The following is a 72,089-nucleotide window of genomic DNA, read 5'->3' as shown; positions in this document are numbered from 1 at the left end:
CCAACGGGTCACCTATGCGACATTTTCAAATTCTGTGCTGAAATAATTACAAAATTCTTTGTTCTGAGCAGAGTGACGGCTGCCTTTCATTATGCAGGCAGATGTATGTACGTGGCAACGGTGATCATGTGATGGTGGAGTAATTTGGAATCATGCACAAGTGAAGATAGGCTGGCGCGATTCAGGCCGACTCAAGTGATTATGTTTTGGATAGACGCTATACAACTGAGCCCCCTAAGCTAAGTCCACACAGAGGTCGAAAGCGCTGAACAGTCCGTCTTGCACTAGAGTTCTGTTGAGTAGGTATGGCTAGTTTTGCCGCATAAGAACAAAAAAACAAGATGTGATATTTATGAATGTACAGTCGTGAGCAAAAGTGGAGAGATCGACGCTTCGGCGGCGGGAGCAGTTGCGGGGCCGCCCCACGGCGCTGCTATCTCGCCGCGCTCGCTCGCTGCGAGAGTGCCTCGAGTGACGACAAACTTCCCCCTCGCTCTCGCGCGGGTGTCAGTCGTGATAAACACCCGCGCGAGAGCGAGAGGGAAGTTTGTCGTCACTCGAGGCACTCTCGCAGCGAGCGAGCGCGGCGAGATAGCAGCGCCGTGGGGCGGCCCCGCAACTGCTCCCGCCGCCGAAGCGCCGATCTCTCCACTTTTGCTCACGACTGTACATTCTTGGTTCAAATACGACATTGTTTAAAAGATATGCTTCAGGAAAGAAGATTGCACAAACAGCGACATGGTTCAGTAGATTATTTGTTCTGAAGGCTGACAGGGGCGAAAAGAAATCTCACAAGGAAGGAGGCAAGGAAAAGGGCGTCGATCTGGTGGACACCGAAAGACGATAAGCCTTGGTTGTAGGAAAGCGAGTAAATTCTGTAACGGCTTTAACTATTTCTTTTAGCACTGCTTTCACCGCTTGGAACTGAGCAGGATGAAATGTCGGTGCTTAATTTGCTGTTTGTATTCACTGCTGAGCACTCCTTTTTACCACTGTTTCTTTTCCTTCGCAAAGCTTCTGTTCTGCACTAGTGAAGGAGGCTGCGCAGACCTCCATTGAAGATGAAAGAACGAGGTGGAGCCCGATTGCACATATTTTAGAAAGCTGAAATTAACCTTAGAAGAACTTGTTGTTGGGCTAGTTGGTAGTTGGTAGAAAGAAAGACGAGACGCTCTGTCTCGTCTTTCTTTCTTCTCCTGTGTGTGTGTGTGTATGGTTTGGCGCCTTTGATTTTAATGCTGAAATTAACCATAGCAGCTCAGGTGCTCCAATGCGTTATCATGGAAATGATAATCCCGCATGCGGTGACGATATTGCACGATTATAAGTTATTGTTGATTTTTGAAAAACATTTTTACATTTTTTTTCGCTAAATTTATTGTGAATGTTTTTATTATGGCTGTGGTATGAATGTTTCTAAACAATCAGAACTTTGTAATACCGCCTTGTACTTTTTTTGTTCTGACCCTTAAGTCGTGAATGCGTAGAATATACTTTGTGTAATGTTCTGTAGGTTTTTAAATACCCCGCAAACCAGTTAAATGATTTCGGAGAATTTTAATTATTTTAATCTAGCATGCGTTATTTATTATTGGAAATAACGTGTTGTGCATTGTTCTCATGTGTTTCTTTATGAGTGCTCATCCCTCCCTCTGAGGGCGTCTTAACTGGGGAATAAATAAATAAATAAATAAATAAATAAATAAATAGTAAAAATGGCAGCTTTCTAACTATATCTTGGATCTGTTCGTAAAAAGAATGTGAATAAATGGTTCAAAATGTTGCAGAATGCGTGCCGGCAGTGTCGTGGTCACGTAAGAATTTACAGCATATCTGGTTCGGCTAAATGTGATTAGTCTCTGCGCATTATACTAAGCCCCATCCAATCTCATATCCATTGAAAAATCGGAACAAATACCTTTGTTACGTTCTTCGCGCGAGGTTCACTTTTGCAGGCGAGTAGCAGGAACGGAAAAGGCCTAGATACTTAGTGATACATATTTAATTCTTAACCTGAGAATCTTTGTTTAAGTCAGTCGGCGTGGCCCTAGATGCTCCAGCGCATGGAAGAGAGCCTGCCTTTCGGCACTGTACGCAGGGCATTAGCAAAGAATATAGGCTGTAGTCAGGCCCTCCTTGGGAATACATGGCGAGAAAAAAATAGTTGAGTACAGAGAAAGCAGAGTTTTTCGCGAAAAAAAAAGGAGCCCCTTCTGCCACTCGGCGTACACTCAGTGGAGTCACTCGAGAAGAACGGTTTGACGAAGCATTGAATGGTTCTTTGCAACAGCGCGAGCTTTCCAAGCGCAGTAGGCTAAAGCCACGGGGCCCCTTTCCAAGCGCACACCAACATAGCGCCGGGGGTCGGGCGGAGGCGGCCGCTTGTACCCGTTTTTTTCAACCGGTGGGTTTCCGGCGGCGCCGGGATTCGAACCCAGCACCTCCCGAAGCCGTGGCGGACACCCCAAGCCACTAGGCCACGACTGCGGTGATATCGCCAGCGAGAAGAATCGTCATATCAGTATACTATTGTTTGTCGTCTAGTTCTTTACTTGGGTTACGATGATTGTCAGGGATAAAAAGAGGTAAATATTTTATCCACGACGGAGTCCATGGTGCACTTTTGTCTGATTTCAGAACTTAACTGTGGCCGTCGTCTCGGGAGGCAGTAGCGCGACCTCTGGTTGCAAAGCTGGCAAGTGTTAACACGTTCTGACGCTGGTACGTGTAGTCGACCAGTGACTGTCCTTTAGTCTGCTTCCTGGTTCAAGTGATTGGTCTCAGCTATTTTGCTTCCATTTTCCCATTACCATAGAGTTGTCTCATGTAGCACCTGTGCCGCGAAAAATCGGGCATTTAGCTGCTTTCTGCAAAGCAGCGCCGATCGGCTGACTACAGTGTGCGTTTTATCTCGGCACGAAAAAATGCTGTCGATGACCTATCTCATTGAGCCCGAAGTGCAGCCGTTGCCCGGGGCGACTATCCGGAAGCTGACGGCGGCTGATAACCAGAATCATATCTGGTTTCGCGGCCTATTTTGTTTTGATAGAAGGACAAAGAATCGAGGGCGAGGTACTTTACCCTGGCGGACAGCTGTATTTTTTCTGCTCATGCTTTTGTTAGCGGAGCAAATCTGGGAGCGTACTGTTACATAGATTACAATTAGAGGTGTTCCTAGTTATACGCTAAACAAGCATGGTTTCTCTTCTTCCAAGAAATAAAAAAGAAACTTCATGCTTACGCTTTCTAATGTGCAAAAAATTGGTAGTGTTTCAACGTAGTTAAATCTAGTAGACGTGCGAGAGCAAATGTTTAGCGGGGTTGGCTGATTGTTTTGCATTTGTTGGTCGTCGGCACGTCTGACGAGGATATTGGGTTCAATTCAAGCTCTGATTGAGGTTAAACTGACCTGACATTCATTTCACAGATCTACATCCAATATAGGACTTCTCTCCTGTCAAGACTGCAGTCGATGACATTTTCCCACCGAATGCAAAGCTGCAGCCCTTTCCTCTCCTTCACGGTTTGTTTCAGGACCACCTAAGGTCCTTTCCTTCTCATGTCATCATTGCTACCGATGCCTGGCAGGATCGTGAAAGGCAGGTGTGGGCATTTTTTCACCTACATTGGGATGGTCCTTTTCTCTCCGTGTTCCTGACTTCACTCTAATTTCTCTGGACGAATTATTAGCACTGATTCTAGCCTTACGTAAGTTAGAACCAACCGTTTCGCAAGTATTGGTTATGATGGACTCTTTATCTGTTTGCTCTTCAGTATAATCATCCACTGAATCTCGGGCATTACGTCTCTTTAAGCAGCTGATCCCGCTCGATCTAAATTCTGTGCGGTTGGATTGGGTACCGGAGCACATGGGCTTTAAACTAAATGAGTGCGCAGATTCCTTAGCAAGGGCCTCTCTCTGCGGCTCAACAATTGCTGTCCTACAAACCTGTGCATATACAGCTGCGGTGAGCTATCGCAGTTACACATTATTTCAGGAATTTTAAGCCTCGGCGCATACGTCATCTCCTGAATGTAAGCATCTTCTGCCTCCTTGACGTAGAAAAGACTGGCCCTCACGCGGAGTGGAGATCTCTTTCACGCGTTTGCGATGCCGGGTTCCTTCTTTTAAATTTCTGCCCTCATAGACCTGTTCTGGTGGTCTCTCTACTGTGCCCATTTTGTGCCGAACCTGAGACAGTGGATCGCTACCTGCTGTTCTACCGCCGCTTCTCTTCTTTAGAGAGGCGCCTATTAGAAATTCCATTTCAACAGCTTGGTCTTTTCACTGCGGTTGTTCTTTCCTTTGGCGCTTCTTCCCTTGGACGAAGCAAGAGGAGTGCGCGCTGTGCTGTAAAAAATTTTCGTCTAGAAACAAAGTGACTCCGATGCTAATTTAAATTTAATTTTGTTTTTCAATTTCTTTTTCTCTTTCTGATTTTTCTAAACATTATTTATTATACTATTTTTCTCTCTTTCAGATAGTGCAAAGTTGAGCCATTACATACGTTGCATTCGAATCTGCACATAAAGCCACCGTTCCGTCTGTCTTCGATCTCCAAGCTAACAGGTCCCCTGTCGTTGCGTTGTCCAATCTGTCAGCCCATTCCTTATTACTATTCCTTTTCCTCCTCTATAAACGCTCCTCTTTCCAGCAGTTCACCGCTTGTGTTTTGACCACTCGCCCGTAGCGGGTATGTGCCATTTTATTTGAGACCAACCAACCAGCCAACACGAAGCGTGACCGGCTGCTCAAAAATAGAACATAATTTCGGTGCAATAATTGCCATGTTTAAAAAAAAATTGCGGCAATGGCATAGTGATCTGTAGCAGTGACGAGCGAAGCTGATCGATTCGCGTTGCCGCGGGTTGGAATGGCAGTCGCGGCAATATTTATCGTATTTGTTTATTTATTAATCGTGAAGGCCAACTATTCAAGTCAATTTACTGAAGGCACTATGCAATCGAAACAAAGGCCCTGCGAGGCGTAGATTGTGCTCGTGAAGCGCATTGAGCGCCCTTTCCTGTCCCTTCTTGGGTTCGCCTGAGGGCTTCTTCTTTCGCGCTGCTTCACACACGAGGTCTTTTAGAAAAGTATCCGACCTTTGGCCGTTGAAAAAAAACTTGCATAACTGGAGCGTTGCAAACCTAGTCATCTTTAAAGTAGTCTACTTGGGATTCCACACACTTCTCCCAGCGGTGCTGCCATTGGTGGAGTTTAGCTCAGCTGTCGTTGCAGCCATAATGTTGTTCCTTGTCTGAAATCGCGCTCCTTTCAATGGCCTTTTGATTTTAAGAACCAGCCAGAAATCGCAGGGGCCATATCAGAACAGTAAGGAGTCTGTTGAACTACAGGAGTCTGGTTTTTCACCAAAAAATCTGATTCGAGTGCGAGGAATGTGCAGGAGCATTGGCGCGATGGGTGCGCCAATTTCCTGTTGACCTCAGCTCCGGGTTCTTGCGCCGCACAGCATCACGTAGGCAATGGAGGACATCCCTGTAGTACTCTTTGGTCATTGTTTGACCCTGCAGAGTGCGTACTCGTGGTCTGCCACACAGAGGGTGTCAAAGAAAGCAGTCAGCATCACTTTCACATTGCTGCGCAATTGGCGGGCCTTCTTAAGTCTTGGTGACGTGGAATGCTTCCACTCTGACGACTGGGATCAGGTTTCCGGGTCGTACCTGTACACCCAAGACTCGTCACTAGTGATTATGATGTTGATGAAGTCGGGGTCACTGTTTGCGGAATCCAGCATGTCCTGTGAGACTTCAACACGAAGCTGCTTTTGCTCCACCGTGAGCAGCTTCGGCACGAATTTCGCCGCAACTCTCTCCATGGCCAAATTTTCGGTGATAATGGAATGTGCGGAGAAATTGCTCATGTCCACCTCTTCCTCAATTTCTCGGATAGTCACGCGACAGTCCCGCATCACCATAGCGTTCAGTTCGGCAATGACCTGGTCATTTTGGCATGTTGATGGCCGATTGGAGCGTGGCTCGTTCTCCACCGATGTGCGGCCATCTTTAAAACAATTGTAACACTGCTTAAACTGTGTGCTGCTCATGGCATCTTCACCGAAAGCCGTCTGAATATTTCGAATGGTTTCCACTCGGCTGTCGCCAAGTTTATGGCAAAATTCGTTGCAGTAGCGCTGCTCCTTTCACTCCGCCATTTTCCTTGCAATAAAAAACCGACGAGAGCACTGCACACTGCCTCACTCAAACGCTGCTTCCCAGCTACTGACGCTATCGGGAGGCGGGAAAAAAATCATGCATGAGCATGAAGGTTCAAGGTCGCTTGATGCAAGCGCGCTTGTCTCATATCCATCAGGTGTTCGCAAAAAAAAATAAAGTACGATACTTTTCTAACAGACCTCGTACGTCGGCATAAACTCCTCTGATTACAGGCGGCAGCGCGTAACATTTTATGCGTTACGCCGGTGCCCCCCCTGCCCCTCACATCGCGCGGGAGGCACGACGAACGGCCAGAAAGAAGGGACACATAGGTTCTAATACTTTTCTCTGCATCTGACCAGCCGCGATGCGCGCGCCTCCACGAATGTGAGAAAACAATTTCGCAGTGAATAATGTGCTCAACCGTGCACAGACTTTGATTAAATGACCGGAGAGACGCGTCCTGTACATAAATGAACAACGCTGAGCGCCGCCAGATTGTCTCTGCCGTAAAACCACCTTACCGGTGCTTCGAAGAAAATGGTACCGTACAATTTCCAAGGAAAAAAAAAAAATCTCAGCGCGTCGAACTAAGAGTGGGACGCGCTACACTCTGAAAGCCAGCGTCTTCGGGAGGGCCTTCCAGCTTCCTCGGGTCGTCGGACTTGCACAGGGCCCTGTGTTGCATTATTATCTGCCGCTCTACTGCATTATTGTAAGTAGGTTTGTTGTAAGATCTCTCGGTATGTGTACTAGGTACTCATGTTTGGAAGGTAACTGCTCCTGTTCGTGTATCTGGCTTAATACCGATTGTTGTTCTGTGAACATCTTCTCTGCCTTGCGACCGGCGAAAGTTTGCACCGAGCGGCCAACTCCTTCTCCCGCTTGGTAGGGGTATGCCGGCGGATATTATGGTGACAATCGGAGCAAATCTCTCATGTGTGGCCGGGACAACTTCCACCACACTCTATAAGGTTGCCTGGTACACTAGTGTCACAGCAGCCCCTTGAAACTGGCCCGTAGCAGATGTCAAGCCCAGATAATCTGGACAAACGCCTTGTAGCGCCCTTCTTTGTCTGAGCCAACAGCCCGGCCAACACGGACCCGCACGAGGAGGAAAAAAGAGACAGCGCCTGTCTGTGGCACGGTAGTCCTGTTCATGTGAATAGCGACCTCTGCCTTCTGATTCTTGGACGATCCCTCAGTGTGGGTATGTGCCATTTTTTGAAAGGCTAACAACAAAACAGTTCTGTTGTGGCTTACATCCGAGTCAGTTGTCTCGGTTCTAGGCATAAGCCATGAAGTGGTGATCTAGGACTAATACAGTGAGTGATTCGGCCGACCCCTGCAGGGAGTAGGAGTCGCGCCCGCACAACGTCTCATCCCTGCGGCTTCGCCTCTCGCCCTCCTGGCCCTAGAATCTTAAAGTCTGGTTTTTTCAGAACGAGACGCATTTCAGCCTCTTAAGCATAAGCTCGGAAGCGACGCGGTAAGTCGTCTTCGCGCTTCGTCCCGCTGGCAACAGCAGGATAAAACAATGGGTTGGGGCTGACTCTCCGAACCCAGGGGAGATAAACTATTTCAGCACATCAAGACCAAGGTGTTGGAGAGGTCCATGCCATCGGAACGCGTCCGTCTACAGCAGCTCCTAACCGATTAGGACCTTGGCGATCGGCGCCCCTCCCAACTTATCGGCAGCTTCTCGGGGAACGTGAGGTCCCCACACACGCTGCGTTGATTCGAAAGCTCTTCCTCCAACGCGTTCCTTAGTCCTTTCGTGTTGTGCTCGTGGCGGCAGGCTACATCACCCTCGACCACCTGACGGAACTCGCTGATCAGGTCCATGAGGTGGCTTCCTGGTCCGTCACTGGTGTCTTACCGCCTGCCGACCCGGCGGAGATTTCGCGGCTTGAGGCCCGCACTGATGAGCTCACCGCTGCAGTCGGCGCACTTCGACGCTCGAACCGTTAGCATCGTCCCGGCCATAGCTCGCCTTCGTGCGCACGTCAAGCTCGGAGCCCCAGCCATCCACCTTTCTGCTGGTACCACCGGCGTTTCCGGCACCGTGCCTCGAAGTGCACATCTCCGTGTTCGTTTCCGGGAAATGCCCACTGAGATCACTGATGGCGGCGTAGTAGTTGTAGTAGTAGCAGTAGCAGTAGCAGTAGCAGTAGCAGTAGCAGCAGCAGTAGTAGCAGTAGTAGTAGTAGTAGTAGTAGTAGTAGTAGTAGTAGTAGTAGTAGTAGTAGTAGTAGCAGTAGTAGTAGTAGTAGTAGTAGTAATAGATTTATTAAAATCGTAATGAAAGGAAGTAAAAGGTTTTTGCTGGCCTCGGCATCTGCCATCGCTACTGGAACAACCTGAGCTGGGGCTTGACGGCTTTACATGTTTCATTTCGCATATTAAAATTCTGTTGATAGTTTCGCTTCGTCCAGTCTTGTATCGTCTTGTTATTTTTACACTGAGCGCAGCGCAAAAAATGGAGTACCGGCTAGCCTCACTTGCCGCAAGGTTAACTGCAAGAAGGAAGGACAATTAGAAGTCTGTCTTGGACCAAACGTACCAGTGTCGGAACACGTCAAACTTACCAACTTCTTAACCAGTGGTCGCAGAATAGTAGCACGAAATGTAGATTACGCTCAAATTCCGAAATCAATAATTGTGCACTGCATATTGCAGCGTATATATATACATATCGTCGGAAATCGTAATTCACTAAGAACGCACGTTTGACCTGGGGGTATCGTGAAACAGCGTCGCTTCTCACACTGAGCATCAGTGCAGCAGTGCCCAAGTCAATAATGAAATAAAAGCAGCTCTGGTCTAGTGATTAGGGGCGTCCACCTCGGCTGCCGGAGAAGCGGGTTTAGAATCCCATCAACGCTGTGAAATCACGTGTTACGAAAACGGGGTGCAAGCAGCCGCCTTTGTCTTATTTAATACACTCTAATGGTATTCGCTTCGACAGAAGCCCTCCGGCATTAGCCCATTTCATTTGGAAAGACAAAAACAAGTTCGTCTCTGTCTAATGAACTATGTCGTAGCGTGGTATTAGATGTAGCTTAACGTTTTGTTTTCTTTTTACTCATTGTTAAAATGAAAGGTCAATAATCGATTTGTAGCTCAACATATATCACTGAAGCTTGGAATTTTATTGTTTCCTGTTCGACGCCGGTAAGACCGACCCTCGCTTACCACTTCCGTTCTGCACGAGTAAATACGTTATGTCTCGTCCAAAAACAAAAAAAAACAAAGAAGATCCACATCCTTCTGCCTCCTCCAACAGTCAAGGAAGTGACAGCGACTGGTCTGAGATATACCCCTTACGTCAGATATACCTGTTTTTTCAAAGGGTAAGAAGCAGAAATAGACAGGAGAATTAGCATATTTAGCGGCTGTCATGGGCGTCCGGAGGGGGGGGGGGGGGGGGGCAAGGGGGGGCGGCTGCACCCCCCTGGAAAATCACTCACTCGAACCGTGAGTGATGGCCGCACGCCAGGGGCGGTGGTGCGCTCAGCCAAAAGGGTGAAAGCAGCCCCGCTTCCACGCTTTGGGTCACATCTGCGAAATGCCGCGTCCGGGCGCGCGTCGTTCCGCCGTTTTCAAACCACGCCATCGTTAGCTCTACTAAAGGGCGACCTGTTGCACACATACAGCGGCACCGGCGAGCATGTGTTTCGAGCCGTCTTGAGATGGGTGTCGTTTCTTTGATCTCTAGAGAGAAAGCGACACGGAGGCAGACAGTGCACAGGGCTTCTTGTTTTCGCCTTCGTACGCCGGCCACCGATGAATTCTTCAGGAGGGAAGGACAAATCAGCCGTGTCCACCCCCACTTTGTCGGGGTGCTCAGTGGCAAGCGGGCGATCAGACGGCGCCGCCGCCGCTCGCTGTCTCCTCCGATCCTCGGGAGAGCGCAGTTCGGTAGAAGCGCCGCTTTCAGAATCTTCGGCGAAGGGGATTAGCTGCTTTTGTTCACGGCGACGCAGTCTCCAGAGGCGCCCCACACCAGCGTTCCTTACGTCTTCTCCGAAAACCAGCGCCTGTGGTCAACGCAGCCCGATGGCGCCTGCCTGGCTCGCCTGTCCCCTCTGGCTGGGCCTCAAATCACAACAGCGCCCATGTACTGTGCGATGTCAGTGCATGGTAAACAGACCCAGGTGGTCGACATTATCCGGAACTCTGTACTACACCGTCCCTGATATAGCCTGAGTCGTTTTGGGGCTCTGAACCCCATAAAAACACAAAAACAAATTTTCCGACCGGAGTGGCGAGTCACGAGTGTCCCTTCCCCTCGGAAGTCGCGCGGCGTTCCTTTCACCCCCAGAGTGCGCATTCGGGGATATTGCGGCAAGTAAGCCCTTGCACGTGTGCGCGCCTCTGTGTTTGTGCTTCCGTGTTTTTAGTGGCCGGTTGTCAACACAGCTGAGAACAACCAAGACAGCGGACGAGAAAACGACGAGCGGCGAGCAGTGTGTGGGCCGTTGCTCGACTGTGCGGATGCGCGAGCAAGATGGAGCGAGGTGTATGAAGCTGCGAGCGTGCATTTTTCTTGTAAATAAGTTTTCGTTGTATATATAGTCATCTTTTGTTTTCGACGTACGCGTTCAACCGTTTTTCCAATCGATATGTATGACGAGTGTGCACCGAGAGCGTGTAATGAAGCACTGAAATGAATTTGTCACCCGTGTAATTACGCAATTCGCCCAGAAAAATCCGAGGCGCCTACAGTTGCTGTTCAAGGCAGACTGAGTGAGTGACTGTAGTTGCGTGTTTGTGAACATATTGTGCTGTGTGCTGGTCATCAATCCGGGTGAGTCGAGAACCCATATGCAGCAAGACTGAGCACACTTCTCCATGAAGTGATAGTATCTTTTTGCATTTTTTATTAGTTTTAATGGTTTCTTCGTTGATAAGCTCCAATGTAACTCTCCTAGCCGCGCTTTAATTTGCTGTTTGTAATTTTTCTTTCATGTGTGTATTTTACTTATTTTTTATTTATATATAAATAAATAAATTCACTCCGCAAATAGTGCCTTTTTGCTACGAATATACCCCCCCCCCCCCCCCCCCCTCCGGCGCCAACAACCAATGGGCCCCCCCCTGCAAAAAATTCTGCGGACGCCCGTGGCGGCTGTATAAATTGTCAGTGCGTAAACGAAGCTACTCCTACTTGGCCGCGCAGGCTAGTTATTTTTGCCTGACAGCGGGTAAAGTCGGCTGTGTATTGCTGCCGCGGAACATATTCTTATATCTTATTATGCAAGCACAAATGTGGGGCTTCAACCTGTCATCGTATTTTTGTCTTTCTATATCTAGGCCTCTCCGCCTGGGAAAGGACACTCACTACGTTCTCTTAACTACGGCAATGACGTAGCCACCGGTGATTTGACACGCCTGAGCGTCAAGGCTTACTTGTCCATCGGGAAAGAAGCTTCAGTGTTACGGCATGTGAAAATAAAAACGTTGTGAGAATCAAATGTAGATGGCTTTTGTCTTTGAATATTTAATTATATATTTCAAGCTATACATTCGTAATCGGTAGGCATTTGAAACATTTCATGTTCGCGCTTCCGTACCTCAAATTCGTTATATTGCAGCACCATGAAGCTGCATAGCTGACATATCAGTAAATAACTTGCTGTAATTTAATGCCCCTACAGTAATGCAAATTGCTGCAATGTAATAGCTTTTCTTCTTGCGAGAGTTGGTTTTGAGAGTTGGTGCTCCTAATAATACTAGCAACGCTAAAACGTTCTCTGAAATACTCATGTCTAGCATTCTCCGAAAAAATTTTGAAAATCTGAAACTTTTAAGACACCATCATGTAAATACTGAGGGTAATGATCTATTCTTCTGGTATGTAGCAAAATTTTTCTTTTAGTTAAAGTCTTTCCATAGGTCGCAATGGACAGTTAAGACTGCCATAGAAAACTAATGGCGAATGCTTTTGACGACAGCAACAACGAAATACAATACTGCCAGCGGGTAATCTGCGGATGTATTTATTGTTAGAGTGAAATCTTGCATTATAAGAAAAAAATTGCTTTCATCAACGGTTTCCAGATCAAAACTTCATTTGTCCAGAATTTTTCAGTATGAAAGGAGCAGAAAAGTTACCAACGCAAGTCACCACATGCTGTCATGGTCTGCGAGGCCAGTTAGGAGCCCCGATTCGTAGGTACTAACAATTTCGCCTGCCCGTAACAACGTTGATTCCCCTGGTACTCAGGTGGCTACTCCGGCTACTCGGGATTTGCTACCTGATACCAGGGAAATGAGCTTTGATTAAATAATATATGTGAGGTAAGAGCTATACGACGGACTTATCGCTCTCCCTTCATCGAGTGTAGTTGCAGACAGAAGGTGTGGAGCTTTGTAGCTTTTTTTTTTTGTTTTATGAAGGCACTATGTATTGATCCATGTGTAAAAAAAAAATACGGTACAAGGGTGGGTTTGGCGGGCGTGGAATAAGAAACAAGACGGTTGAGGTATTCTCTGATATAAATTCCATTATAAAGCCTGGAATGCCCTGTCACTTTAATAACGAGGAAAAAAAGAACTTAGATTTCATTTAAACCAGTGCCTTAAAACGATGTTGTGGATTAAAGAGAAATGTAATTTTTTTTAAAACAAAAAGGAGTCCCATTCTGCAGCTCGGCGTACACTCACAGGAGTCACTCGAGAAGAACGCTTTGATTGCTGCCTGTGCGGCTTTCGCAACAACGCGAGCTTTCCAAGCACAGTCGGAATTAGTCGACTGCGCTCGGCGAGCGCAGTCGACTCATGCCGCGGGGCTCCCTTCCAAGCGCACACCAACATAGTGCCGGGGGTCGGGCGAAGGTGGCCGCTTGTACCCATATTCTGTAACCGGTGGGTTCCCGGCGGTGCTGGGATTCGAACCCCGCACCTCCCGAAGCCGAGGCGGACGCCCCTGACCACTAGGCCACGGCTGCGGTGATGTCACTTGCGAGTAGCATCGTTATTTCACTCTACCACTGTGTTGTGCACCTATTTTTTTCAAACAAATGCGATTGCTGACGACAATAGCGATTAATTTATATAGTCTACTATGTAAGGTGTGTCATTATTTGTTTCAGAATTTCACTGAGTCTACATTTTGCATTAAAACGCCGCGACCTCTAGTTGCGAAGTTGGTAAGCTTAGCGTGTCCTGATGCTGGTACGTGGAGTCCGGGATGGACTGTGTTTAACTGCGCTTTCTGCTTCGAATGTTGGTTTTCTTTCCTTTCCTTAAGTTTTTGGCGTACCTTGCAGTTATCTCATGCAACAAGTTTGCAGGGCGAACACCAGTATTTATAGCTGCTTCTTATAATTTTGCGGCGAACGTCTGGCCACTGTGCGCACTTATCGGGGCACGCGAAAACACTGACCGCGAGTCGTCCCAATGCAATCGGCGTGTAACGGTCCCCGGGGCAACTATCTGGAAACTGAGAGCGCCCGACTGCCTGAGTAAATCTCGTATTCACCGTCTATTGTTCGTGATGGGTGAAGGAAACAAAGGCAGCAGGGGGAGGCTGTCTGTTTTCGACCTCACAATTAAAGGCACTTGTGATAAACGCGAGGAGTTCAGCTTAAGCGCTTTAAAGGAAAACAAAGCTCCGATGCTTTCGGCCTTTCGCAAAAGCTTTATGAATTCTCCTCCTGTTCCTCTCACTCTCTTTTGTTTCAATAAAGAAGAGCGCAGTAGTCACGAAGAAAGCTTTATACAAACACACCAACACATACAGTCATGGAGAAGACAGTTCTGAAACAATAGAAATTTCCCGGAAAGAAAGCTTCTTCTTTTGTTGTATGAACTTATTACGGTCGCTTTTCTGCCCGGGACCAGTGTTGAACTTTTACCTTTTTCTCGAAAAATTGTAATTTCTGCAACGCCGGCTTCTATTTGACTGCTTTACCTGGTGCCCACTAGACTTCAAAGAAGGTTTTACACAAATTAGGTTGATGTTTAACGTCCTGGTAATCCGAATTTCAGGGCCGGAGTAGGTGAAGTCGAGATGCCAGTAGGAGTGTTTAGTAGCGCTAAGTCATGCACTGTGATTTGCAGTCGCTTATTCATTCACCCAATCACTGCGTATTGACATGGTTGAATCAATTCTTATGGAGCACACTGACATCACGTGTGATGTGTTAATGTTCGGATAAATCAGTCATTGGCATTCTAACCAATCAAACTGGTGCGATGTGATGTGATGACTTCACTTTATTATGCCCAACCAGTATGACGCGTTGGTAAAGCAGAAGAACAGGGAAACGTTGCCTTATATCTGTAGATATAAAATTCTGACGCAATATTAGAGGTTGCTGCAAAAAGTATGTTTCCTGGTCAGTTTGAGAACAACTTGCATCAATTTTAGAGGAATGTATCTTTATGACAACGTCTCTGGCCTCTATAGATTCCGGCTTCCTGGCAATTTGCAGAGTTACAGTTAAATGCTATGGCGACTTTCTGGGTCACCTCATGGGCGATCAAGAGAACAAACACCTGAAGTCAAAGTTTATAGAAGGGTACTTTGCCAAAGAACTTCCAAAGAATTGCCAAAGAATTTTAGTGCAACCGGGGTGCATTGCTTGAGTCTTATTGAGATGATAATGAAATGTGCAATTGGAGTATTTAGATTAGAGCTACATAATCTATTCTTTAGGACGACGATGAAATCAAAATTTTGAGCTAATATTGCGTTGTGTAAACTTGTGTGTAAACTGTGGGTGCACACGTGGCCGAAATAGGAAAGGGGACATGGAATGAGTATTCATGGAATGACCACTACGCATTATGAGAGAGAGGAAGACGTTAACCCTTTGTCAGTACAGTTTTCGACCCCAACGAGTCACCTTTACGACATTTTCAACTTCAGTGCTGAAATAATCACAAAATTCCTAGTTATGAGCAAAGTGATGGTTGCCTTTCTTAACGTAGCGACATGTATTCATGTGGCAACGGTGGTCATGTGATGCTGGTGTAATTATTGTAATTATGAATGATGCACAAATGAAGAAAGGCTGCGGTGATTCTAGCCGACTCAGGAATATATTTTAGAAAGAATTTGTGCAAATGGTTTGGTTATTGGTTTGGTCATTGGGGTTTAACGTCCCAAAGCAACTCAGACTATGAGGGGCGCCTTAGTGAAGGGCTCCGGAAGTTTCGACCATTTGGGGTTCTTTAACGTGCACTGACATCGCACAGCACACGGGCCTCTAGAGTTTTGCCTCCATCAAAATTCGGCCGGCGCGGCCGGGATCGAACCCGCGTCTTTCGGGTCAGCAGCTGAGCGCCGTAACTACTGAGCCACCACGGCGGGGCCAAATACAAATGTGCAAATGAGCCCATAGCTAAGTCCATACAGAGCTCGAAAAAGGTGAACAGTCCGTCTTGCACTAGCGTTCTGTTCAGCAGGTATGGCCCGTTTTGCCGCATAAACAAATAAAAAACATGGCATTTATGAGTGTATTTTCTTGGTTCAAAATAACACATCAATTAAAAGATACGCTTCAGGAGGAGATTACGCAAACAGCGACATGCTTAAGTATATTATTTCATTGGAAGGCTGGCAGGGGCGAAGGCAGTCTTGCAAGAAAGGAGGCAAGAAAAAGGGCGTCGATCTGGTGGACACCGAAAGACGAAAAGCCTTCGTTGTAGGAAAGGGAATAAATTCTGTGGCGGCTTTTACTGCTTTTTAGCACTGCTCTCGCCGCTTGGTTATGAGCGTGATGAAATGTCGGTCCTTAATTTATTGTTTGTATTTTCTGCTGCCCATTCCTTTTTAGCAGTATTTTTTTTTCAACTTAAAGCTTCTGTTCTGGTGAATGAATTAAGCTGCGCAGAGCTTCGTTGAAGCGATGATGTGGCGCCCAAATGCACTCATTCTGGAAAGCTGCAATCAACCATAGCTACTCAGGTGTTCCTAAGTGTTATCATGGAAATGAAAATGCCGCGTGACGATGACGCTATTTCCCCGAATACAAGTGATTCCTGATCCTTTTTTCACCATTTATATATTTTTCTTCGCTAAATTTATTGCACATGCTTTATTATGGTCTATTCTGACTATTTCGTAATTATCGTACCTTTGCAATACTTCCTAGTATTTTAGTTTTCACCCTAAAGTCTTTATTGCGGAGACTATACATTTTATAATGTTTTATAATGTGTATTTTGATTGCTTCGTAAACCTCTCTAATGCGTACTCAGGATTTTAATCTAGCAGGTGTTAGTTATTATTGTAATTAAGGTATTGTGCGTTATTCCCAGGTATTTTTTTATGAATGCTCATCCATCTCTCTGAGGCCCTCTCAACTGAGCGAAGCAGGGTTAAACAAACAAACAAACAAACAAACAAACAAACAAACAAACAAACAAACAAACAAACAAACAAACAAAAAACAAACAAACAAACAAACAAAGAAAGAAAGAAACAAACAAACAAACAAACAAACAAACAAACAAAAACAAACACACAAAAACAAGCAAAAATCAAACAGAAACAAACAAACAAACAAATAAATCAATAAAAGTAAGTAACGGCTGCTTTGTAAATGAACTTAAAAGCTGTTATAAAAAGAGGTGCAATAAATGGATGAAAATGCTGAGGAGAGCGCGCAGGCAGTGGCGTGGTCACGTTTGAATTTACAGCATATTTGGTGGTGGTGGTGATAAACTTTAATTTGCAAAGAGAGTTTGAGGGTCAAGAAACCCTGCTACATGGTCGGTATCCTTAGTCCGGGACACCGCACGACGAGGCCCCGTCTCGCGCCCGCTTTACTAGAGCCCTTTGAGACTCCAGCGTGGAGCAGTTGAGGAGGGCAGTCTCCCATGCCTCTCGGGTGGGGGTGGGGGAAAGGGGAAGGTGAGGATTCCGAGTACTGTGATCAATGTGCGTGCATTATCCTAGGTGACACCCAGTCTCGTATCGTTTGCAAAATCGATACGAATACAGTTGTTACGTTCTCCAAGCGAGGTTCATTTCTGCAGGAAAGTAGCTGGAAGGCAGAAGATCTAGATATTTAGATGTACATTTTCAATTCTTAAGCGCGGCTGGGCCTGTAACTTTAATTATTGGTAAAAAAAAGGGTTATTTTGGAATCAATTTCCCACTATGACGCTGACGCAGCTTACCTCGCAGGAGGAGGATGAGGAGAAGGGAAGGCAGGGAGGTTAAGCAGAAGAAAAAACCGGCTTGCTACCCTGCACGGGGGGATAGGCATGATGCTGTATAAAGATGAAGGAAAAAAGAGCGTATCGGGAAAATGAAGTCAGTATGCAAAGTCAGGAAGCCTTCGGTGAAGTCACAGCCTATCGTGCAGACCAGAAGTTCTCGAGAAGCGGAGCAGTGCCTGGGAGGACTTCACTGCCGACGATCGCCGCGGCCAGTAGCTGAGAATCATTATTTCCGTCAGTGGGCGTGGCCATAGACGCTCTATCGCACATCAGAGAGCCTGCCTTTGGGCACTGTACGCAGGGCATTAGCAAAGAATGTAGGCTTTAGTCAGGTCCTCTGCAAATGTCGTGGCAAATAAAAAAAAACAAAACAGTTCGTTACAGAGAAAACAGTTTTTCGCGAAAAAAAAGAAAGGAGCTCCGTTCTGCCACTCGGCGTACACTCAGTGGAGTCACTCGAGAAGAACGATTTGACGAAGCATTTGGGGTGTTCGCTTTGTTTTGCAACAGCGCGAGCTTTCCAAGCGCAGTCGGCTAATGCCGAAGAGCTCCTTTCCAAGCGCACACCAACATAGTGCCGGGGGTCGGGCGGAGGCGGCCGCTTGTACCCGGTTTTTGGAACCGGTGGGTGTCCGGCGGCACCGGGATTCGAAACCAGCACCTCCCGAAGCCGTGGCGGACGCCCCAAGCCACTAGGCCACGGCTGCGGTGGTTGCGCTGGCGAGAAGAATCGTTATATTAGTATACTATTGATTCTCATTTAGTTCTTTCCACGGGTTGCGATTTCCAGGGATAAAAAGAGCCAATATTTTATCCACGACGGAGTCCGTGGTGCACTTTTGTCTGATTTCCGAACTTAACTGTGGCCGTCGTCTCGGGAGGCAGTAGCGCGACCTCTAGTTGCAAAGCTGAGAAGTGTTAACATGTCCCGACGCTGGTACGCGTAGTACACCAGTGACTGTCCTTTATTCTGGCACCTGGTTCAAGTGATTGGTCTCAGCTGTTTTCTTGAATTTTCGCCGTACATTAGAGTTGTCTTATTTGACACCTTTGCTAAGAAAAATCGAGCGTTTAGCTACTTCGTGCAAAGCAGAGCCGATCGGCTGACCACAGTGTGCGCCTTATCTCGGCACGAAAAAATGCTGTCGACGACTTATCTCATTGAGCCCGAAGTGCGGCCGTTGCCCGGGGCGAGTACGCGGAAGCTGACCGCGGCTGATAACAAGAAACATCGCGGCCTATATTGTTTTGATAGAAGGACAAAGAATGGAGCAACGTTTTTAGATATAAAAACTTTGGAATGGAGGGCGGGGTACTTTACCCTCGAAGACAGCACTATTCTTTCAGCTCGTGCTTTTGTTAGCGGGGCAAATCTGGGAGTGGGCTGTTATGGAGATTACAATTACAGGTGTTCCTAGTTATACGGTAGACGAGCACGGTTTCTCTTCTTTAAAGAAAAAAAAAGAAACCTCCTTGCTTACGCTTTCTAATGGGCAAAAATGATAGTGGTTGATTGTAGTTTCTAGTAGACATGCGAGAACATGTGTTTAGCGGGACTGACTCATTGTTTTGCTGTTTTTGGCCGTATATAGAAATGAACAGCCAGATTCTCCGTGCTGCAAAACCACCTTACCGGTGCTTCGAACAAAACGGTACCACACAACTCCCTTAAAGAAAAAAAAAAAAACCTCAGAGCGTCAAACCAAGAGTGGGGCGCGCTCCACCCAGGAAGCCAGCGTCTCGGGAAGGGCCTTCCAGCTCCTTCGGGTCGTAGGGCTTGCACAGGGCCCTGTGTTGTATTGGTATCTGCCGCTCTGTTGCATTAGTGTAAGTAGGTTTCTTGAAAGAACTCTCGGTTTGGGTACTGTGTACTGATGTTTGGAGGGTAACTGCTCCTGATCGTGTATCTGGCGTAGTACCGATTATTCTTCTGTCAACATCTTCTGTACCTTGCGTCCGGCGAAAGTTTGCAGCGAGTGGCCAACTCCTTCTCTCTCTTGGTAGCGATGTGCCGCGGATCTTATGGTGACGATCAGAGCAAATCTCTTATGTGTAATTTTGGAACAACTTCCACCACACACTCTAAGAGTGCCTGCTACACGAGTGTCACAGCAGCACCTTTAAACGTACCCGTAGCTGATGTAAAGTCCAGAAATCTGGACAAACACCTTGTAGTGCCCTCCTTTGGCTGGGCCAACAGCCCGGCCAAAGAGCACCCGCGCGAGTATAAAAAAAAAGACAGCGCCTGGCTGTGGCATGCACCCTGGCCAATGCCCCGCCGCGGGTATGTGCCTTTACGCCTGAGGGCGTCGTCGTCATCATCATCATGACAGTTCTATTTAGGTGAATAGCGACCTCTCGCTTCCGACTCTTGGCCGATCCTGCAGTGTGGTTATGTGCCATCTTTTTGAAAGGCTAACAACAAAAACAACAGTTCTGTTTTGGCCTAGATTCGAGTCAGTTGTCTCGGTCCTTCGCTCATGAGGATGAAGCATAGAAGAGGTGACCTAGGACTAACACAATGACTGATGTGGCTGTCCCCTGCATAGATGCATAGAACAGGACTCGCGCCCGCAGGACGTCTCATCCCTGCGGTGTCGCCTCCCACCCTCCTGGCCCCAGAACCCGCAAGTCTGTTTTTTTTTTTATATATCGAGGCGCACTTCAACCTCTATCACATAACCTTGGAAGCGATGCTCTGAGACGTCTCCGCACTTCCTCAGCGTGGAGACGACTTAGCGACTTAGTTGGGTCTTTCTGTCCGAACACAGGGGTGATAAACCATATGAGTACATCGAGACTAAGGTGCTGGAGAGATTCATCCAGCAGCTCCAGCAGCTCTTCACTGAGTAGCACCTTGACGACCGGCGCCCCTCCCAACTGCTGGCCGAATGCGGCAGCTGCTCGCTGAGCGCGACGTCCCCACCCAGGCCGAGTTGTTTCGAGAGATCTTCCTTCAACGCGTTCCTCAGCCCATTCGTCTTGTCCTCGTGGCGGCCGCCGACATCACCCTCTACCGCCTTACGGAGCTCATCGATCAGATTCACGAGGTGGCTTCTCCGTCCAAAACAGCTGTCATGCCGCCTGTTGACCTGGCGATTTCGTGGATTGAGGCGGCCCGCATTGATGAGCTCACCGCTGCCGTCGCCTCACTCCGACTCTCGCCTTAGGCGACCTCCTAGCCACCGCTCTCCTTCGCACGCACGTCACGCTCGGAGCCCCAGCCCTCCACGCCCAGCCCACGTGCCTCGAAGTGCACATCCGCCTGTTCATGGTCGGGAAACGCTCGCCGAGTGCACTGACGGCGGCGTGTGGTCTCGCTTCTCGTCCCTTCCGCCTTTTTGTGGTAACCGGCAAGCTATCTGGCGCCCGGTTCCTCACAGACACGGGCGCGAAGATAAGCGTGATTCCATCAACAAAGGCTGACTGTTCTAAATCAACGGGACAGCCGTTCCATGCTGGAAACGCCTCGTCTATACTGACGTAAGGATTTCGCTCCCTCACTATCTACATAGGTTTGTGGTTTATGGGGGATTAACGTCCCAAAGCGACTTAGGCTATGAGGGACGCCGTAGGGAAGGGCTCCTGAAGTTTCGACCACCTGGGGTTCTTTAATGTGCACTGACATCGCACAGTTAACGGGCCTCTAGAATTTCGCCTCCACCGAAATTCAACCACCGTGGCCGGAATCGAACCCGCGTCTTTCATGTCAGTAGCCGAGCACCATAACCACTTAGCCACCACTACGCCTAGGATTTCGCTGCACTTTTTTTGGTTCTTCGTTACTGGTGACGTTGTCCACCCAATCATCGGCTCGGATTTCCTCTCGTACTTTGACTTGGACTTCGTCAGTGTCTGTGTGTATACTGTCCTATAGTATAAAAAGGAAAGGAATAGAACAAAGAGTAAGGAAAGCAATCGAATCCAAATTTTTCGGTAGTACTGCAATCGATAAACCTTTGACTTCCGAAGTAAACGCAGCAGTAGTGTGAATGGGAACACATCATGAGTATTCAACCAGTGCCTAGTACGCATGTGTGATCGACTATCACACTTTGACCTCTTTTGTTTTTTATGAGCAGCTTTACTCTGAACCAATAATATTTATATGGGATTTTCACGTCAAAACAAGTTTTCATTACGCACTAACCGATCATCCCGTGTCATATATCAGCTACATATACGTGGCAGCTGTGGCCATATGGTGTACGTCGAATCAGGAATGGCGCAATGGTGAAGATAGCTGAGCGTAATTCTAGACTATACCATTATATATTTTGGAACAACGAAATCTTAAACTGAACCCCAGGGCAGCTTGGGCAGAGTCCGAAAACTGTTAACGGTCTGGGCTAGCGCTGTGACAAGTTGGCTACGGCTTACCTCACGTGTTACCGCGATCACGACGCGGAGCGGCGGGTTCTGCTCAAGTAAGTAGGGACGCCACATGGGCCACTGCAAGCCACTGCCCTCGTGGGAGCCGTTCATTTAGGTGGGATTCTTCCTGCCTTTTCCTACAATTTCTTCATTAAACTGAACTGGACAAGGTGACAGTGTGCCACATACGCACGAGTGGAGTTCTTGCCAGTACATCTTTAGAGTGCGTGAAGGTAGCTAACTCTTCCTGTCGCTCAAGAGATCCCCTTGGCTTAGCGTGGCGAGAAGAGATACAGCAGAGATACGTTAGAAAGGAACTGCAAATCGCAGATTTAAGACAAGGCTAATCCCACCTGTCGCCGACAGCAACCTAAACCTCGGTTTTCCCGTAATAGAGGTGTTTGCGGCACAGGTGGCAGGTTGGCGAGTTCACTTGGATGGATTATGAAGACGACTGGGCCAAAAACTAGAGGCAGAGCGAGCAGTAACCGATCGTGGAGGTTGCGCACAATGAAGTGAAGGGTTAGAGGCCCTTGGACATCCGGTGATCCAAATCTGTTACGAACAGCAAACGCAATTTAGAGGCAAGAAGGGGCGGGAAGTTCACACCGATGTAAAATGTAAAGAAGCGAGAGAAGTTGGTGATGTCACCGCACTACACTAGCACGTATAGGTGCTTCGCACCGGTTTCATAGCGGCCGCCATATGAATGGACCAAGACCGTTACGAAAGCCGGCGTGCTATGTACAGTCCGCTTCTCGACACCTCTTACGTGGTGCACTGTAAAAGATATGCGTGGTACATCATTATGGTGCTCGTTCAGTCTCTTACAAGTTCTATAGCGCAATGTGTTCGTGCATACAATAAACCCTAAACATTTTGTGAGTGTCGAGTTCGAAAGATTGGAAGTAACACATAAGTTCCGTCTGAAGGGTATGACAGGATATTTTTATTGGGTTAACGCCCCTGTATGCGGAATTGGTTGTTCGCGACTTTGCATGAATAGATCCCTGGGAGTCATCGTACTACTACTGGGGAAGTGGTACAGTGGTTAAGCGATGGCCGTGTGACGGGAGGTGCTGCCATCTGCGCGGATTGTTCGACCCAGATTGATCCTCCTGGGCTACATATCGCAATCGGTCATTATTTTAACTGCCATCTACCACGGTGATCAGCTTGCTCCAAGTCCTCTGGGCAGGTTGTGATGGCGCTGTAACGTCACGTGACCTAGCTTGGCAGCCTAGATTTCTGCTCGGCAGATTTTTCGTTCAGAACACCTGAGCCGACACCGACGACGCTGGAGTTTCTGTACAACGGAAGCCTTAACGCGACAGTGTTAAAATGAAACCTACAAGCTAGCTAACACCTGAAGGCTGCAAGAAGAACTGGAGGAAGAGGTGAAGAAAGTGATCAATGCTGCAAGCAAGCTATTTTGTTCATGCAACTTGAGTACATCAATGGACAGCTGTACCCTCGCAAAAGAACGCCATTGAAAAGTGATGGTAGTCATTTCTAGACTGATGACTGCAATGCCTAGAATAGGAGACGAAAGTGAAGTAGGACAGATAGGGACAATACTTCAAAAGCAGTGCTCTTGAGACCTACCTGTAGCGGAACCTTACTGACAGATTGCCTCCCTCATCACTGAACGGCGAAACATTTCGACTATGAAGGTGAAATTTTGATTCCAATACTTTCTTAAGGGTTTCCACTGCAGCTCTTACATTGGGGATGTTTGCTTTTTCAAGAGTGGTTTCGAGAAGCGTGAAAGGAAACGAAACGTTTTACACGTATCCGAGGATAAGAGCGAAAAGAACGAGGCGGGAATGGGGCGGTGGTGGTGATTCTGTTAGGGCCACGCAGTATCGCTGAAAAAACATGTCGCGTTGGACTGAGAGAGTATGGTCTCCTCAGGATCACATCTACCACCTTTTCAGCTCCATAAGAGCTTTGCGGCCTCGCCGGGAAGATCTGCTTCCTTTTGCTCCCACTGTCTTTCTTCGTATCAAGTGCACGCTTCGAAAAGCTTCGATAATGCAAGTTTGAAACGTATGCTTCGGTGCCTCAAAATCAGTAAAGTTGGCGGCAAAGGTGTCAGATCGCAAGTACACTTTGTAAAAATTATCTTGACAAATGGGAATGAAGAAAATATGAAATGGTTTTACCCATTCGTCTTTCTGATGTGACCTCTTCATCGTAAAGACCAGTCCGATGCAGTCCTGATGTTCTGAGAGCGAAATGAAAAGGTTTGCATACAAGCAGAATAAACTTTGCGTTATCTGTAGATTTTTACTCCGCCAATTTTTACGACCCGGAATGTCTAAATATGAACGCGTCTTAGCAGGCGTAGCAATAACATGCTTTTTTATTTAACATGACTTTGAGGGTGGAATTCGCGGCCGCACTGGCCCCGTTTCAATGGAGATGAAAAGAAAAAGCGCCTTTTTATTGCGTTGTATGTAAAAAAAGACCTGAAGCGGCCTAAACCAACTCACTGTTCCCCAGTGGCGTTTCGCATAGCGTACAGTTTATGGTTTTATGGTTTTATGGGATTTAACGTCCCAAAGCGACTAAGGCTATGAGAGACGCCGTAGTGGAGGGCTCCGGAAATTTCGACCACCTGGGGTTCTTTAACGTGCACTGACATCGCACAGTACACGGGCCTCTAGAATTTCTCCTCCAAAGAAATTCTAGCCGCGGCGGCCGGGATCGAACCCGCGTCTTTTGGGTCAGCAGCCGAGCACCATAACTAGAGCACTGCACGGGCCTCAATCTGAGGCCCAAGCCCGGCCCGGGCCCGAGACCTGAAGCCCGAGCCCGGCCCAGGCCCGTGGCTTCAAGCCTGGGCCCGGCCCAGGCCCGCTAATTTATCGCTCTAGCGAGCCCGGCCCGGCCCGTGAATCTCGGAGTGAAGCCCAGCCCGGGCCCGTCCGGTCCGTTTCACAGTAACGCTTGAGGTATTCTGCTCACTCTGAGCAAGTAAACTTCTACTAGACCTATAAGAAACTGGCCGACAAAGGTTCTGAAACCACAGTTTGGCTTGCAGAAAGTTGGTACTTTTTAACCCAGAAGGAAGTGATTAAGAGTAGTGCTTGCCAGGCCCGCCTTTTGGACATTGATCGCGTGTAGGTGCGCAAAGATAAACTCGGAAGTTCCGAGAGCCAGATAGAAAGGGCTGCATATGCGCGTGATAGACTACTTTGCATTCGTTAGGAGAAGGTAAGTGACGCCAACCAAGTAAAATACAGGAAAAACACGACGTTTCGGGACCGGCTCGGCCCCTTCTTCACGGTGTGACTACGGGCGAGCGCAGCTTGGCTTTTTAAGCCCCTGTGTGGAGGACCTGCGGGTCAATGGCCGCAGCCCATGGACGTAGGATGAGGGGAGAGTCCCCAGGGAACGATTAACATTCTCTCGTGTTTGCTGTATGTGCCACGACTCGAGTAGAAGCCTCCTGCGTGGGTTAGCTTCCGTTTCCAATACAATGGTGCTGTCGAAGTCAATTGGGTGGTCACACCCTTCACAGTGTTCGGCCACGGCGCTGCGTTGACGATTCATGTGACGGACGTCCGCTTTGTGTTGGTTCATCCTTTCCGCGAAGTTCTTCGTTTCCCCTATGTACGACGCCGGGCAGACGGAACACGGAATTATGTACACGACGCCCTGGGCCTTTTCTCTGGGCTGCCGGTTTTTTGGGCGGGGGAGAAGGCGACCGATAGTGCTGGTCGGTTTGTGCGTTGTCAGCACCCCTTCTTTTCCGAGAATGCGACCGAGCGTCTCGCTCACGCCTCTCACGTAGGGGATGCAAACACGTTTCCGCTTCTGGCATGCGTTGAGGAAATAATAGACCGGATTTTGTTTTGCCTTTCTTGTTTCCTGATAATGCGCCGGATGAATGAGCTTGGGTAGCCGTTCTTTTGGAGGTCAGAAATGACTCGGTTCTTCTCCTTCCTTTTTTCTTCACTTGAGGAACATATGGAGTCGGCTCTCTTCAGTAATGACGTCACGACAGATGCTTTGTGCGGGATGGGATGGTTCGAATCGAAATGTAGGTACCGTCCTGTGTGGGTTGGCTTCCTGTGCACTGAGGACTGCAGGCCTTTGTCGTGCCTTGTAAGTAGGACATCCAGAAAAGGCAGGCTGCCCTGCTGTTCATGTTCAACAGTAAATTGTATGGCCGGTTCAACTGAATTTAGATGACTCTGGAGGTTTTCTATCTCTGAGGTTTTCACCACACAAAAGCAGTCGTCTACATAACGGAGGAATAACTTTGGCTTGGGATTAAAGGAGGAGAGGGCCCGGCTTTCGACGTCTTCCATGGTTAGGTTAGCCACTGTGACTGAAATTGATGCCCCCATAGCAGTTCCGGTTGTTTGCTTGAAAAATTCTCCGTTGTAGGTGAAAAAGGTACTGCGCAGACAGAGGTCGAGAAGGCGACATACCTCATCGACGTTGAGTGGAGTTCTCTCGTGCAGCGTTTGGTCGTTTTCGAGTGCGCGGCGAGCAACGGACACAGCAAGGGGAACCGGTACGCAGGTAAATAGCGACACCACGTCAAACGAGACTAGGCCTTCGTCTTCCTCCACGGTAAGGTTCGAGACAAGTTGGACGAAATGCCGCGAATTCTGTACATGCGTGGGTGTTCTGCCGGCGAGCGGCGCCAGTACCTTGTGCAGGTAGTCAGAGAGACGTCGCAGAGGAGACAGGGTGAAGTCTACAATTGGCCGAAGGGGGACGCCAGGTTTGTGAGTTTTAGGTAGCCCGTAAAAACCTGGAGCTGAGCCGTTTCTGGAGATGAGGCGGAGGTAAAGCCATTTGAAATCAGGATGCCGCTTGAACATCTCTGCCAGGGTTTTGTTGAGTGTTGCCTGAGTGTTTGAAGTCGGATCCTTGCGAACCTTCTCATACGCCCCACTGCTCAAAAGGGCTGACGCCTTCTCCTCGTAGTCGCGTCGGTCCATCACCACTGTAGAGTTGCCCTTGTCTGCCGGGAGTATGACGATGTCGGTGTCGTCCCTGAGACCGCGTAGGGCTTTTCGTTCCAGTTGAGACAGATTGCTCGGAAATTTGGGGGGTACCTTGGCGATGACACCAATCGCTTTCAGGCGGACCTCTTCCCTGACGTGCGGCTCCAGGTGCTGGATCGCATCTTCAACAGCCGCGACTAGTTTTGGGAGGGCGGGACCAGATGATATGTTGAATCCATGTCCTTTTGCGAGAACAGAGGATTCGGGCGGTGTTAAGCGACGGGAGGAGAGGTTCTTTACAAAGCCAGAGTTATGGGGGTCAGGCTGTTTCTTCTGCCGCTGCTGTAGGGCAAACAACTTCTTGTTTTGACACTCACGATGTTTGTTGGCTGCAGTGGAGGCCGCTTCCATGGCAAAGGCGTCCACCCGCGGGAAGAGCTCAGGCATCCTGTGTTCTAGTTGGCGGCGCGCGAAGAACCGGTCCAGCTCCTTTTTGCGGAGAACGGAATGGCACTCGTGTATCCGCGCACTTAATAACTGTTGCTCCGTTTTGGACACCAGCCGTAGGCCTTCTGCGGTGGTTACAGGGCGCTTTAGGCGAAGGCTCACGGGTATCACATCCTTTTCCTTGCAGGTCTTGTTGAAGTTTAGATGTGTCCGGAAGACAGCAATACTCTTGGTGATGTTGACGTATCGCTTCACTAGCTGCATGGTCTCGATGCCGAAGTCTTGGCGTATAGACTCAAAAGAAAACATTCGACAGAAGTCTGTCTGGTTGGGAAATTTAATGTTAGGAGAAGGTAAGTGACGCCAACCAAGTAAAATACAGGAAAAACACGACGTTTCGGGACCGGCTCGGCCCCTTCTTCACGGTGTGACTACGGGCGAGCGCAGCTTGGCTTTTTAAGCCCCTGTGTGGAGGACCTGCGGGTCAATGGCCGCAGCCCATGGACGTAGGATGAGGGGAGAGTCCCCAGGGAACGATTAACATTCTCTCGTGTTTGCTGTATGTGCCACGACTCGAGTAGAAGCCTCCTGCGTGGGTTAGCTTCCGTTTCCAATACAATGGTGCTGTCGAAGTCAATTGGGTGGTCACACCCTTCACAGTGTTCGGCCACGGCGCTGCGTTGACGATTCATGTGACGGACGTCCGCTTTGTGTTGGTTCATCCTTTCCGCGAAGTTCTTCGTTTCCCCTATGTACGACGCCGGGCAGACGGAACACGGAATTTTGTACACGACGCCCTGGGCCTTTTCTCTGGGCTGCCGGTTTTTTGGGCGGGGGAGAAGGCGACCGATAGTGCTGGTCGGTTTGTGCGTTGTCAGCACCCCTTCTTTTCCGAGAATGCGACCGAGCGTCTCGCTCACGCCTCTCATGTAGGGGATGCAAACACATTTCCGCTTCTGGCATGCGTTGAGGAAATAATAGACCGGATTTTGTTTTGCCTTTCTTGTTTCCTGATAATGCGCCGGATGAATGAGCTTGGGTAGCCGTTCTTTTGGAGGTCAGAAATGACTCGGTTCTTCTCCTTCCTTTTTTCTTCACTTGAGGAACATATGGAGTCGGCTCTCTTCAGTAATGACGTCACGACAGATGCTTTGTGCGGGATGGGATGGTTCGAATCGAAATGTAGGTACCGTCCTGTGTGGGTTGGCTTCCTGTGCACTGAGGACTGCAGGCCTTTGTCGTGCCTTGTAAGTAGGACATCCAGAAAAGGCAGGCTGCCCTGCTGTTCATGTTCAACAGTAAATTGTATGGCCGGTTCAACTGAATTTAGATGACTCTGGAGGTTTTCTATCTCTGAGGTTTTCACCACACAAAAGCAGTCGTCTACATAACGGAGGAATAACTTTGGCTTGGGATTAAAGGAGGAGAGGGCCCGGCTTTCGACGTCTTCCATGGTTAGGTTAGCCACTGTGACTGAAATTGATGCCCCCATAGCAGTTCCGGTTGTTTGCTTGAAAAATTCTCCGTTGTAGGTGAAAAAGGTACTGCGCAGACAGAGGTCGAGAAGGCGACATACCTCATCGACGTTGAGTGGAGTTCTCTCGTGCAGCGTTTGGTCGTTTTCGAGTGCGCGGCGAGCAACGGACACAGCAAGGGGAACCGGTACGCAGGTAAATAGCGACACCACGTCAAACGAGACTAGGCCTTCGTCTTCCTCCACGGTAAGGTTCGAGACAAGTTGGACGAAATGCCGCGAATTCTGTACATGCGTGGGTGTTCTGCCGGCGAGCGGCGCCAGTACCTTGTGCAGGTAGTCAGAGAGACGTCGCAGAGGAGACAGGGTGAAGTCTACAATTGGCCGAAGGGGGACGCCAGGTTTGTGAGTTTTAGGTAGCCCGTAAAAACCTGGAGCTGAGCCGTTTCTGGAGATGAGGCGGAGGTAAAGCCATTTGAAATCAGGATGCCGCTTGAACATCTCTGCCAGGGTTTTGTTGAGTGTTGCCTGAGTGTTTGAAGTCGGATCCTTGCGAACCTTCTCATACGCCCCACTGCTCAAAAGGGCTGACGCCTTCTCCTCGTAGTCGCGTCGGTCCATCACCACTGTAGAGTTGCCCTTTTTCTGCCGGGAGTATGACGATGTCGGTGTCGTCCCTGAGACCGCGTAGGGCTTTTCGTTCCAGTTGAGACAGATTGCTCGGAAATTTGGGGGGTACCTTGGCGATGACACCAATCGCTTTCAGGCGGACCTCTTCCCTGACGTGCGGCTCCAGGTGCTGGATCGCATCTTCAACAGCCGCGACTAGTTTTGGGAGGGCGGGACCAGATGATATGTTGAATCCATGTCCTTTTGCGAGAACAGAGGATTCGGGCGGTGTTAAGCGACGGGAGGAGAGGTTCTTTACAAAGCCAGAGTTATGGGGGTCAGGCTGTTTCTTCTGCCGCTGCTGTAGGGCAAACAACTTCTTGTTTTGACACTCACGATGTTTGTTGGCTGCAGTGGAGGCCGCTTCCATGGCAAAGGCGTCCACCCGCGGGAAGAGCTCAGGCATCCTGTGTTCTAGTTGGCGGCGCGCGAAGAACCGGTTCAGCTCCTTTTTGCGGAGAACGGAATGGCACTCGTGTATCCGCGCACTTAATAACTGTTGCTCCGTTTTGGACACCAGCCGTAGGCCTTCTGCGGTGGTTACAGGGCGCTTTAGGCGAAGGCTCACGGGTATCACATCCTTTTCCTTGCAGGTCTTGTTGAAGTTTAGATGTGTCCGGAAGACAGCAATACTCTTGGTGATGTTGACGTATCGCTTCACTAGCTGCATGGTCTCGATGCCGAAGTCTTGGCGTATAGACTCAAAAGAAAACATTCGACAGAAGTCTGTCTGGTTGGGAAATTTAATGTTAGGAGAAGGTAAGTGACGCCAACCAAGTAAAATACAGGAAAAACACGACGTTTCGGGACCGGCTCGGCCCCTTCTTCACGGTGTGACTACGGGCGAGCGCAGCTTGGCTTTTTAAGCCCCTGTGTGGAGGACCTGCGGGTCAATGGCCGCAGCCCATGGACGTAGGATGAGGGGAGAGTCCCCAGGGAACGATTAACATTCTCTCGTGTTTGCTGTATGTGCCACGACTCGAGTAGAAGCCTCCTGCGTGGGTTAGCTTCCGTTTCCAATACAATGGTGCTGTCGAAGTCAATTGGGTGGTCACACCCTTCACAGTGTTCGGCCACGGCGCTGCGTTGACGATTCATGTGACGGACGTCCGCTTTGTGTTGGTTCATCCTTTCCGCGAAGTTCTTCGTTTCCCCTATGTACGACGCCGGGCAGACGGAACACGGAATTTTGTACACGACGCCCTGGGCCTTTTCTCTGGGCTGCCGGTTTTTTGGGCGGGGAGAAGGCGACCGATAGTGCTGGTCGGTTTGTGCGTTGTCAGCACCCCTTCTTTTCCGAGAATGCGACCGAGCGTCTCGCTCACGCCTCCCACGTAGGGGATGCAAACACGTTTTCGCTTCTGGCAAACGCACAAACCGACCAGCACTATCGGTCGCCTTCTCCCCCGCCCAAAAAACCGGCAGCCCAGAGAAAAGGCCCAGGGCGTCGTGTACAAAATTCCGTGTTCCGTCTGCCCGGCGTCGTACATAGGGGAAACGAAGAACTTCGCGGAAAGGATGAACCAACACAAAGCGGACGTCCGTCACATGAATCGTCAACGCAGCGCCGTGGCCGAACACTGTGAAGGGTGTGACCACCCAATTGACTTCGACAGCACCATTGTATTGGAAACGGAAGCTAACCCACGCAGGAGGCTTCTACTCGAGTCGTGGCACATACAGCAAACACGAGAGAATGTTAATCGTTCCCTGGGGACTCTCCCCTCATCCTACGTCCATGGGCTGCGGCCATTGACCCGCAGGTCCTCCACACAGGGGCTTAAAAAGCCAAGCTGCGCTCGCCCGTAGTCACACCGTGAAGAAGGGGCCGAGCCGGTCCCGAAACGTCGTGTTTTTCCTGTATTTTACTTGGTTGGCGTCACTTACCTTCTCCTAACATTAAATTTCCCAACCAGACAGACTTCTGTCGAATGTTTTCTTTTGAGTCTACTTTGCATTCCCCCATGATTTTAATCAGTTATATTAAGCTGCCAAGCAAGCAGTGGGATAACATTTTTGTAGTGAATGCAATCTCACAGTTTTAACTCATAGCCGAACTGGTCGCCTTTCAGCAGAAACGAAAAGCTAAAAGGCTTGAGTATTTCACGGTGTGTGTTTTGAAAACTATAAGCGTCCTGAACTAATATGTTCTTGCCGAATGCATTTCTAATAGTGTATAGGTATGTTTTGGGATGACGAACGATCAATGGCCAATAAAGACCGGTTGAATTTTGCTCTTACTGGTGGAGCAGACGATAACGCGTGAACCACGTGGTAACTTACAGGGCAAAACACTTGTCATGGCAACCAGGCTGAAGAAGCGAGGAGAGATAGATGTGGTTATGAGATGAGATTTACAAACTCTCGCGAGCTTTTGCGGCTCTTTCATTTACGAGACGTTCCGGGCAGCTGATCAAAAAGAAAACAAACGCGTTTTAGTTTGTGAATTTTCTCACATGAGAAATATATAGCTATAAAATAAAAGCTATTTTTTGAGGGCTTAAGGGCCCAAGGGGAGTCAGGCTGGGAGAGACACCGAAGCAGAGGGCTTCGGATCATTTCGACCACCTGGGTTTCTTCATCGAGCAATGATACTACAAAGTATCATGCTTGCCGCCTAAACAGAAATGCTGCCGCCAAGGTTAGAAGCAAACCCTAGTTCCCCGGCTCAGTAATCAAGCGCCTTGACCACTAAGCCACCGTGGCGTGGAAATAAGGAAATAGATAAGTCAATGAATAAAGCTTGGTTTTTTTTCTCAGCGCCTACCATAACCCATAGCTCATCCGTGTCGCGGCTCCAATGCCGTAGTTGTGTACTTCACTCTGTAATAGTGAATGAATAGTCGGACACCAGCCATTTCTGTACACACTCAAGCCCGGCTCGGATCAGCAGCTTTAAGCCCGAGCCCGGCCCGGGCCCGCCATTTCAGGCCCGGGCCCGGCCCAGGCCCGGCATAACAGATCGTGTCCCGGCCCGGCCCGGCCCGCGGGCCGGGCCGGGCCCGGGCTTTCGGGCCGGCCCGAGCCCGTGCAGTGCACTAGCATGAAATGTAGATTACGCTCAAATTCCGAAATCAATAATTGTGCACTTCAGATTGCAGCGTATATATATATATATATCGTCGGAAATCGTAATTCACTAAGAACGCACGTTTGACCTGGGGGTATAGTGAAACAGCGTCGCTTCTCACACTGAGCATCAGTGCAGCAGTGCCCAAGTCAATAATGAAATAAAAGCAGCTCTGGTCTAGTGATTAGGGGCGTCCACCTCGGCTGCCGAAGAAGCGGGTTTAGAATCCCATCAACGCTGTGAAATCACGTGTTACGAAAATGGGGTGCAAGCAGCCGCCTTTGCCTTATTTCCTACACTCTAATGGTATTCGCTTCGAAAAAAGCCCTCCGGCATTAGCCCATTTCATTTGGAAAGACAAAAACAAGTTCGTCTCTGTCTAATGAACTATGTCGTAGCGTGGTATTAGATGTAGCTTAACGTTTTGTTTTCTTTTTACCCATTGTTAAAATGAAAGGACAATAATCGATTTGTAGCTGAGCATATATCACTGAAGCTTGGAATTTTCTTGTTTCCTGTTCGACGCCGGTAAGACCGACCCTCGCTTACCACTTCCGTTCCGCACGAGTAAATACGTTATGTCTCCTCCAAAAACAAAAAAAAAACAAAACAAAGAAGATCCACATCCTTCTGCCTCCTCCAACAGTCAAGGAAGTGACAGCGACTGGTCTGAGATATACCCCTTAAGTCAGATATACCTGTTTTTTGAAATGGTAAGAAGCAGAAATAGACAGGAGAATTAACATATTTAGCGGCTGTATAAATTGTCAGTGCGTAAACGAAGCTACTCCTACTTGGCCGCGCAGGCTAGTTATTTTTGCCTAACAGCGGGTAAAGTCGGCTTTGTATTGCTGCCTCGGAACATATTCTTATATCTTATTATGCAAGCACAAATGTGGGGCTTCGACCTGTCATCGTATTTTTGTCTTTCTATATCTAGGCCTCTCCGCCTGGGAAAGGACACTCACTACGTTCTCTTACCTGCGGCCATGAGGTAGCCACCGGTGATTTGACACGCCTGAGCGTCAAGGCTTACTTGTCCATCGGGAAAGAAGCCTCAGTGTTGCGGCATGTGAAAATAAAAACGTAGTAAGAATCAAATGCAGATGTCTTTTGTCGTTGAATATTTAATTACAGATTTTAACCTATACATTCGTAAGTGATTCGCATTCGAAACATTTCATGTTCCCGCTTCGGTACCCGAAATTCGTTATACTACAGCACCATGAATCTTACATAGCGGTAAATAACTTGCTGTAATCTAATACCCCTACTCTAATGCAAATTACTGCAATATAATAGTTTTTCTTCCTGCGAACAAAGATCCAGCTTGTACCCCATTCTGAGTTATTAAAAGGGGTTCGAACTGCGTGACGACATTTGAAGCGGCCGCTGCTCGAGCGCAAGAAAGAAATTATGAGAGTTGGTGCTCCTAATAATACTGGCAACGCTAAAACGTTCTCTGAAATACTCATTGTCCAGCATTCTAAGAAAGAATTTTGAAAATCTGAAAATTTTGAGACACCATCATGTAAATATTGAAGGTAATGATCTATTCTTCTGGTATGTAGCAAAATGTTTCTTTTACTTAAAGTATTTCCATAGTTCGCAATGGACAGTCAAGACTGCCATAGAAAATTAATGGCGAACGCTTTTGACGCCAGCAAAAACGAAATACAGGACTGCCATCGGGTAATCTGCGGATGTATTGATTGTTAGAGTGAAATCATGCATTATGTGACAAAATTGCTTTCATCAATGGTGTCCCGGTCAAAAATGCATTTGTCCAGAATTTTTAGGTATGAAAAGAGCAGAAAAGTTACCAACGCAAATCACCACGCGCTGTCATGGTCTGCGAGGCCAGTTAGGAGCCCCGATTCGTAGGTACTAACAATTTCGCCTGCCTGTAACAACGTTGATTCCCCTGGTACTCAGGTGGCTACTCCGGCTACTCGGGAATTGCTACCTGATACCAGGGAAATGAGCTTTGATTAAATAATATATGTGAGGTAAGAGCTATACGACGGACTTATCGCTCTCCCTTCATCGAGTGTAGTTGCATCGAGTGTAGTTTGACTGCTTTACCTGGTGCCCACTAGACTTCAAAGAAGGTTTTACACAAATTAGGTTGATGTTTAACGTCCTGGTAATCCGAATTTCAGGGCCGGAGTAGGTCAAGTCGAGATGCCAGTAGGAGTGTTTAGTAGCGCTAGGTCATGCACTGTGATTTGCAGTCGCTTATTCATTCACCCAATCACTGCGTATTGACATGGTTGAATCAATTCTTATGGAGCACACTGACATCACGTGTGATGTGTTAATGTTCGGATAAATCAGTGATTGACATTCTAACCAATCAAACTGGTGCGATGTGATGTGATGACTTCACTTTATTATGCCCAACCAGCATGACGCGTTGGTGAAGCAGAAGAACCGGGAAACGTTGCCTTATATCTGTAGATATAAAATTCTGACGCAATATTAGAGGTTGCTGCAAAAAGTATGTTTCCTGGTCAGTTTGAGAACAACTTGCATTAATTTTAGAGGAATGTATCTTTATGACAACGTCTCTGGCCTCTATAGATTCCGGCTTCCTGGCAATTTGCAGAGTTACAGTTAAATGCTATGGCGACTTTCTGGGTCACCTCATGGGCGATCAAGAGAACAAACACCTGGAGTCAAAGTTTATAGAAGGGTACTTTGCCAAAGAACTTCCAAAGAATTGCCAAAGAATTTTAGTGCAACCGGGGTGCATTGCTTGAGTCTTATTGAGATGATAATGAAATGTGCAATTGGAGTATTTAGATTAGAGCTACATAATCTATTCTTTAGGAGGACGATGAAATCAAAATCTTGAGCTAATATTGCGTTGTGTAAACTTTTGTGTAAACTGTGGGTGTACACGTGGCAAAAATAGGAAAGGGGACATGCAATGAGTATTCATGGAATGACCACTATGCATTATGAGAGAGAGGAAGACGTTAACCTTTTCTCAGTACAGTTTTCCACCCCAACGAGTCACCTTTACGACATTTTCAACTTCAGTGCTGAAATAATCACAAAAGTCCTAGCTATGAGCAAAGTGATGGTTGCCTTTCATAACGTAGCGACATGTATGCATGTGGCGACGGTGGTCATGTGATGCTGGTGTAATTATTGTAATTATGAATGATGCACAAATGAAGAAAGTCTGCGGTGATTCTAGCCGACTCAGGAATGTATTTGGGAAAGAATTTGTGCAAATGGTTTGGTTATTGGTCTGGTTATTGAGGTTTAACGTCTCAAAGCAACTCAGACTGTGACGGACGCCTTGGTGAAGGGCTCCGGAAATTTCGACTACCTGGGGTTCTTTAACGTGCACTGACATCGCACAGCACACGGGCCTCTAGAGTTTTGCCTCCACCAAAATTCGGCCGGCGCGGCCGGGATCGAACCCGCGTATTTCAAGTCGGCAGCCGAGCGCCGTAACCACTGAGCCACCACGGCGGGGCTAAATGCAAATGTGCAAATGAGCCCATAGCTGAGTCCACACAGAGTTAGAAAAAACTGAACAGTCCGTCATGCACTAGCGTTCTGTTTAGCAGGTATGGCCGGTTTTGCCGCATAAACAAATAAAAAACATGGTATTTATGGGCGTATTTTCTTGGTTCAAAATAAGACATCAATTAAAAGATACGCTTCATGAAAGGAGATTACGCAAACAGCGACATGCTTAAGTATATTATTTCATTGGAAGGCTGGCAGGGGCGAAGGCAGTCTCGCAAGAAAGGAGGCAAGAAAAAGGGCGTCGATCTGGTGGACACCGAAAGACGAAAAGCCTTCGTTGTAGGAAAGCGAATAAATTCTGTGGTGACTTTTACTGCTTTTTTAGCACTGCTCTCGCCGCTTGGTTATGAGCATTATGAAATGTCGGTCCTTAATTTATTGTTTGTATTTTCTGCTACCCACTCCTTTTAGCAGTCTTTTTTTTTTCAACTTAAAGCTTCTGTTCTGCTCTGCGAATCAAGCTGCGCAGAGCTTCGTTGAAGCCATGGTGTGGCGCCAAAATGCACTCATTTTGGAAAGCTGCAATCAACCATAGCAACTCTGGTGTTCCAAAGCGTTAATATGGAAATGGCAATGCTGCATGACCATGACGCTATTTCCCCGAATATAAGTTATTCCTGATTTCTTTTTTACCATTTATAAACTGTTCTTCGCTAAATTCATTGCAAATGCTTTATTATAGTCTGTTATGACTATTCCTTAATTATCTTAACTTTGCAATACTTCCTGGTGTTTTAGTTTCCACCCTAAAGTGTTTATTGCGGAGACTATACATTTTATAATGTTTTACATGGTGTATTTTGATTGCCTCGTGAACCTGTCTAAAGCGTACTCAGAACTTTAATCTGGCAGGTGTTAGGTGTTATTGTAAATTAGGTATTGTGCGTTATTCTCAGGTATTTTTTTATGAATGCTCATCCATCTCTCTGAGCCCCTGAACTGAGGGAAGCAGGGTTAAATAAATAAATAAATAAATATATAAATAAATAAATAAACAAATAAATAATAAATAAACAAATAAATAAATAAAAGTAAGTAACGGCTGCTTTGTAAATGAACTTAATAGCTGTTATAAAAAGAGTCTCAATAAATGGATGAAAATGCTGAGGAGAGCGCGCAGGCAGTGGCGTGGCCACGTTTTAATTTACAGCATATTTGGTGCGGCTAACTGTGATGTGCGCGCATTATACTGGGCGTCACCCAATCTCGTATCCTTTGCAAAATTGAAACAAATACAATTGTTACGTTCTCCAAGCAAGGTTCACTTTTGCAGGCGAGTAGCAGGAAGGGAGAAGGCCCAGATACTTAGTAGTACATTTTTAATTCTTAAGCGCGGTTGGGCCTGTCACTTTAATTATAGGTCTAAAATGGGTTATAATGGAATCAGTACCGTACTATGACGCTGACGCAGCTTACCTCGCAGGAGGAGGATGAGGAGAAGGAAAGGCAGGGAGGTTAACCAGAAGGATAAACCGGTTTGCTACCCTGCACGGGGGGATAGGCATGGTGCTATATAAAGCTGAAGGAGGAAAGAGAGTAGCAGGAAAATGAACTCAGCATGGAAAGTCAGGAAGCCTTCGGTGAAGTCACAGCTTATCGTGCAGGCCAGAAGTCCTCGAGAAGCGGAGGAGTGCCTGGGAGGACTTCACTGCCGACGATCGCCGCGGCCAGTAGCTGAGAATCTTTATTTCCGTCAGTGGGCGTGGCAATAGACGCTCCATCGCACAGCAGAGAGCCTGCCTGTGGGCACTGTACGCAGGACATTAGCAAAGAATGTAGGCTTTAGTTAGGTCCTCTTTGCAAATGTCGTGGCAAATAAAAAAACAAAACAAAGCAGTTCGTTAGAGACAAAACAGTTTTTCGCGAAAAAAAAAAAGGAGCCCCATTCTGCCACTCGGCGTACACTCAGTGGAGTCACTCGAGAAGAACGATCTGACGAAGCATTTGGGGTGTTCGTGTTGTTTTGCAACAGCGCGAGCTTTCCAAGCGCAGTCGGCCAATGCCGAAGGGCTCCTTTCCAAGCGCACACCAACATAGTTCCGGGGGTCGGGCGTAGGCGGCCGCTTGTACCCGGTTTTTGTAACCGGTGGGTGTCCGGCGGCACCGGGATTCGAACCCAGCACCTCCCGAAGCCGTGGCGGACGCCCCAAGCTACTAGGCTACGGCTGCGGTGATATTGCTGGCGACAAGAATCGTTATATCAGTATACTATTTATTCTCACGTAGTTCTTTTCACGGGTTGCGATTGCCAGGGATAAAAAGAGGGCATATTTTATCCACGACGGAGTCCATGGTTCACTTTTGTCGGATTTTTGAACTTAACTGTGGCCGTCGTCTCAGGAGGCAGTAGCGCGACCTCTGGTTGCAAAGCTGGTAAGTGTTAACATGTCCCGACGCTGGTACGTGTAGTCGACCATTGACTGTCCTTTATTCTGCTTCCTGGTCAAAGTGATTGGTCTCAGCTGTTTTCTTGCATTTTCGCCGTACATTAGAGTTGTCTTATTTAACACCTGTGCCAAGAAAAATCGAGCATTTAGCTGCTTCCTGCAAAGCAGCGCCGATCGGCTGACCACTGTGTGCGCCTTATCTCGGCACGAAAAAATGCTGTCGACAACCTATCTCATTGACCCCGAAGTGCAGCCGTTGCCCGGGCGACTATCCGGAATCTGACCGCGGCTGATAACGAGAAGCATCGCGGCCTATTTTGTTTTGATAGAAGGACAAAGAATGGAGGTCGGGGTACTTTACCCTCGCAGACAGCACTATTCTTTCAGCTCGTGCTTTTGTTAGCGGGGCAAATCTGGGAGCGGGCGCTTATAGAGATTACAATTACAGGTGTCCCTAGTTATACGCTAGACAAGCACGGTTTCTCTTCTTTCAAAAAAAGAAAAAAAGAAACCTCTTTGCTTACGCTTACTAATGGACAGAAAATGATAGTGTTTCAAAATAGTTAAATCTAGTAGACATGCGAGAGCATGTGTTTACCGGGATTGGCTCATTGTTTTACTGCTTCTGGCCGTATATATAAATGAAGAGAGCTGAGCGCCGCCAGATTCTCTATGCCGTAAAACCATCTTTCCGGTGCTTCGAACAAAACGGTACTGCACAACTCCCTTGAAGAAAAAGGAAAAAAACCTCAGCGTGTCAAACCAAGAGTGGGGCGCGCTCCACTCTGGAAGCCAGCGTCTCCGGAAGGGCCTTCCAGCTTCTTCGGGTCATCGGACTTGCACAGCGCCCTGTGTTGTATTGTCATCTGCCGCTCTATTGCATTAGTGTAAGTAGGTTTGTTGCAAGATCTCTTTGGGTACTGTGTACTCATGTTTGAAGGGTAACTGCTCCTGATCGTGTATCTGGTGTAGCACCGATTGTTCTGTGAACATCTCTCCCTTGCGACCGGCGAAGGTTGGCATCGAGTGCCGAACTCCTTCTCTCGCTTGGTAGCGATGTGCCGCCGGATTTTGTGTTGAAAATCAGAGCAAATCTCTCATGTGTGATTTCGGAACAACTTCCTCCACACACTTTAAAAGTGCCTGGTACACGAGTGTCACAGCAGCGCCTTTAAACATACCCGTAGCTGTTGTGAAGTCCAGAAAATCTGCGCAAATGCCTTGTAGCGCCCTCTTTTGGCTGAGGCAACAGCACGGCCAAAGCGCACCCGCACGAGGATGAAAAAAAAAAAAACAAAGACAGCGCCTGGCTGTGGCATGCACCCTGGCCAATCCCCTGCCGTGGGTATAGCCTTAGGACGTCGTCATCATCATCATGGCAGTTCTGTGCAGGTGAATAGCGACCTCTCGCTTCCGATTCTTGGCCGATCCTCGAGTGTGTTGATATGCCATCTTTTTGAAAGGCTAACAACAAAAACAACAGTTCTGTTCTGGCCTAGATCCGAGTAAGTTGTCTCGGTCCTTCGCTCATAAGGATTAAGCATAAAAGTGGTGACCTAGGACAAACACAATGACTGATGTGGCTGACCCATGCATAGAACAGGACTCGCGCCCGCAGGACGTCTCATACCTGCGGTTTCGCCTCCCACCCTCCTGGCCCCAGAACCCGCAAGTCTATTTTTTATATGAAGGCGCACTTCAACCTCTATCAGATAACTTCGGAAGCGACGCTCTAAGACGTCTTCGGTAAGTGTGGAGACGACTTAGCGAATTAGTTGGGTCTTTCTCTGCGAACCCAGGGGTGATAAACCATATGAGTACATCAAGACCAAGGTGCTGGATAGATTCATGCCCTCGGAACGCTCCCGCCTCCAGCACCTCTTTACTGAGTAGCACCTTGACGACCGGCGCCCGTCCCAAGTGCTGGCCGGATGGGGCAGCTTCTCTTGGAGCGCGACGTCCCCACCCACGCCGCTTATTGCGAGAGGTCCTTCAGCCCGTTCCTCAGCCCATTCGTCTTGTCCTCGTGGCGGTCGCTTACATCACCCTCTACCGCCTTACGGAGCTGGCCGATCAGATTCATGAGGTGGCTTCTCCGTCCATCACTGCTGTTTTGCCGATTGTCGACCTGGCGATTTCATGGCTTGAGGTCGCACCGTTGAGCTCACCGCTGCAGTCGCCGCATTCCGACGCTCGCCTTAGGCGACATCCCAGCCACCGCTCTCCTTCGCACGAACGTCACGCTCGGAGCCCCAGACCTCCGTCTCTTTGCTGGTACCACCGGTGTTTCCAGCATCGTGCCTCGAAGTGCACATCTGCCTGTTCATGGTCGGGAAACGCTCGCCGAGTTCACTGACGGCGGCGTGTGGTCTCGCTTCTTGTCCCGGCCGCTTTTTTGTGGTTCCTCATAGACACGGGCGCGGAAGAAGGCGTGATTCCCTCGACTAAGGCTGACTGTTCTAAACCAACGGGGCAGCCGCTGTGTGCTGCCAACGCCTCGTCTATAGTGACGTAAGGATTTGGCTCCCTCACTCTCCACCTAGGTTTGTGGTTTATGAAGTTTAACGTCCCAAAGCGACTGAGGCTATGAGCGACGCCGTAGGGAAGGGCTCCGGAAATTGCGACCACCTGGGGTTCTTTAATGTGCACTGACAACGCACAGTAAACGGGCCTCTAGAATTTCACCTCCATCGAAATTCGACCGCCGTGACCGGAATCGAACATGCGTTTTTCAGGTCAGTAGCCGAGCACCATACCCATTTAGCCACCACTACGGCTAGGACTTCGTTTCACTTTTCTTTGGGTCTTCGTCACTGGTGACGTTGTCCACCCAATCATCGGTTCGGATTTCCTCTCCTACTTCGACTTGGACTTCGTCAGTGTCTGTGTGTATACGGTCGTATAGTATAGAAAGGAAAGTAATAAAAAATAGTAAAGTAATAAAAAATTAGTTAAGAAGGAAATAAAATTCAAATTTTTCGGTAGTACTGAAATCGATAAACCTTTGACTTCCGGCGTAAACGCAGCGGCAGTGTGCATGGGAACACATTATGAGTATTCAACCAGTGCCTAGCTATTACGCATGTGTGATCGACTATCACACCTTGACCTCTTTTTTTTTAGTAGCTTTACTCTGAACCAATTATATTGATATGGGATTTTCACGTCAAAGTAACAGTTTTCATTACGCACAATCCGAGCATCCCGTGTCATATATCACCTACATATACGTGGCAGCTGTGGCCATATTATGTAGGTCGGATCAGGAATAGCGAATCGTGAAGGTAGCTTAGCGCAATTCTAGACTATAGCATTATATATTTTGGAACATCGAAATCTGCTACTGAACCCCAGGGCAGCTTGGGCACAGCCCGAAAACTGTTAACGGTTTGTCTTGCGCTAGCGCTGTGACGAGTTGGCTACGGCTTACCTCACGTGTTACCGCGATCACGACGCGGAGGGGCGGGTCCTGCTCAGGTTCCTTGATAGAGTAGGGACGCCACATGGGCCACTGCAAGCCACTGCCCGCGTTGGAGCCGTTCATTTCAGTGGGATTCTCTCTGCCTTTTCCTACAATTTCTCCATTAAACTGAACTGTACAAGGTGACAGTGTGCCGCATACGCACGAGTGGAGTTCTCGCCAGTACATCTTTAGAGTGGGTGAAGGTAGCTAGCTGTTCCTGTCTCTCAAGAGATACCCTTGGCTTAGCGTGGGGAGAAGAGATACAGCAGAGATACGTTAGAGAGGAACTGAAAATCGCTCATAATAACACATGGAGAGTGTTCTACCAAACAGTGCAACACATGCAAATCAATACGTAACAGAGGCTGCAAATACAGATATTGATCTTGCAATATTACACTAATGCACGGGAGACTAAACAAAAGAATGCAGCTTGTTCAGCCTGCACTGTGACAGTCCAAGGAATGGAGAATAACGATGAGGCCGCCCACAAGACTGGCGCGCGCTCCCTCGCTGGCCTGTGGCTGAGCATCAGCGGTGTTGCAAACCGGGAGCTGTGCAAGAGCGCTTGTTAGAAGTCAAGTATAGCACCGGCTAGCCATCCACTCTAAACAGCTCTTAATATGGGGCCTGCCACGTTTGTTTGTGGCTTCGTGCCAAAGCAAGCGCGCAAAGACAAGTAGCATCCACAGTGCAAACATTCTTTAATCCTCCTACCGGGCCGCGCATCGTGATTGGTCAGGCGCGGAGGATCTTTCTAGAAGGGTCGAGACGCTTCTCCGGCCGGATGTCGCCGCTTCCCAGAGAAGTGTAAAGTGCTTTCCGTCGCTCATTAGCGGTTCTCCGTCGTCCTCTACGTTTGTATTCTTGGTGGTGCTTGTGTGCTTTGACAGCTCATATCACTGTGCCACAAATTATTTCATAATGCATTAGCATTGGAAGGGTCTGTGAAAGCGGAAGTGCCGACCGCCTTCATGGGTGAACACGTTATGACAACCTGCCGATCGGAATAGTAGCAAACTGCCCACCATAGCAGGTGGCAGTTAAATTAATGATTGGTCACGAGAGGTTGCATTTCCGGCCGATTTGAGACAAAGCAAATCCCACCTGTCGCCGACAGCAACCTAAACCTCGGTTTTCCCGTAAAAGAGGTGGTTGCTGCACAGGTGGCAGGTTGGCGAGTTCACATGGATGGGTTTTGAAGACGACTGGGCCGAAAACTAGAGGCAGCGCGAGCAGTAACCGATCGTGGAGGTTGCGCACAATCACGTGAAGGATTACAGGCCCTTCGACATCCGGTGATCTTAATGTGATACGAACAGCAAACGCAATTTAGAGGGCAAGCACGGGCAGGAAGTTCACACCGATGTACAATGTAAAGAAGCGCGAAAAGCTGGTGATGGCCAGCGGCTGTTGATGTCACCGCACAACTATAGCACGTATAGTTGCTTCACACCGGTATCATAGCGGCCGCCATATTGATGGACGAAGACCGCGACGAAAGCCTGCGCGCTATACATAATCCGCTTCTCGACACCTGTTACGGGGTGCATTGTAAAAGCTATACGTAGTCCATCATTATGGTGCTCGTGCAGTCGCAAGTTCTATAGCGCAATGTGTTCGTGCATACAATAAACCCTAAACATTTTGTGAGTGTCGAGTTTGAAAAATTGGAAGTAACACATACGCTCCGCCTGAAGGGTATGACACTATAGGTTTAGTGGGCTACCGCCTATATATGCGGAATTGGTTGTTCGCGACTTTGCATCAATAGATCCCTGGGAGTCATCATACCACTACTGGAGCAGTGGCACAGTGGTTAAACGATTACATTTTTACAATCTATTACCCCTCTGCCTTCACCCTATTCTGAATTAGCATGCCGGGCTAACAACCAGACACACCTCTTCTGTAGTCTTTAAAATCTCTCTCTCACACGCGTCAATGAGAAATGTGTAAGACATTGAAACGCTCCAGTCCGAAAGCCGCAGTAGCGAAACCCTCTGCTGGACACTTTAGAATCTGCGACTGCGAAGTCACTTCAGTGTTTTTCAGTTGTTGAAAAATGCCATTCATCTCCTTGTCTTGTATCGTTCAACGTAGTCGAGCTTGCGTGTTCCCAGTTGATTGGACACTGTAGATATGAGCGACGCTTTTTAAATTCGGTCGACAAATGATGTAGTGGTGCTTTATCTCATCCCACGTCAACAAATCACAATGCCGGGACTCTTTCATGTCCCAGGCGTTCTAGTCAACTGGCCAAAGGAAAAAAAGACGAGGGACTTAAGCTCCGCCTTAAGGCGGAGCATCAGTGACGGCATCAGTGGGTCCGTTGAGTAGTTTGGAGTCCTCTTTACACATAACTACGCAGCAACGGGTACTGTTCTTTCTTTCTTCATTACATAGCCCTTAACTATCCATCAAGAGCACCATGTGGTACATTAGAGATTTCTCCCGCGCAAGCCCTCCTTCTTTGTCGGCTAGGTTCTGCCTACACGCCCGAATATGCGGGATTATTATTTCTCTACTTCGCAGCCTTAAATTGCGCGGAGTCCTCGTACCCCTCCTGGCGCAGTGGTGCAGCGGTTAAACGATGCGCCACTGCCCCGACAGGTGGCTGTTTCAAAGGCAGCCACTGGTGGGGCTTGCGAAACCCAGGTTTCTCTTCCCGAGCAGCCTCTCGCGACCAAGAATTATAGTGCCATCAGCCACGGTGAGTAGTTTGCTCACATCCGTTAGGAAGGTTACCATACCACAGTGGGTAGGTTGAGATGACGTCAAAAGATCACGTGACCTAGGTGGCAGGTGCTACACCGGCTTTTCCGCTTGCAACGCCGCCACTGATGACGACGACACCACATACGACACTGGACTTCATGCAGAACGGGAGCGTTGACGCTATCGCGTTATTAAATAGGTGGGCGCTATTTATTGTTTGTATATTTTCTCGTGGAAGAAAACTGCAGCCATAGCAGAGATCAAAAAGTTGCAAATAAGTACTGAGTGAACCCACGTGTGCTCGACCCTGGAATATTGAATCGCAAGACGGACGCAGGCCCTCCTTGTACGGGTCTCAGTCCGGCCTGGGCCGCAACTTCACGAACGGGCCCGACCCAACCCTGGCGAAACAGCGCTTTTTCCGGCCTCTCTCGGCCCACGGGCCGGGCCAGCCTAGGCTTTTCGAGCCGTCCCGAACACGTGTAGTGCTCCACTGCATAGAATAGAAAAAACGTAAGAGGTTAAACACTGCGTCACGTTAAGCACCAAAAGCAGGTAGGGGCGGCGTCCGTACAGTTCGGATGAAAGAGAAGCGGTTGATGGCGGCGGTTCAAGCGCCGAAAGCAGACAGGTAGACCGTGAGCGCTGCACACGTCGATGGATAAAAGCGGACTTATGTGGTGGAATTTTGTGAGACCTTTTGCAAGAAAGTTAATGCAATTTTGGGTGCCGTTTTGTGCTTTCGAAGTTTTCTTTTTCTCGTAGGTAACTACCGACCCTGCAGGCGTTCTATTCTAAAAACTACAGCAGCTGTTTTTCTCTGGCCGACATCCTTTGATCAATCAGCGTGTTATTGTGTCGAATTTTCCAAACGTGCATACAAACAACGCACGACGATAGCCACCACTGAAGCTGTTGTTGTTTCCTTTGCGTCCTGCACCGTCCGCCTATTCTTAATCAGTGCGTCGACAGAACCAAATTTTTTTTATCTCTGACAGATACTCACTGAACGCATTTTTGTATCTAAGAAGATTTACAGCACCATAAAAGCAGGCGGCTGCGCAGACACGGCTTACTCTTTATAATTCAAAAAGACTTAGGGCATTCATATTTTTGGTAGAAAGGGTGATGGCATCTGCGATAAGAACAATGGTTGCTGATTGGTTTTCACAGTGATCTTAAGGCAGAGTAGTCATGGGTAACAAAAGGGCGTTTTCAAACTTAGTAAAAGAAAGAAGACCGCGGTGCCTTAAATGACATAATATTGGCCCATATAGCAAAGTTCATTTTTTTCGACAACCTTTGAGATTAATGTCCAAAGAGATAAGCGCGATTAGCATACGCCAAAAATGATCTTGCGGTTACGTGCGCTTATTTTAAATAATAATTTATCATAACTCAGTCCCCTTTTGCGAGAAAACCGTGCCTCCACTTGACAGCCGAAATTTTTTCATACATATTTTGAGAAATTCAGTTTTGTAGAGGATTTAGTCTGATGGATATTTTGAGAGCGCTGCTCACTGACGGCCGTTTCCGCGTTTCGCGGTGTCGCCGTCGCCGTTGTTCATCGGAACCAGCAGTGGACACCTTAGTCGCGCTTTAAGCTGCGAAACTAATGAAGCGCGAGGTGGAAAGCAATGGGAAGGCGCATAACTGCCCTCTTGAAACAGTGGACACCTCAATCATGCTTTAAACTACGTGTCGGTAGTGAAAGATGTGCGCTGCAGGCGTTGGCATTGACAACGTTGTGCCAGAAACGCTGCTGCGCTGAAACGGTGCAGAAACGGTGCGCTGAAGCCATAGGCCGTCGGCGTCTATTAAGGCGGAAGCCTTTAATGCCTCATCGTTGTAAGCAGGAGCTGTCGACAGAAATGTCACGCTTTTCAATTGGTCGAAACGGTCGTGACGTCACAGTGCGCGAATTTCAAACGGGGCCAATTGTACTTTGGCTACTAACCATGCAACCAATTAAAGGGATCGTATAGTGATGCTCCAAGTAAGTTTGAATGAGTTTAGTTAATTGCTTACTTAACCAATTAGTCTAATTAACCTTTCTAGTCAGACCAGATAAATAAATAAAACCAAGTAAGAAATTGGCCGAGCTTGGGAATCGAACCCCGGTCTCCGGAGTGCGAGTCGAGCACGCTACCACTCCACCATGCCAACTCGATGGTTTGGAATGAACAAAGGTGCGTCTAGTGAATACGGTGTCTTCGTTCACTCCCATCTTCCTCCCTTCCCGTTACGGCGAGGTTTAGGTGTCCACCGAGATATGAGAGACATATACATTTCCTTTCCTCAAAAGCCAATTTACCAACGAGCAAGGCGTATTTGTCCGCGTTTCAGATTGGTCCAAATTGTCGTGACGTCACCACGCGCGAATTTTGACGGGTGTCCACTGAAATATGTGAGACAGTTACTGCGCAACTTCCTTTCCTCAAATACAATTTTCGACTAGTGTCTACTGAGATATGTGAGACAGTTCATGCGTAATTTCCTTTCCTCAAATACAATTTTCATTTTCTTCATTACGGCCCCTCTTTCTTCTTTCACTCCACTTCCTCCCTTCCTGTACGGTGTGGCTCAGGTGTGCACCGAGATGACAGAGAATTACAGCCCCATTTCCTTTCCTCAAAAAGCATTGCGTTCAAAGGGCAACGCATCGCGCCGAACGGGTGGTGGCGTTCCTTGGACTCCGTGGCAGCGCTACAACACGCTGTCGCGTTCCACTCCTAAAGGCGAAGCTTAAGCGTCATTAATTGGCAGTTAAGTAATGCACCAACAAAATGTGCAGTGAACAATCGCGTAGCAGAATGCATGCAGCTCTCAGGCTTTCGCCTTTCACCACTTTAGCCGCTAAAGTTCCTCGTAATTTTTCTATTCATTGGCGTTGGCGTTGAGAACGTTTTACACTCCGATCAATTTAGGAAAAGGAAGTGAACATAACTGGCTCCCGGGGTCAGTGGATGCCTGATTCGAGCTTATAGGTACGTGGGGGGATGAGCGAGATGTGGGCGTTAGCGCTGACAACGGTGAGCGAACTCTCGCGATCAAGCATTAACTGCCACCTGCCAGGGTGGCAGGGTGGGTGGGGACTTTAATGTAGATGTGAAGATAAACAAACAGGAATTCCTTACCACTAATGTGGGAGAACATCCCGTTCCTCTCGCTCGTAACGCCTCCCACGGCTGTGACAACCTCGCGAAATACTTGAACTGACCTCGTCTTTGAGAACCGGGCACTGGTGCAGCAAGTCGAGCATATATCCGTCTATTTCTCCGACCAAAAAGTTTCCTTGATGACAATGAAGAATTGTTACTGGAGTGTTTCTTGAAGGAGGAAAATGTGTGAAAGATACCAAGTTGCCTGTAATTGTACATACATGTCTTGCTCGAATTCTTTGCCTCAATCTATGGAAAATCTGGAACAGCTAATCAGGTGCGCTCAAATTTCGCATTAGGAAGTAACGTAATCGTCGGCAATTATTACCTTGCTGATTTGAAAACCTCATTTCTTGTGCTTCCTAACCAATGCGAAGCTCCTCTTATTGTAACTTTTTATTATACAGAACTGCATGCGGTTACCTGGCTTGCTCTCTGCCTAGCATGTTCATCGCTTCGTTTATGTGTATGTGCTCTGTGGAGAAAAGGTTCCCAAATTGTGCAACTCGGTGGCGGCAATAACAGCAACTTTGCTAGGTAGTGCCGAATAAAGGAATGCCAATCATTTTAAAGAACATTATAAATACGCCTGAAACCACGAAAAACATCCCGAACATCGGAAAAGCTGCAGTAGGGGATCATCATTGATCGAGAGCGCACTGGTTGCGTCTTGCACAGCAGAGTGATATGGCTTCGTGCCGCCGGCGACGAACAAAGTATATAACTAATGAACAGAGAAGAATACAAACAGTGCTTCGGGGAATTACTACGCTCTCTTTATTCTCGACATAACATTAAGCGATAATTTTGAATTCGTCCATTTCATCACATATTTACCCGAAGTCAGCAGTCATAAAACTACACATGCAGGTTTCTCCACTCAATCGTTACCACGTGAAACGAGTGAAGAAACCGCCTGGATGTAGAATTAGGGGAACTGTGTTGCTATGAATAGACAGCTAAGCACGTTTTTACCCGTCTTTGAATCTATCTAACGTCAAGGATCTTTTCATGATAGGTAGTGTTTTCTTCAGAGGAGAATTCAATATGTGGTCAACATGTTCATCTCAAAAATATAATTACAACCTAACATGCAAAACCCTTGGTTCATATATTCGCTCTAAATTCCAGAAAACTGAAAGAAGCGTCTATTTGTGGGCAGCGAAATTCCTCCCTGGTCAAACTCATAGAAGAAGTAATACGCAGCTGAAAATGCATACTTAAAAAAATTAGATCGAGCTGAAGCACTTTTCCAATTGCGATTTGCTTAAATGTTTACGAGCAACCAACGTAGGCTCTGGCAAGTCCTTATTCCGCACAGCCCCCCGACCAATTTTCCTGACCGACGTATCGGGTGAAGCCATCAGTGATAGATACTGAAAACGACAACATGCTCAAAGCAGTCTTGCTTACTAATGAAAATGATCCGTAATTTTCTTAAAAACTAGCAACTGTTTCAGGTCTTATATCTTCTCTTACGCTTTGTCCAACAGGAATCGCACAACTGTAATAGAAAAGAAGAAATATTCATCCTCCACTGGCATTGACATTATCAGCACTGAATTACTGAAAAACCTCAAAGATACATGCGAAATATTTATTGCGCTTGTTGTTAACGATGTCATTCCTCACAGACCAACTGTGCAACGATTGTAACATGGGAATGCCGTTGAACGTAACAAGTATTATTTGATTTCAAGTTACCGTTCAACTACTCTAAATAGTATTCCTTGCAAAATCATACAATATGTAAACCATACCCTTATCATGGTCTTTCTTGATTCGAAAAACTCTTTTTATCCCTCACAGCCCGTGTTTCGCAGGAGTTGCTCCTGTAAGACCCACTTTGCCGCATTCTTTCACAATCCAGCCTGACTCTAAACCACAGATGAACAGGGTATTTTTAAATTTTACTAAAGCCTTCGATAAAGCACCTCATCAATGCCGTCTGACAAAACTTTCGCGAATAAATTTGCACCACTATAATATGAAGTACCACAAACACTACTCAGACGATCGTTCCAAGTTTATCTTCGTTGGCAATAAGGACCCTAATTCTCTCTCAGTAACGTCCGTCATCCAGCAGAGATCTATGCTCGGCTCGCTGCTTCTTATTCTGCCCAATAATGAGTTTTCGTCCCACGTATCTTCTGACACACTCATTCTCGCTGGTGACTGGGTAACGTGTGCTATTTTTACCCCCTCTCATCTACTACTATTACCAATCTTCTCTTCAAAGTGAACTAAGTGCCATCCTGAACTGGTTTAAGAAGTGGCTAATGAAATTACTTAGACTAAGCGTATTCTTTTGTCCTTCGATCGTCGCTGTAATCATCTTATGTTTCCCTACGTAATCTATGAAATTGACGTACAACTAGTTTAGTCATATAAGTATTTAGGCATAACACTTCCTAGCGATCTTGTAGTTTGTGTTGCTCACGCCATATCGTAAGCGAACAGGACGTTCACAGTTTTGAAACATTATGTACATCATTTTCCCTAACATGTGGTGTTAGTAGCTAGAAGTAATTCGTGGGATCTGAACTATAATTTCAATCACCTCTTTGGAATTCTCATCAAGCTTACTTTAATAACGCTCTCGAATCCGTTCAAAATCGCGTCTCTAAGTCCATCCATTCAACCTATTGTTAGTATATCAGCAGTTGCTCCTAGAAAACGGCACCCGAATTATCCCCTTTATCGCTCTGACGCCACACTGCGAGCTTTTTTTTAAAGCGATATTTATTGCCTCAGGGCATAAAACGTTATGTAGTGATGGATGACGAGGATGCTAAAATAATAAGTTCGTTCACTGCGAGCTTATTTTTAGTTCACAATACTTTTAATAATCCCATGCGCACCACACCTTATATTCTTTCTCCTGCACGCATGTCACACCGCACCAGTTAAAAGCCCCAAGTTAGTCGTCCGCGCTCGCGCGCTGCATTATTCTCAATCTTCTAATTTTCTTGTACAGCATCTGGCTCGAAGGGCCTTCACAGCAACATCGCTGTCATCACCTGCTCCTCCCATTTCGTTGGAAGTGTAATTTTTATCTTATTGCAATCCTGTTTTCTTAATTCTTGCAAGCGCTTATATAATGTTCCTTCTCTAAGCCCTTAAGGTAACAAAATGAAATGAAATGCAATTAACTTTCATAGTTTCGTATGTACGCCCGGTGCCATCATGTAAAACATTTAACTTGCTTAGTTGTGGAATCTTTGGTACTGGGCAACTTGGTCACGACAGCTTAACGTGAATTCGGCTCAGAAACTGTGTGTCTACTATAAGTTGCATTACGCGTACTCTGTGTGCTGGCACACAGAAAGAAGACGACACTGGCACATAACTGGTAAATTTTCAAAGGCGTCTTAGTGATGTACGACAAGAATAACAAAAATAAGCACCTAACGCTTGGCAACGATACACGCTACCAAACCACCCTGGCCCGGACAAACGAAGTGTGTATAGCAACACGTGCAGTTGGGCTTGTTGGTTTGTTTTCGTGCTTGCAGGTGGAAGCGAAAGAAGGAACGGAACACGAAGACAAGGAGAACGACAGGACGCATTTGCCCTCCTTGTTCTTATGTTGCGTTCTTTCTTGCGCTGTGTACTGCAAGCATGGTGTGCACCCTGTAAAACGCAAAATACAGTGTTTAGCATGAGTACCGTTCATGATATAATAAACATCAGTATCATAATGACGACGGTCATAATGATAACGCTTATTTTTTAGTTTTTATAAAGAATGTTCAACAGTAGAATGAGCTAGTGAGTGAGGTAGGCCGGTAAAGTAAGTCAAGGAGAAATGTAAATGCCTGCAGCTACGCGTATGAGGACAAGCCAGAGATTAGTGACAGTGACCTAGAGTGAAGCGTATTCGAGTGAACTAGAGGACCATACGCTAATTCATTCTCTAGCTGTGCGTCCGCAAGGGCTTAGCGTACGCAAGGGCTTAGCGTACGCAAGGGCTTAGCGTACGCAAGGAGCTTGCGGGGACCGTAGTGCGCATGCGCAGAACGCAAGCGCGATCCGTGCGTCTTGCGTACGTACGCAAGCCAGCGGACTTTGCGTTGCGTTGCTTGCGTGGCTTGCGTGGCTTGCGTGGCTTGCGTGGTTAACGTTGACAACATGGCGGCGCCCTGCACGCCCGCTTCGGACCAAATACTGCATCGCCGCTGCATTTTTCGACGCGATAGCTCGCTCTAAACGGTTGTATTCACTTTTATTTTGTGCATTCTCACCCCTCCGTAACGATATATGTGACAAATAGTCATCGTTTTTTAGATAAATCCAAGAATTTCTTGATGTTAAGCCTAACTATCCGCGGTGTACACTGTCGTCATAGCAATGACCTGCGGTAAAGTACTTCTCCAACTTTGCGCTAGAATTTATATTTTCATTTGATTCAATTGATTTACATTAAAAAAGAAACAAAGCCTTCGAATACAACCACCACTGCCATTAATAAAAGAGGAAAAAGTTTCCTCAGCACACAGTTCAGAAGCTTTGACTTGCTGTCACTAGATGACGCCACTGTATCCTATGCTTCCCGGGCGCTACGCTAGCCACTCCCAACTAAAACTGTCGTTGCCAGGACGGGTGGCACTTAGGGTGCCTCGATGCCAGCGCCGCCGTACAGGGTGGAGACAACATCGCGGGCGCCGCCATATTGAATCACACGGGATCAGCTGCGCTAGCGTGTGTAACGGCGCCACTCTTACTTTTGGCGGGCGTGAGAGTGCTTTTGACTGGAACTGTCTTTTTCATCAACATCGCACTGCGTATCTTTTCACTCATAATAGCCATTTTAACATTCGAGGGTCGAAGACGTAATTGCATGACTTAATTTTACAGCCCCAGGTGGTCGAGGTTGAGCATTTACTGTTCCGTCTGTTGGTTTGAAGAACGCGCTAATATTTTAAAGATCTGTTGCCGGGCAGGTGCAGCGGCTCCATGCGGATAGAAGAAATTGCTGCCTCTTTTTTTTCACGATATTTTGGATTTTAATTCCCACGATCTGTTAACGCCCGCGTGTCGTCAGCCGCTCGAGCGCTGCGGGTGGTTTCGCTATCGTCGTGCGGGCTGTTTCCGCTTCTTCAGCTCGCAAAAACTGGTGTCAGTTTGCTTTCTAATCTTTCAAAGGGTAACTGCGAGTTGCTCGCCGTTTATTGCTCACATGGGCGCAATTACATCTGCTTATGGGGCGGGAGCTGGTATATACAAATGATGCCGCCGTACACCGACGTTGCCACTGCTCCTGCGTTTTCTTTCTCGAGGCCAAAGAAAACGAATCGCCCCTCGTTGGCGATAGCATAAAGGATTATTGGAAGTTTCTCACTCGTTTCATTTTTATGAGGGGCGCACAACCACCGAATGTTTTTGCGTGTGCACGCATGCACACTTCGCTTGCGCCCTGGACATACGCACCGGTTGCTCTCCTGCGATTCCTCAGTTTGTGAAACACAATTCTACATATATTTTTTATATTTATTTTATTCAAGCCAATCGGTATTCATTAATAAACCATGCATGTAAACCTGCTCAAAAAATATTGGATTTTAGCCATTAAAAAAACTGCAGGAATTCTGAAAATTTTAAATTCGAAATCGAATTAATCGACATTGAAAAGTCACGCTTTTCGAAAAAAATCGACCATAGAGGGTTTTGTTAAAAAAAAACGCGGTTTTTAACGTTGGCTATCCGTGTATTTCCTATTCTGTCTACAAAACTGTGTGCTGATGGGTTAGGCTGTTCGAAAAATAACTCCTACCTAAAAGTTGATCTTTATTACTGAGGAAGACAGATATGTAACATAGCCTTTCAGCCTACCCTCTTACAGAGTGTACAGAGAACAAAACAAAAGATAATGCAAATTAATTATTTAATGCCAACTGTAATTGCAGGTCATGAAAAAAACACGAACTACAATATAAGCAAGCAAGACATTGGGACAGAAAAGTGAGGCATGTACCGTGGGGGGGTAACCTTAAAGGAAAACATAAAAGCAAAGCATGAAAAAAGGTTCAAACCACGAAATAAGTCAACAAGATTTAGGGGAAAAATGTTGTTGTGCACAGTGTGGTGCAACCTTCGCCGCAAACATGAAAACAAAGTATGAAAAAAAAAGGTGCAAACCACGAAATAGCAGAACGAGACAAGAGTGGTAAAAAAGCACAGTGAGGTGTAACATTTAAAGCAATGTACTCTAGAGCTGATCCCGCTTTAGTTGAGCTTCCCATTTTTTCCTTCTCTCGGAGTCTCGGGGGAAGCGAAAACAGCGTAGGCCTTTACGCGTTGACCCAGCGCACACTGGCACACAACAACCCGTCATGCTGCCTCGTTGGACTTGACAAGCTCTTCAGTCATGCGGTAGAGCACTGTCAAACAAATAAAGCCACCACCGATCGTCCGCAGCCACTGGGCCTCGAAAAACGGAAGCTCAGCTGCTTGCACCGAGCAACTGAGACCAGCCCGACCGACCGCTGTGATTCAAAATGGCGCCGCAGGGAGAGAGAGGCGGCGTTCAGTAATATTCAGCATATTCAGTAATATTTATAAATTGATCAACACCACAAAATAAATAAATTAAAAATCCCCTGTGCCCCTTGGTTTCTGTCGCTGTTGGCTTCTCTCATATTTATAACGAGCCCCTCATCCCCCTCTCCTTGTCTGTTTAATTGCTTAACGAGGGCCTCGGTTCTGGCAGCCTTGATGCCTTAGGAAGCATAAGAGGGTTCTCACACAGCTTCCACCCTCGCCGTTGGATGACGTTCTACGTCACATCAGCGGTAACTCAGGACGTGCTACGTCCGCCGCTTAAGAACGTGGGTGGCGCTGGTGAACACTCCCAAGCAAACATAAGCATAAACATAAACATAAATACCCCCGAAAGCAGAAGGCTTGACAGCCGTCGCCGTAGCTCAGTGGTAGAGCATCGGACGCGTAATTCTGAGGTCGTGGGTTCGGATCCCACCGGCGGCATGTGGTTGTTTTTTCTTCTGCTTTTCTAATCAATTAGCTTTAAGCGATAACATATTCAGTAATATTATAAATTGATCAACACCACAAAATAAATAAATTAAAAATCCCCTGTGCCCCTTGGTTTCTGTCGCTGTTGGCTTCTCTCATATTTATAACGAGCCCCTCATTCCCCTTTCCTTGTCTGCTTAACAACTTCTTAATAAGCAGTGATCGCTAAATAGCAATACGAAATGTAAGATGTAATCCTTCTGTCTCCCCCAACATTCCAAAAAGTTACAGCGACTGGTCTGGGTATTTATTTTATTTGGATTACTGCCAACCCCGGGGTCATTGGAGGAGTGGGTTGAATAATGAAGAAAATAACAGAAAACAAATACACATGATGAAACAGGGTCAACAATGCGTATAAGAAAGAACTGCCTTTTCAGCGAGCACAATGAATTTTTCCAATGTTGGCTGCGCGGTAATACATGGTTGCAAAACGTTCCATTCGCGTACGGACTGCGGAAAATAAGAATACCAGAACGAGTTATTATTGCTAGAAAATTCCTATCATATTTGAGTGTATGTGTCTCGTTTGGCGCGTGAGTCTTATATCTAAAAAAAGTCGGAAAAATTTGGCTGGGATCAGTTGTGAAGAAGTAAATAAAGAAATTTCAAACGCTGCTTTGCTCTACTTGTCAGAGTATGAAGACCAGCGCGCTGTAAAAGCTCTGTGGCTGAATCGAAACGACTCTAGCGGTTAAATAAGAACGTACAGGTCTTCCTTGAACCATTTCCAGTGAGTAGATATTGTCTTTTGTGTGTATTGAACCATATAATATTTGCATATTCTAAGGCCGGTTTGACAAGTTGACCCAGGCAAGGAATTTGGTCTCAGTAGTCGCTTGTCTCATAACTCTCTTGATAAAGAACAATTTCTGCATCGCCGTGTTAGTTACCTTTCGCACATGCGCTACCCAAATAAGGTCAGAGACGATTAGAACACCTAGATATTAATGCGAAGTGGCAAAGGGTAGTGTCTTCCGGTTCAGGGAGTATGAAAAATCTAGTTTCTTTTTTTTTATGCGAAGCATATTACTAGAGCTACACTACAGCCCGTCGAGCGCGGCGGTGGAGCTACCATTGACCTTGAGCGTGACCACGTGACACCACGTGACAACATGACGTCACAGCAGAGGAGAGATGGGCTGCCGGCTCGCGCGGTCGGCCGCGGCGGTGGAGCTACCATTGACCTTGAGCGTGACCACGTGACACCACGTGACAACATGACGTCACAGCAGAGGAGAGATGGGCTGCCGGCTCGCGCGGTCGGCCGCGGCGGTGGAGCTACCATTGACCTTGAGCGTGACCACGTGACACCACGTGACAACATGACGTCACAGCAGAGGAGAGATGGGCTGCCGGCTCGCGCGGTCGGCCGCGGCGGTGGAGCTACCATTGACCTTGAGCGTGACCACGTGACACCACGTGACAACATGACGTCACAGCAGAGGAGAGATGGGCTGCCGGCTCGCGCGGTAGGCCGCGGCGGTGGAGCTACCATTGACCTTGAGCGTGACCACGTGACACCACGTGACAACATGACGTCACAGCAGAGGAGAGATGGGCTGCCGGCTCGCGCGGTCGGGCGCGGCGGTGGAGGCTCCACATCAGAGGCGCTGCAGCTGACCACGTGACGCTACAGCAGCGGTATAAAGCTGAGCTTGCCTCGCTCTCCGGGCACTTACGAGGCGGCCAGGTGTTGGGATGCCGCCTAGAAGCAGGGCTGATTTGAACCAGCGTGCCACAGAGACCGATGAAGAGCGGGAGGAACGTCAACCAAGGAAAGCCATGTATTACCAAGCCTAGCCATCAATATGCTTCGCATCTGACTAGGCTTAACCTTAGCTAAGCCTCAGCCATTTTTTGTTCGTAACACACATTGAAACTGTTTTTTTCTGCGTTAATACACATATTAGATGTGTCGCATCGCTGTACAACTTTGTTTTGAGCACTATTAAGCTCAATTTGGTCATTAATATTTTTGACTTCTTGGTAGAGCACGCAGGCGTCTGCAGATAGTCGGATTTTAACGAAAACTTCATTTGGGAGATAATTTATATATAGAACAGAAGTGGAGCTCTGACAGTGCCCTGTGGCACCCGGAAGTAACTTTAACTGTATCGGAATTATGGTTTGGTTTTATGGGGTTTAACGTCCCAAAGCGACTCAGGCTATGAGAAACGCCGTAGTGGAGGGCTCCGGAAATTTCGACCACCTGGGGTTCTTTAACGTGCACTGACATCGCACAGTACACGGGCCTCTAGAATTTCTCCTCAAATTCAACCACCACAGTTGAATTTCTATGAGGGCCTACGTTTGAGTTTATGTTTGAGTTTGATGTCATCGGGAATCTCATTCCCTACCTGAGCACCATTGAACTCTAATAGCCTTTGACAATAAGTGTTGTGACAAAGCGGTAGGTTAAATCTATTATCAATGGCGACTCTTCTTTGTCTCAGCGGCGATCTAAACAGTATAAGAGGAAATGGAGCATTAGTTCAGCTATCTTGCTTTGGGCTATCTTGCTTATGCATTGACGATTTCTTCAGCCGATAAAAATCGCGGATTCTCCTGGTACTCAGGCAGCTACTCACGAGGGGAATTAGCGTTCATTAAATTTTACATCTGAAGTAAAAGCTATACGACATACTTATCGCTCTCCCTGCATCGACTGTCGGTGGAGACAGAAGATGTGGAGCTTCGCAGTTTTTTTCTGTTTTATGAAGGCACAACGTATTGGTTCGTATGAAAAAAAAAGAAATATTACATAACAACGGTAGGTCTTGCCAGCGTGGAGCAAGAAAAAAGAAGACTGAGGTATTCACTGATATAAATTCAATTATGAAGCGACGACTGACCTGTCAGTTTAATTCAGTAAAAAAACAACCTCGATGTCAACTAAACCAGTGCCATAGAACTACATTGTGGTTTAATTTGCTTTTAGGAAATAAAAAGGAGCCCAGATCTGCAGCTCGGCGTACACTCACAGGAGTCACTCGAGAAGAACGCTTTGATTGCTGCCTGTGCGGCTTTCGCAACAACGCGAGCTTTCCAAGCGCAGTCGGAATTAGTCGACTGCGCTCAGCGAGCGCAGTCGTCTGATGCCGCGGGGCTCCTTTCCAAGCGCACACCAACACAGTGCCGGGGGTCGGGCGAAGGCGGCCGCTTGTACCCATGGTCTGTAACCGGTGGGTTCCCGGCGGTGCTGGGATTCGAACCCCGCACCTCCCGAAGCCGAGGCGGACGCCCCTGACCACTAGGCCACGGCTGCGGTGATGTCACTGCCGAGTAGCATCGTTATTTGACTCTACCACTGTGTCGTGCACCTATTTTTTTTCAAAGAAATACGATTGCCGACGAGAAAAACGACAAAAAGAAACATTTAATGCATATAGTCCGCAGTCTAAAGTTCGCTGTTATTGATTTCAGAATTTCAGTGAATATACAATTTTCATTGCAATGCCGCGACATCTGGTTGCGAAATTGATAAGTTTAACGTGTCCCGTTGCTGGTACGTGGAGTGCAGGATCGAGAGTCGTTAATTGTGCTTCCTGCTTCATGTTTTCGTTTTCATTCCTTCCCTTAAGTTCTTGGCGTACTTTGGAGTTATATCATGCAACAAGTTTGCAGGGCGAACACCAGTATTTATAGCTGCTTCTTACAATTTAGCGGCGAAGGTCTGGCCACTGTGCGCACTTATCTCGGCACGCGAAAACGCTGACCGCGAGTCGTCACAATGCAATCGGGGTGTAACGGTCCCCGGAGCAACTATCTGCCTAAGTACATCTTGAGTACATCTCGTATTCATTGTCTATTATTCGTGATAGGCGACGAAAACAAAGGGGGTTTGTTGCGAGATATATATATATATATATATATATATATATATATATATATATATATAGAGTGAGAGAGACTTTATTGTGCAGAGGAATTCGGGCCTCCCAGGTCCCTGGATTTCCGCACGAACCCATCACACTTAAACGTTCATTTCTAGAAGACCCATGACGCTGGCAGCGCGCTGGCGACGATAATTTGTCTTGCCGGGTCCATGAAGCATACTGAGTTCCCCCAGTCCTCCCATGCTTGGTGTGGCACCGGCCCTCCGGGCGGAGACAAAGCCGGACTTCCTGCCCTCTGTGCATTGCACAGAGGGCAGGAAGGTGGGAAGGGTCGGTAGTGGGAGAGTAGGGATGGCTGTAGGTGTGGTGCGCGTTTGCAGATGGCGCCAAAGGTGTTGCTCCCTTTAAGAGAGGGAAGAATCGGGGGGTGGGTATATTTGCCTTTCGGCACGAGCATTCGCAATGAGTTCAGCAAAGCTACACGTACGCTCCTTTAAGAAACTGCCCATAAGGTCCGCCTGTGCCCGGTTTCGAGACCATCGGGCTAAAGAATCGGCGGCCTCATTGCCAGGGTTTCCAGAGTGTGCGGGCACCGAGATGAGCTCAGTGCTGCAAGAGAAAGGGGAGAGGGGGTGGTTCTGGGTCAGTATTTGGTAGGTGGCAGGGCAGACTCTGCCCCTGGCATAATTTAGCAGTGCAGTTTTTCAATCACTGAGTATATAGGTAGCACTGGAGCTGCTGAGCGCAAGCGCTATAGCTATTTCTTCTGCTTCGTCTGGGCTATTTTCCTGGGGTGATTCTTTTATAATTGGAGGGGCATGCGGAGTGCACGCAACCGCTGTGGCTCCCTGCTGGTCGCATGCAGCATCTACCCATACGGCGTTCTATTTATCGCCGTATCGACTAACTGGAGGAGCTCGGCATCAGCGCTTTAAAGGAAAACAAAGCACCAAGACTTTCGCCCTTTTGCGAAAGCCTTTCCGATTTTCCTCCCCTTCCTCTCACTCTGTTTTCTTTCAATACAGGAGAGAGCAACGCTCATGAAGCATGCGTGATACAAACACACAAAAATATACAGTCACGGAGAAGCCTACTGTCAAACAATTGCAATTTCTCGGAAAGGTAAACGTATCATCACGGTCGCTTTTCTGCCGGGGAGCAGGGTTGAACTTTATTGTCCATTTCCGAGAAATTTTAATTTCTATAGCAACACCTTCTATTTGACTCCTTTACTGGGTGTCAGCTACGACTTGAAAGAGGGTTATACATAAATTAGCATGTTGTTTACCATCTTGGTAACCCGAATTTCAGAACCGGAGTATGCGAAGTGGAGATGCCAGAAGAAGTGCTTAGTAGCTCTGAGTACCACTCGGACACTGCCACTTGCGGTCGGTTATTCATGCACCCAATCCCTGCTTATTGATATCGTTGAATAAATCCATAAGGAGCACACTGACATGGCGAGTGATGTGATGTCGGATATCGGATATCGGGTCGCAGCTGTGACGGGATTCGAGCAGAAATGTTACGGTGCTGCTTTCAAAGTTGCGCTTGTAGAAGACGCCGTTTTGCAGAGCGAAAGATTGCAGCCCATGAATGAAAACACGAGAAGTACGGGGACCATCGCAGCCTTCCAGGTATGCGATGAGCGGCGCTAACCCTGGGTCCGCCCTTTGAAGCTGCGCTATATCGGTTGCGCAAAGAGCACCAAGGAAATTCAAGTCTTCAACGATTTCCACGGAAGCCAGGTCCACTCGCGCGCGTGGTAAACAATCCGCATCTTGCTGCTTCCGCCCAGACGAGTACGCGACCGTTACGTCGTACTCCTGCAAACGGAGGCACCACCTCTCGAACCACCCAGATGGATTTTTTAGGCTGGCCAGCCAACATAACGAGTGTTGGTCACTGACAACGCGGTAGGGTCTTCCGTAGAGGGATAGGCGGAACTTAATGATGGCCCAGAGTACCGCAAGAAATTCTCAATCATTGAATAGTTGCATTCCGAGCGCGAAAGTGTACGGCTTGGGCAAGCGATCACGCGTTCGGCGCCGTCCTGCGACTTTACCAGGACCGCCCCAAGGCCTTCGTTGCTGGCATCGGTGTGTATGTCTGCTGTTGCGGAGTCATCGAAATGGGGAGCACCGGTGGTCTGTGCAGGTAGCGGCGGAGCTCCACGAAAGCATCCTCTTGGTCGCTTGCCTACAAAAAGGACGTGTCGTGTGGAGATATCTTGGACGAATCATGAAAGGTTATGCGCAAAAAATGACGACACGAAGACAGATGACACGGCGTATCGTCGATAGTAGAAGCATACCCCCAAAAGCCGTGGAAGAGTCTTTTTCTCAGTGCGGCGTGGGAAACTGGAGACAGCAGTTGTCCTGTCGGGATCTGGGAGAATACCGCGCGCGCTGACATCATGCCCGAGGAAGCGAAGCTCCTCAAAACCGAAGTAGCATGTATCAGGCTTGGTGGTAAGTTTGCGCACATTGGAGCGCCCAGAGCAGTGTTCGCAGCCGCTTCAAGTGTAGCTCGAAGGTGGGCGAGAAAATGACGACATCGTCCAGGTATACGAGTCACGTCTGCCACTTGAGCTCTGATAAGACAGTGTCCATCATGCGTTGGAACGTGGCCGGCACTGAGCAAAGACTAAACGGGAGTACCTTAAATTCGTATAGACCATCAGGCGTCACAAAAAGTTGTTTTCTCGCGGTTTCGCTTGTCCATTCCTATCTGCCAGAAGCCGCTTTTGGGATCCAAGTACCTGGCATCACGTAGTCTGTCGAGTGCATCATCAATCCTGGGGAGCGGGTGAAGGTCCTTTTTGGTCACGTTGTTCAGTTTACGGTAATTGACACAAAATCTCAAGGTGTTGTCTTTCTTTTTGACGTGGACAACCGGTGATGCCCGTGGAGTTGTCGACGGTTGAATGATACCGTCGGCGAGGATTTCGACAACTTGCCTTTTAAAGGCTTCGCGTTCCGTCTAGGAAACGCGGTATGGGCGCTGGCCTATGGATGGTGTAGTCTCGTCGGTGATGATGCGGTGCTTTGCGACAGGCGTACGACCGACCTTAGAGCTTGTGGCAAAACAACCAAGTCGGTTAGAAGCGCTGAGAGATTCTGAAAGACGGAAGGGCGGAGCATGGTGGGGCCTGGTCTTGAGGGCTTGTCTCTAGGGCGCACACTTGAGGCAACACAAAGAAGTCATGCAGGAAGTTTTTTTTTATTGGTTTATTTTTGGTTTACAATGCATACGTAAACCAAGGACGAGGAGGCAAAAGGCGTTAAACAACACCTGACTAAGGCCTGCCCTCCTATACAAAAACAAACAACAAATTAAAACAAACATTCAAAGGTGGGCTCTTGACAGCCGTGCCCTTGGCGAGGTGCTCCAACTCGTTGCCGAGATTTGTATGGAGCATAATCGCACAGCATTCTTGTAGTCGGACGAGCCCGCGAGCGACGGCTGCTCCCTTCTAGAGCAGCAGGGGTACTTGGCTATCTGCGATACCCTCGTAGTCGGGAAATAAATCAATCCTCATTAGAACTAGCACACTGGACCGGGGTGTTACTATTAATTCATCGTCAAAAAGTCGCAGAGCATTGTAGCGTGAATAACCCGTGTCACTGCGTGCCACGACCTGTTTCGTCGAGAACGTGACCCGTGCTTTGTGCAGGTCAATGACAGCGCCGTTCGTCTGCAGAAAGTCGATGCCGAGCATCAAGTGCCTCGAACATTTACGGAGGACTACAAATTCACCGAAGCACACAAAACCACGGATATCGACACGAGCTGTGCACCTACATGCGGGGATAATAAGGTGACCCCCAGCAGTTCGAATGCTAGGTCCCGACCATCGCGTCAAAATTTTCTTCAGTTCTAGAGCGAGGGCAAGGCACAGGACGGAATAATCGGCACCAGTATCCAGCAAAGCGCTCACGTTGACTCCACCAACTGTAACGCACAAATCGGAGGTAGCGCATCGGATGCTTTCACTGCTCGCTCCCAGAGAAACATCGTCGCGTGGTAGGTGCGTAGGACGATCTCCACAAGTCCCTGCATCAAGGGCCTTGACTCCATAGGCCCCTGGAATCAGTTTTCCCGGAGTGGACTGGGAGAATGGCGTCCGGAGTAGCCTGCGGCTTGGCGGGGACGTGGAGAACGGTAGCGCCTCGGCGACGGGGATGGATCCTCCCCGTGGTCTGACGTGATGTGGTTCGGGCGGGATGACAGGTCAGATGCTATCTGATGTGGTCGTTCCCCGTTCTGTGGGCCCGGGTCGTCCGGCGCGAAACCACGCTGGCCCACTCCACGGTATAGCCACGCCATGTAGAGGTGAGTTGCCCGATTGCTTTCACCTCATTATACAGTTGAATAAGTTGAATAATTATCGAATATTAATTGTGGCCTTGGCGCTATAACCTTTTTATAATGTCCGGATAGCTGCTACGGACAACCGCGGCAGGGCGATCACATTGCGATGACTCGTCGTCAGCGTTCTTTCATGCCCAGATATGCGCACAGAGTGGCCAGACGGCGGGTGCTATATTCCAGGAAGGAACTAAAGACTGGAGTCTGCCCTGCAATATTGCTACAACAGGCATTTCGCAGATGCGGCTATGATATAAGAAATGGTATGAGAACAACGCGTCAAGAAGGAAGGACAATTAAAAACAGTGGGTCATGAACCACACGTAGCAGCGTCGGGACACATTAAACTTACCAACTTCCTAACCAGAGACCGCCGAATAGGAATACTAAATGCAAACTACGCTCAAATTCCGAAATCAATAATAGTGTACCTGAGACTGCAGCACACATGAATAAAATTCTCTTTTCTTTGCCTTCGGAAATTGTAACTAACTACCAAACCTAGAATTTTTGGGTGGTGTAGTTGATTTACGTCGCTTTTCACACTGAGCATAACTGCAGAAGTGGCCTAGTAAATAATGAAAAAGAAGCAACTGTTGCTTAGTGGTTAGGGGCGTTCACCTCGGCTGCCTGAGAAGCAGATTTCGAATCCCAGCAACAATGGGAACCTATTACGAAAATTGGGTACAAACAGCCACCTTCGCCCTACTCCTGCACTATAATGCTGTTCGTTTGGAAAGGAGCCCTCCGGCATTAGCCCACTGTCCTTGGAAAGGTTGGGTTGGTGCGAAAGCAGCATATGCATTACATGAAGCATTCTTGTCGAGTAACTTTTGTGAGTGTAGGCCGAGTGGTAAAATGCCGGCCTGTCATTGTTTCATGCCTTAAGCCACGGTAATTGTATGTTCTATCCATCATGTTGTATGTTCTATTCTATGTTCTTTCTATTAATTTATGCCTATATCATAAAATTTGATGTTGTATTCTGTAAAGAAAATAGAATTTATTTATCAGGGTGTACTGTGAGCTGTACTGTGCATAGCATCTTTTGTTTTTAAGCATTGCCACTGTACTGCTGCCAAGTGCATGGGGGCCTGCGGCTCTGTCAAGCTGTCGTTTCTGACAGCTTTTACTGCCGGCTTCCAGTGTCGACTGTGTACCCTACGACACAGATAAAGAGAGATTATTATTATTATTATTTTCTGGTCCCGAAAAAAAGCTCGTCTCAGTCGAATGCACTAGGTCATACCATGTCGTATTAGATGTTTGCTAAAGTTTCTTTACTCATTTTCAAAGTGGAAGGCGAATAGTCGGTTTACAGATGAACATATATTTCCCCTAAATATTTGATCAACACTGCTTCCACTTCGAGTTATTGATCAATTCGCTCTCGCCCTGCTATAAGCTTGCCGTCCCGGTTAGATCAATTGGTAGAGCGACTGCTCCGGTGAAGCGGTGGTCCCGGGTTCGAGCCCCGGACCAGGACGAATTTTTCTTTAACTACGAAGTTTCTGAGAAAGCTGTATAGCTTTCCTTTGTAGCCGTATGGCTGCGCTCAGGTGGATGCCAATAAGTAATTACTCCCTTATTACATATATTTCAAGGCTCGGAATATTCTTGTTTTCTATTCGACGTCAGCAAGACCACCCTTGCTTACCATTTTTGTTCCACACGGGCCAATACGTTATGTCTCCGTGAAGAAAACAACAACAGCAACAGCAACAAAAAAAAAAAAACGAAGAAGATTCACATCCTTCTGTCTCCTCCGAGATTCCAAGAAGTGACAGCGACTGGAAGGGGATATATCATTTGCTTCAAATGTATCTGTTTTTGAAAACGTAAGAAACAGAACTGGATATCTAAGCACCAGGAGAATAAGCAATATTATCGGAAGGATATACGTCAATGCTTAAACGAAGCGACCCCTACATGGTCGCGCAGGCTAGTTGTTTTTAAATGACGGCGTTTGATGTCTTGGCTGTCTTTGTTGCCTCGGATCATATTTTAAGCATCTTATTATTACAAGCACAAGTGTGGTGCTTCAACGTGTGACCGCATTTCCCCCTTGCTATATCTAGGCCTTTCCGCCTGGGAAAGGATACTCATTATGTTCTCGTAACTACAGCTGTGATGTACTCACCGACGATGCGACACGTCTGAGCTTTATGGCTTACTTTCCCATCAGTAAAGAAACAACAGTGTTGTGGCATGTGAAATTAAAAAATGCAGTAGTAACCAACTGCACGTGTCCTTTATTATTGACTATTTAATTATATGTTTCAAGCTATATATTCGTAAATAATTCGCATTGGAAACCTTTATGTTCGCTCTTCCGTACCTTGAATTCGTTATATATCAGCACCATGAAGCTGACGTCGCAGTAATTAATATATAGTAATTTAATACCCGTACAGTAATGTAAATCGCTGCAATGTAAACATTTTTCCTCCTCCGAAGAAAGATCCAGCTTATACCCCATTCCGAGAAATTCAAATACGTTCGATCTGCGTGACGAGATGTGAAGCGGCCGCTGCTTCTGCACCAGAAAGGCACCATGACAACTGGTGGTTCTAATAACACTAGCATCGCTAAAATCTTCTTTGAATTACTCATGTCCAGCATTCGCGCACAAAAACCTTGAAAATTCGAAAATCGTGAGACATTTTTGCGTAAATATTGAAGGTAATGAGCTATTCTTCTGATATGTAGCAAAATATTTCTTTCCAAATCTTTCCTTCGATCGCAATGGACAGTTAAGGCTGCCATGGAGAACCAGTAGGGAATGCTTTTCTATCACAGCAAGAACGTTAATAAAAAAGAAAATACAAGACTGCCATCAGGTGATTTGCGGATATATTGATTGTTATGGTGAAACCTTACATTATGTGAAAAAAAAAAACTGCGTTCCTTAACGGCTTCCCGCTGAAGTAGGCATTTGTCCAGAATTGTTGGCTATGAAAAGAGAAGAAAAATTAGCTACTCAAGACACCACACGCTGCCATCGTCTGCGAGGCCAACTAGGAGCCACGTTGCTTAGGCACTGACAACTTCTCTAGCCGATAGCAACGCTGATTCCCTTGGTACTCAGGTGGCTACTCAGGAGTAGCTTCCTGAACACCAGGGAATCCGCTTTGATATAGTGATATATATGAAGTAAGAGCTATACGATGGACTTATCGCTCTCCCTTCATGGAGTGCCGGTGGCGACAGAAGGTGTGGGGCTGCGTAGTTTTTTCTTTATTAAGGCACAACGTATTTATCCGTATGAAAACCAATTACAGTGCAAGGGTTGGTTTTGCCAGCGTGGAACAAGAAAAAAGAAAGTTGAGCGATTCACTGATATAAATTCAATTATGAAGCGACGACTGACATGTCAGTTAAATTCCTTAAAATAACAACTTCGATATCATTTAAATCAGTGCCGTATAACGACTTTGTCGTCTAGAGAGAAATGTAATTTGCTGTTAGGAAATAAAAAGGAGCCCAGATCTGCCACTCGGCGTACACTCACAGGAGTCACTCGAGAAGAACGCTTTGAGTCCTGCCTGTGCGGCTTTCGCAACAACGCGAGCTTTCCAAGCGGAGTCGGAATTAGTCGACTGCGCTCGGTGAGCGCAGTCGACTCATGCCGCGGGGCTCCTTTCCAAGAGCACACCAACATAGTGCCGGGGGTCGGGCGAAGGTGGCCGCTTGTACCCATAGTCTGTAACCGGTGGGTCCCCGGCGGTGCTGGGATTCGAACCCCGCACCTCCCGAAGCCGAGGCGGACGCCCCTGACCACTAGGCCACGGCTGCGGTGATGTCACTGGCGAGTAGCATCGTTATTTCACTCTACCACTGTGCCGTGCACCTATTTTTTTCAAACAGATGCGATTGCCGACGACAATAGCGATTGATTTATATAGTCTACTATCCAAGGTGTGTCATTATTGCTTTCAGAATTTCACTGAGTCTACATTTTGCATTACAACACCGCGACCTCTAGTTGCGAAGTTGGTAAGCTTAGCGTGTCGTGATTCTGGTACGTGTAGTCCGGTATACACTGTGTGTGATTGCGCTTCCTGCTTCCCATGTCGGTTTTCTTTCCTTTCCTTAAGTTTTCGGCGTACTTGGGAGTTGTCTCATGCAACAAGTTTGCAGGGCGAACACCAGTATTTGTAGCTGCTTGTAACAATTTAGCGGTGAACGTCTGGCCACTGTGCGCACTTATCTCGGCACGCGAAAACGCTGACCGCGAGTCGTCACAAAGCGAGCGGCGTGTAACGGTCTCCGGGGCAACTATCTGGAAACTGACAGCGCCTGACTGCCTGAGTACATCTCGTATTCATCGTCTATTGTTCGTGATAGATGAAGGAAACGCAGGGGGGGGGGGGGGGGGGGGGGTTAGGCTGTGTGTTTTCGACCTCACTATTAAAAGCGGTGTTTGTGGTTTAACACGAGCGCTTTAAAGGAAAACAAAGCCCCAAGGCTCTCGGCCGTTGCGAAAGGTTTTCCAATCCCGCCACCTCCCCTCTTTCTCGCTTCCTTTTCTTTCAATAAAGAAAATAGCAATACTCATGAAGCTTGCTTCATACAGACACCCCAGAACATAGTCATGGAGAGGCTAGCTTTGAAACAATTGCAATTCCCCGGAAAGAGAGCTTATACTTTTCTTGTAGGAACTTACCATCATGGTCGCTTTTCTGCCCGGGAGCAGTGTTGAACTTTTAAATTTTTCTCGAAAAATTGCAATTTCTGCACTGCCGCCTTCTATTTGACTGCTTTACCTGGTGTCCACTATCACTTGAAAGAGGGTTTTGCACAAATTACCTTGATTTTTACCACCCTGGTAATCCGAGTTTGAGTGCCGGAGTAGGTGAAGTGCAGATGCCAGTAGAAATGTTGAGACGCTCTGAGTACTACTCTTGCACTGTCTTTTGCGGTCGCTTATTCATCCACCCAATCACTGCGCACAGATATGGTTGAATCAATACATATGGAGCACACTGACATCACGAGTGACGTGTTTGTGTTCGGATCAATCAGTGATTCGCATTCTAAGCAATCAAGATGGCATGATGTCATGACTTCAGTTCAGTGCGACCAGTCAGCATGACGCGTTGCTAACGGTAATTCCAAATACAGCACGCCTAGAAACGGGAAACGTTTCCTTATATCTGTTGATGCAAAATGATGACGCAACATTAAAAGATGCCACGAAAAGTGTTTTTCCTGGCCATTCATCAGAACAACTTCTCTTAATTTTAGAGTAATGTATCTCTATGACAACTTGTCTGGGCTAAATGGCTGCAGGCTTCCTGGCCATTTGCAGCGTCAGGGGTATGTACCGTGACGAATTTGTGGGTCACCTCATAGGTGATCGTCAAAACGAACACCTGGACTCAAAATTTACAGAAGGCTTGTTTGCAAAACAACTTCAATTTTAATGCATCCGGGTTGCATTGCTTGAGATTTAATGCGATGAAAGGGAAGTGTGTGATTAGAATATTTAAATTAGAGCTGCATATATCTATCCTAATACGGCGATGTAATCAAAATCTTACGCTAATATTGCGTTGTATACCTTTCCGTGTAAGCTGTGGGTTTACTCGTAGCAGCAATCTGAAAGGGAACACAAAAAATGAGCATTCATCGGATGACCCCTGCCCATTATGAGTGGCAGGTAGACGCCAACCCTTCTTGTGTAGAGTTTTTCAACCCAACGGGTCACCTATGCGACATTTTCAAACTCTGTGCTGAAATAATTACAAAATTCTTTGTTCTGAGCAGAGTGACGGCTGCCTTTCATTATGCAGGCAGATGTATGTACGTGGCAACGGTGATCATGTGATGGTGGAGTAATTTGGAATCATGCACAAGTGAAGATAGGCTGGCGCGATTCAGGCCGACTCAAGTGATTATGTTTTGGATAGACGCTATACAACTGAGCCCCCTAAGCTAAGTCCACACAGAGGTCGAAAGCGCTGAACAGTCCGTCTTGCACTAGAGTTCTGTTGAGTAGGTATGGCTAGTTTTGCCGCATAAGAACAAAAAAACAAGATGTGATATTTATGAATGTACAGTCGTGAGCAAAAAGTGGAGAGATCGGCGCTTCGGCGGCGGGAGCAGTTGCGGGGACGGCGCTGCTATCTCGCCGCGCTCGCTCGCTGCGAGAGTGCCTCGAGTGACGACAAACTTCCCCCTCGCTCTCGCGCGGGTGTCAGTCGTGATAAACACCCCCGCGAGAGCGAGGGGGAAGTTTGTCGTCACTAGAGGCACTCTCGCAGCGAGCGAGCGCGGCGAGATAGCAGCGCCGTCCCCGCAACTGCTCCCGCCGCCGAAGCGCCGATCTCTCCACTTTTGCTCACGACTGTACATTCTTGGTTCAAATACGACATTGTTTAAAAGATATGCTTCAGGAAAGAAGATTGCACAAACAGCGACATGCTTCAGTAGATTATTTGTTTTGAAGGCTGACAGGTGCGAAAAGAAATCTCACAAGGAAGGAGGCAAGGAAAAGGGCGTCGATCTGGTGGACACCGAAAGACGATAAGCCTTGGTTGTAGGAAAGCGAGTAAATTCTGTAACGGCTTTAACTACTTCTTTTAGCACTGCTTTCACCGCTTGGTTATGAGCAGGATGAAATGTCGGTGCTTAATTTGCTGTTTGTATTCACTGCTGAGCACTCCTTTTTACCACTGTTTCTTTTCCTTCGCAAAGCTTCTGTTCTGCACTAGTGAAGGAGGCTGCGCAGACCTCCGTTGAAGATGAAAGAAGGAGGTGGAGCCCGATTGCACATATTTTAGAAAGCTGAAATTAACCTTAGAAGAAGTTGTTGTTGGGCTAGTTGGTAGTTGGTAGAAAGAAAGACGAGACGCTCTGTCTCGTCTTTCTTTCTTCTCCTGTGTGTGTGTGTGTGTATGGTTTGGCGCCTTTGATTTTAATGCTGAAATTAACCATAGCAGCTCAGGTGCTCCAATGCGTTATCATGGAAATGATAATCCCGCATGCGGTGACGCTATTGCACGATTATAAGTTATTGTTGATTTTTGAAAAAACATTTTTACATTTTTTTTTCGCTAAATTTATTGTGAATGTTTTTATTATGGCTGTTGTTATGAATGTTTCTAAACAATCAGAACTTTGTAATACCGCCTTGTACTTTTTTTGTTCTGACCCTTAAGTCGTGAATGCGTAGAATATACTTTGTGTAATGTTCTGTAGGTTTTTAAATACCCCGCAAACCAGTTAAATGATGTCGAAGAATTTTAATCTAGCATGCGTTATTTATTATTGGAAATAACGTGTTGTGCATTGTTCTCATGTGTTTCTTTATGAGTGCTCATCCCTCCCTCTGAGGGCGTCTTAACTGGGGAATAAATAAATAAATAAATAAATAAATAAATAAATGAATAGTAAAAATGGCAGCTTTCTAACTATATCTTGGATCTGTTCGTAAAAAGAATGTGAATAAATGGTTCAAAATGTTGCAGAATGCGTGCCGGCAGTGTCGTGGTCACGTAAGAATTTACAGCATATCTGGTACGGCTAAATGTGATTAGTCTCTGCGCATTATACTGAGCGCCACCCAATCTCATATCCATTGAAAAATCGGAACAAATACCTTTGTTACGTTCTTCGCGCGAGGTTCACTTTTGCAGGCGAGTAGCAGGAACGGAAAAGGCCTAGATACTTAGCGATACATTTTTAATTCTTAACCTGTGAATCTTTGTTTAAGTCAGTCGGCGTGGCCCTAGATGCTCCAGCGCATGGAAGAGAGCCTGCCTTTCGGCACTGTACGCAGGGCATTAGCAAAGAATATAGGCTGTAGTCAGGCCCTTCTTGGGAATACATGGCGAGAAAAAAATAGTTGAGTACAGAGAAAACAGAGTTTTTCGCGAAAAAAAAAGGAGCCCCTTCTGCCACTCGGCGCACACTCAGTGGAGTCACTCGAGAAGAACGGTTTGACGATGCATTGAATGGTTCTTTGCAACAGCGCGAGCTTTCCAAGCGCAGTAGGCTAAAGCCGCGGGGCCCCTTTCCAAGCGCACACCAACATAGCGCCGGGGGTCGGGCGGAGGCGGCCGCTTGTACCCGTTTTTTTCAACCGGTGGGTTTCCGGCGGCGCCGGGATTCGAACCCAGCACCTCCCGAAACCGTGGCGGACGCCCCAAGCCACTAGGCCACGACTGCGGTGACATTGCCAGCGAGAAGAATCGTCATATCAGGATACTATTGTTTGTCGTCTAGTTCTTTCCTTGGGTTACGGTGATTGCCAGGGATAAAAAGAGGTAAATATTTTATCCACGACGGAATCCATGGTGCACTTTTGTCTGATTTCAGAACTTAACTGTGGCCGTCGTCTCGGGAGGCAGTAGCGCGACCTCTGGTTGCAAAGCTGGCAAGTGTTAACACGTTCTGACGCTGCTACGTGTAGTCGACCAGTGACTGTCCTTTAGTCTGCTTCCTGGTTCAAGTGATTGGTCTCAGCTATTTTGTTTCCATTTTCCCAGTACCATAGAGTTGTCTCATGTAGCACCTGTGCCGCGAAAAATCGGTCATTTAGCTGCTTTCTGCAAAGCAGCGCCGATCGGCTGACTACAGTGTGCGTTTTATCTCGGCACGAAAAAATGCTGTCGACGACCTATCTCATTGAGCCCGAAGTGCAGCCGTTGCCCGGGGCGACTATCCGGAAGCTGACTGCGGCTGATAACCAGAATCATATCTGGTTTCGCGGCCTATTTTGTTTTGATAGAAGGACAAAGAATCGAGGGCGAGGTACTTTACCCTGGCGGACAGCTGTATTTTTTAAGCTGGTGCTTTTGTTAGCGGAGCGAATCTGGGAGTGGGCTGTTACATAGATTACAATTAGAGGTGTTCCTAGTTATACGCTAAACAAGCACGGTTTCTCTTCTTCCAAGAAATAAAAAAGAAACTTCATGCTTACGCTTTCTAATGTGCAAAAAATGGTAGTGTTTCGACGTAGTTAAATCTAGTAGACGTGCGAGAGCAAGTGTTTAGCGGGGTTGGCTGATTGTTTTGCATTTGTTGGTCGTCGGCACGTCTGACGAGGATATTGGGTTCAATTCAAGCTCTGATTGAGGTTAAACTGACCTGACATTCATTTCACAGATCTCCATCCAATATAGGACTTCTCTCCTGTCAAGACTGCAGTCGATGACATTTTCCCACTGAATGCAAAGCTGCAGCCCTTTCCTCTCCTTCACGGTTTGTTTCAGG

The sequence above is a fragment of the Amblyomma mixtum genome, chromosome 5 (assembly GCF_055824585.1).
Source record: "Amblyomma mixtum isolate Tamu chromosome 5, ASM5582458v1, whole genome shotgun sequence".
NCBI classification, from domain to species: domain Eukaryota; kingdom Metazoa; phylum Arthropoda; class Arachnida; order Ixodida; family Ixodidae; genus Amblyomma; species Amblyomma mixtum.
Note: the sequence above shows the minus strand (reverse complement) of the source record.